The sequence below is a fragment of the Oppia nitens genome, unplaced genomic scaffold (genome assembly GCF_028296485.1).
Source record: "Oppia nitens isolate AA-2021 unplaced genomic scaffold, nextdenovo-longstitch-racon4-pilon3 scaffold12_pilon_pilon_pilon, whole genome shotgun sequence".
NCBI classification, from domain to species: Eukaryota; Metazoa; Arthropoda; class Arachnida; order Sarcoptiformes; family Oppiidae; genus Oppia; species Oppia nitens.
Genome location: NW_026533191.1, coordinates 2,297,546 through 2,363,791, shown reverse-complemented (window position 1 = coordinate 2,363,791; position 66,246 = coordinate 2,297,546). Strand labels below are relative to the sequence as shown.

The 66,246-nt window shown below is 22.5% G+C and overlaps 9 protein-coding genes across 10 annotated transcripts; 3 read left to right on the top strand and 6 right to left on the bottom strand.

The window, feature by feature from the left end:
* The first annotated feature begins 6,643 nt into the window (after window positions 1–6,643).
* On the top strand, window positions 6,644–7,793 carry LOC128954863 (uncharacterized). The gene is made up of 2 exons (XM_054300466.1): window positions 6,644–7,433; window positions 7,653–7,793. The coding sequence occupies exons 1-2, from the start codon at window positions 6,675–6,677 to the stop codon at window positions 7,791–7,793; spliced, it is 900 nt and encodes a 299-aa protein (XP_054156441.1). The 5' UTR covers window positions 6,644–6,674.
* Window positions 7,794–8,595: 802 nt separating this feature from the next.
* On the top strand, window positions 8,596–10,661 carry LOC128954587 (UBX domain-containing protein 1-A-like). Its single transcript, XM_054300192.1, has 3 exons — window positions 8,596–8,878; window positions 9,011–9,300; window positions 9,941–10,661. Exons 1-3 carry the CDS (start codon window positions 8,817–8,819, stop codon window positions 10,477–10,479), a joined length of 891 nt encoding a protein of 296 aa, XP_054156167.1. The 5' UTR covers window positions 8,596–8,816; the 3' UTR covers window positions 10,480–10,661.
* A 4,329-nt stretch (window positions 10,662–14,990) lies between these two features.
* LOC128954571 (uncharacterized) lies at window positions 14,991–26,018 on the bottom strand. Of its 2 annotated transcripts, XM_054300173.1 has the most exons (5): window positions 25,958–26,018; window positions 21,895–22,365; window positions 19,420–20,529; window positions 16,137–16,270; window positions 14,991–15,644 (listed from the first exon to the last, which is right to left on the bottom strand). In XM_054300173.1, the coding sequence occupies exons 1-5, from the start codon at window positions 25,997–25,999 to the stop codon at window positions 15,041–15,043; spliced, it is 2,361 nt and encodes a 786-aa protein (XP_054156148.1). In that variant the 5' UTR covers window positions 26,000–26,018; the 3' UTR covers window positions 14,991–15,040. The 2 variants fall into 2 exon arrangements, with proteins under 2 accessions (XP_054156148.1, XP_054156156.1); XM_054300181.1 differs by lacking the exon at window positions 25,958–26,018 and having other exon boundaries at window positions 21,895–22,449.
* Window positions 26,019–28,630: 2,612 nt separating this feature from the next.
* LOC128954619 (lipopolysaccharide-induced tumor necrosis factor-alpha factor homolog) lies at window positions 28,631–29,361 on the bottom strand. Its single transcript, XM_054300225.1, has one exon. The coding sequence runs from the start codon at window positions 29,089–29,091 to the stop codon at window positions 28,837–28,839; it is 255 nt and encodes an 84-aa protein (XP_054156200.1). The 5' UTR covers window positions 29,092–29,361; the 3' UTR covers window positions 28,631–28,836.
* Window positions 29,362–30,881: 1,520 nt separating this feature from the next.
* Window positions 30,882–32,385, bottom strand: LOC128954851 (uncharacterized). The gene is made up of 3 exons (XM_054300456.1): window positions 32,098–32,385; window positions 31,309–31,761; window positions 30,882–31,226 (listed from the first exon to the last, which is right to left on the bottom strand). Exons 1-3 carry the CDS (start codon window positions 32,383–32,385, stop codon window positions 30,882–30,884), a joined length of 1,086 nt encoding a protein of 361 aa, XP_054156431.1.
* Window positions 32,386–33,250: 865 nt separating this feature from the next.
* LOC128954840 (uncharacterized) lies at window positions 33,251–34,732 on the top strand. The gene is made up of 3 exons (XM_054300445.1): window positions 33,251–34,105; window positions 34,208–34,364; window positions 34,462–34,732. The coding sequence occupies exons 1-3, from the start codon at window positions 33,388–33,390 to the stop codon at window positions 34,730–34,732; spliced, it is 1,146 nt and encodes a 381-aa protein (XP_054156420.1). The 5' UTR covers window positions 33,251–33,387.
* A 475-nt stretch (window positions 34,733–35,207) lies between these two features.
* On the bottom strand, window positions 35,208–35,874 carry LOC128954608 (lipopolysaccharide-induced tumor necrosis factor-alpha factor homolog). The gene has a single exon (XM_054300214.1). It carries the CDS (start codon window positions 35,696–35,698, stop codon window positions 35,237–35,239), a length of 462 nt encoding a protein of 153 aa, XP_054156189.1. The 5' UTR covers window positions 35,699–35,874; the 3' UTR covers window positions 35,208–35,236.
* A 548-nt stretch (window positions 35,875–36,422) lies between these two features.
* On the bottom strand, window positions 36,423–37,017 carry LOC128954597 (cell death-inducing p53-target protein 1 homolog). Its single transcript, XM_054300203.1, has one exon. It carries the CDS (start codon window positions 36,915–36,917, stop codon window positions 36,435–36,437), a length of 483 nt encoding a protein of 160 aa, XP_054156178.1. The 5' UTR covers window positions 36,918–37,017; the 3' UTR covers window positions 36,423–36,434.
* Window positions 37,018–37,990: 973 nt separating this feature from the next.
* On the bottom strand, window positions 37,991–38,387 carry LOC128954631 (lipopolysaccharide-induced tumor necrosis factor-alpha factor homolog). Its single transcript, XM_054300236.1, has one exon. The coding sequence runs from the start codon at window positions 38,296–38,298 to the stop codon at window positions 38,044–38,046; it is 255 nt and encodes an 84-aa protein (XP_054156211.1). The 5' UTR covers window positions 38,299–38,387; the 3' UTR covers window positions 37,991–38,043.
* Between the last annotated feature and the right edge of the window lie 27,859 nt (window positions 38,388–66,246).

The window sequence follows — 66,246 nt, the reverse complement described above, 5'->3', positions numbered from 1 at the left end:
AATAAAAAATAGCAATTTTCCAAATTGTTTTAATCCAACCGAAAAAATATTTATTAGCAAAAAACACTTTTTTTTATTACAGTATTATATTGTTTTATAATGGTTTATAGCTATTATATAACTGGTCAATAATCTTATGCAATTGTTTTTTTTAAAAAAATAAAAGTCAAATAATAAAAATAATAATACTAATAGATTTTTTTTATCATGGTAATTTTATTTTATTTTTTAAAATTTTTTGGTTTAAATTGTTAGTATATTTGTTAGAATTTTTATGATTTTAAAAGTTAATTATTTAACAAAAAAAAATATATATTATCACTATATTATAATACAGTAAAACAATTTGAATGATAATATTGTAATTACTATTGCAATAATTTACATTGAAATTGACATTTTACTAAAATTTTTTTATTAAAACTGATTATTTATTTTTTTTAAACTGATATAATGTAAAAAATTGTATTTAAAACACTAAAAAATTTATATATAAACTTGAATCCTAAACAAAACATAATTAATTATAAACTGTCAAATAATTTTTAGAAAAATTATATTAAATATTGAATATTATTATTAATAAATAATAATTTTTTAAAATTATTATTAGATAAAAAATAATCAAAATAAACATTATTAAATTTTAAAACAATTATAAACAGTGATGATAAATTATAGTTTTAATAATAATAAATCATATTTTTTTATTTTTTTAAAAAAATGTTAATACTTAAGTAAAATAATAAAATATTATTATTATTAATTTGATTAATAATCTATACATGTATATAGTTAGTGTTATCTAATATATATATACAATAAAAATATAATGTAATATAATATTTAATCTCAAGTTTGACAATAAAAAGATTTTTAAAATTATTTTAAAATTTTGTTTTGTTTAACTGTTAAACATTTCATAGTTTTAAAATAATCGTTATTTTTTTTGCTAAAGAGTGACTAATAATAAGACATTAAAATATTTATTGTTTTTTTCAAAAAAAATAAAAATAAATAAATGCACAATTAGTAATAGTTTTATAATATAAAATTAAAAATATAATATCTTATTGAATATTAGTTATAGTTATATAATATATATGAATTTAAGTGCCTTTAATTATTTTAATCTATTAAAGTATTTTTTAAAAAATATATATATTTAGAAATAACATCATCTAATTTTATCAATAATTTTAATCATGTAATATTTTTTAATACATGATAATGTTTTCAATATTAGAAAATTTATTATAAAAAAATAAAATTAAAATTAATCTATAAATAAACCAAAAACAAGAAAAATCAAAATTATTAAATCAAATAGTCATACAAATCTAATCATTAAATTAAATAAACGCCAAACTCATTAAACCCAATAAAAACTATTGATTTATATTTATTTTTAGTCTAATTATTAAAACATTAATAAAAGATTTATTTGTTACAATGGTAAGTTTAAATATAATATATTATTTATGATATTATATATAAATTATATATATATATATTTTAAAGTAAGTTTAGATCATATGAATTTGGTGATTGGTGAGTGCAATCAAATTTAATATATATTATATACAACATTAAGATATTATATACTTTAAAATAATTAAAAATAAAATATTTATAAAGATAAAGGTGCCAAAAATTTTTTTTAATGATTTAATTTTATTTAATCATTTATATATATATATATATATATATATATATATATATATATGTTGTATGTGAATCACTATTAATATCTGTATATATATATATATACTGTATATAAATTAGTAATATATTAATTTTCGCAAAAAAAATTTAAAAAAAAGTTTTTTTATTACTATTATCTGCTTAATAATCAATTAAACATAATTATTTCTACTAAATATATCTGTAAAAAAAATTATAAATAAAATAATAATTATTATTTCAATGTGTGCGACATGTCATCAAATCCTTGAACATATATATGTGAAAATAAAATAAGATATTAATGAGAGAAATATTTGTTTTTCTCTCATTTGGTGACTTATTAACCAAAATTATTAAAAAAATAACATTAAATATACAATAATTACAAATTTTATAGATTTTTTTTTCAATAAATAAAACTCAATTAAATTAGTTTTGAAACTATATATAAATTAACACATTTTTTAAAAATTTGTTTTTCTAAATTCAATAATATATTTTTAATCAAAAATTAATACAATATATTCAGTACATAAATAGTTGCAATATTTGTTTGGTATATTTAAAAATATATATATTAATACTAGTTTTTAAAATTATAATAATTATTAGATTTAATTAAATTAAATAGATATTAAAGTTGTTTTTGTATATATAATTTGCAATATTTTAAAATAGTATAAATTAAAATTTAAAAAAAAATAAAAAAACAGTATATTTATTGCAAATTATTATATTTTTTTTGCTATACTGTATATTATATATTGAATAAATACAGTAGTAGTAAATTAAAGATTTAAAATAAAAACATTAAACAAATTAGTTGTTTGATATTTTTAGTTTAATTTTATTTTATTTAAAAAAAAACATTTTCATTTATTACATTTGTCATAAAATTAGCAATAACAAAAATTTAATAAAACCATTAAAATTTAATTATATAGTTTGGCACAATATCAAACTAATACTATTAACGCTTAAATAATTGGTAGCAATAAAACATTATATGATTAACACATTTAAATAAATAAAAAACAATTTAAAAAAAACAATTACAAGATAATTATTATATAAAGTTTGGATTGTATATCTAAACGATAAAATAAAAAAAAATTTAAATATAATTATTATGTTATACTATCATATATATGATGCAAATTTATTTAAAAAATTAATTATCATTTTAATAGACATTAACATTATTATCATATTTAGTGTACATTTTTATAATACTAATTGTTATATTTTTTAGTACATATATTTTTAAAATAACAACAACAACAACAAAATAAATGATTACTTATAATCTAATATACTGTTAATTATACATACATTATATATAAAAAAAACTATAAATATTTTACATAAAATAAAATAATACTCTACTATTTAATTAGCTATCATATTATTTAGTTAAATATGCAACAACAACAACAACAATAACAAAAATTAGCATGCTAATTTTTGGCAAGTAGTAGTAGTAGTAGTAGTAGTGATAATGTAAACCAATAAATAAATTAATTAAACAATAAAGTTTTGTAAATTTTAATATTTATCTGGAGTTAATTTTTTTAAAAATTTTAATTAAAATAATTAGTTTCAAATGTTTTTCTATTTAATGTAGTGTTATTTGCAAAAAATAAAAACTTATTACTACAACTATAACTATAATTTTGTTTCATATATATATATATATATCTAATAAAGTTTGAAAAATATGCCTAAAAAATACTAATATTATTTATAGACTTAATGAATAGATTATTACACTATTATTATATCTCAATATTATATAAATTAAAAAAATAAAATTATATATTACACATAAATATCAATACAAATCTATTATCACCCATATTTTTTCATTTTTTTAATTCATATGCTGATTTTTTTTGTAAAGATATAATTATGTTAAATTAATTAATTAATAACAATAAGAATTTATTATAAATTAAAAAAAATAAATAATTTTAATAATAATATATATGATAATTATAACTAAAATATTATACAGTAATTTTATAAACTATAATGCTGTAAATGAGCTAAATTATATAAATATTTAATTTAATAGATATCATTAAAAGCGATAATATTATTTATTATTAACTTTAAAATTATTATTATTATTAATTATTAAGTTAAATATGTATATTTATCAGTATATTAATTGATAATTTATAAGTTTTTATTAATACTTACATGATAATATTTGTAACAATATTATAAGCATAATTTAATTAATTATTTTTATTTTGTTAATTTATTTGAAATTTTTATATGCTTTTTAAATTTCAAAAATAGTAATATTATTTGTTGTATTATATTTATTAATATAAACTAAAATAATATTAGACATTCATATATCTAACAGAAATAAATAGATATTTATATTAAGTTTTAAATTGCAAATTACAAAAAATTAATATAAATATTATAAAAAAATATTGTATCATCTATCACAAATATTTAATTTTATTCAAAACATATATATATTAATATATATAATATTTTTAAAAAATATATAAATACTGACTATAAGATTTTATTTAATAAAATATATTTGATATAAATAGTATATTTGCATAAATTTTTAATATATTTATTTATTTATTTATAATAAATATTGTGTATTTAAAATATATATTACTTTATTTATTAAACAAAATAAATATATATATATTTATAAAATAATACTAAAATTTCAAACGTATATTACTTATTATTTTTAACATTATTTCTAATTATATAATAAAAAGTAAAAAATTAAATAAAAAACGTTTGTATTAAAAAAACAATGTTATTTAATAAATATGATAAATGATAAATTGTACTTGATTTTTTTACAAAGCATTTTACTATTTATATATATATTAGACCATGTGCCAATTTTTAATTAAAACAAAAATAATTAGTAATTTAAATCAATCATTTAAAATAACTACTATAATAAAAAAAACCGTATCAATAATCTATAATAATATAGATGTTATTTATTTTTACAATATATAAAATGTATAAAACAATAATAATAATAATGTTTATAAGTTAATAATATGATTATCTATCGTAAAAAAGCTTCAAAAATTAAATGTTTAAAATATTTGTTTAAAATATAAAATTACATTTAAATATTTAAAAAAATACATATGTATTAGTAATAGTTTGTATTTTAATTAAACATTAACAGAATAATAATAACAATAAACTGTAAATTTTTATTTAACTCAAATCTATTTAATACTAAACTGTTTTTGTTATAAACTATCAATTGAATGATAAACGTTTGGACACTTGATATTAAATATAATTTTTAATTATTTGTATAATAAAAACTTAATATTGAAAAAAATTATTTTATATAACAATAATCCTATAATAATATATTTTATTTACTTTTATAATGTATTTAATTTATAATAATAAAATAAATGTCTTAAATATATATATATATATAATAATTATTATTATTATAAATTATATTGATTTTATATTATAACTAATTTATTGAAAGTTTAATTTAATTTAATAATGATTTTTTTGTAATTTTTGTATTATTTATTTAAATATTTGTATATTATATTTGTAATAATATAACTAAAACAAAAAATAATAATAATATCAATAGGAATAAAAAATTATTATTTATAATTATATAATAAAATGTTCAAAAATTTACAGTTTACTATTAATATACTAATTTATATTAATAGTTTGTATTTAACTAATTTAACTATTTAAGTAAACAATTTAATTAATATGTTTTATTTAAATAATTATAATATTAACAATAAACTGTAATTTTTTAATTAACTCAAATCTATTTATTATTATCTATTGTTATTAAATAATAATTAGTTACCATCAACTATTGGATATTAAATTTAAAAAAAATATTTTTGTATAATATAAAAACACAAATAAATAATATATATATATTATATATCTATAATTTATTCAATAACAAAAAATTATATGCCGATAATATTTTTAAACATTTTATTATTTTAAATTTTTGTCTATTAATAGGAATTTTGAAAAAAATAATTATTAGTTAATATAAAAATATTATTTTAGTTATTCAAGTATAAAATTTTTAGGTTTAAAATTTAAATTAATAATAAAATTCACTGTTTTTTTGTTTGATTGTATAATTTATCATATTTGGTAATAATTTTTTTTATAAATAAATACATAAAAAAATCTAATAATAATATTATATTTATACATATTATAGTACATTTTATTACGGTACTAATTACTAGTAATTGATAAAATAAAAATCAATAATTATTATTAGTTTTTATCTCATTTATAACCCATTTATTTGTTTTTAATTAAAAACAACAATATTATATAATAGGATACAAATACAGTATATTTTTCACAATCATTTTTATCTTTAAGTAATACCCATTGAAATCAAAGTACAGTGTAATTAAATAAATTAATTTATTAATAATTATTATTAAATTTTTAAAAAAATATTATATTAATTACATATACTTTCTATTACTGAAAATAATATCACATAACTATACTATACAAGTGCTCAACACTGATATAATATTTACATTATAAAGTGTTTTTCAAATATACAGTATTAGACATACTGTATATAGAAATAAAAAAATCAATGTTTTTTTCCTAATAATACTAATTATTATTATTATTATTATTATCATTATTATTATTATTATTATTATTATTATTATTGTCATTGTTGTTCAAATTATATTTATATAAGCATATATATATATATATATATATCAATAGTTTATAATTGTGAAATTTTTCAGCTAAATGTTTATCAGATAATAATTGCAAAAAATAGCAATAAATATTTGCTATAAATTAAAGCTAAAAATTATTATACAGTATATATATATATATATAGAAATAAAATATTTTTGAGTTTAATTAAATAATTATTTTATTATAATTATATTATAAAATTAAAGTCAACAACAAAAACAACAAAAAAAGTTATGAAACAATTATTGTTGGCTACAAGTGTCTGCTGGACTGTCCTATTATTATGGCTATCCATCCAAGTCGACGGTAAGACCATCGAAGTCGGAACAGCCAAAGAGTTATCCGACGCACTCGAAAGTGTCAAACCGGGCGATACCATCAAACTGGCCGACGGTACTTATCATAGCAAGTTTGTAGCCGAAACTAGTGGTACAAAATCGGCACCGATAACACTGACCGGTTCGCGTAAGGCAGTCCTGAGCGGCTCTAACTATGGATTTTGGCTTAAAGCTAACCACTGGCATCTGCGGGGGTTTACGGTGACCAACTCGAACAAAGGTATTGTCCTGGATGGTGGCAATCATAATCTGCTGGAGGAACTGGAGGTACACAATATCAAACAAGAGGGCATACATTTTCGACTACACAGTTCCGATAATGTATTGCGCAATTCGTACATACATACCACTGGCACCGGTAGCCCGGGGTTTGGCGAAGGTGTCTATATCGGATCGGCAGTAAGCAACTGGCCCGACGGTAAACCCGATAAGAGTGACCGAAATGAAGTGTCGGGTAATCGGATTGGTCCGGATGTTGCGGCCGAAGAAATTGATATTAAAGAAGGATCGTGTTGTGGTATAATCAAAGATAATACATTTGACGGCACCGGTATGTCTGGTGAAAACTATGCCGACAGTTGGATTGATGTCAAAGGAGAGGGCTATACCATTGAGAACAACTCCGGTGATCATACATTGCTGGACGGCATACAGGTATTAGTATTCACTCACTCACTCACTCACTCACTCACTCACTCACTCACTCACTCACTCACTCACTCACTCACTCATTCACTCAATCAATAAGTTTATATAACATTTACTTTTAACTTTAAATATTGATATATACTGTATATATAAATTATTTTTTAATAATAATAATATTTTAACCCCCTCCCCACACACCTCCCGCTTTTTTAATGTTTTTTATAGATTCATATAGTAAAAGATGCCGATATGGGCGGGTGTGGCAACAAAATAGTTCATACCAGTTGCAAGCACCTGGCTAAAAAAGGTGTATGTGTTAATGATACTACCAAAAATTGTAAGGATCCTAATATTATTGAAAAATAAAATTATATTATTATTATAACATTTTATGTAATTTTTTTTTTAAATAAGTCAATTTTTTTAATAATAAATTTTTTTAAATAATTTAATGCATTGTTAGTCTAAATGAATTAAATACATTCAATAAAGTTTTTCAATAGTAATATAATTAATAAACTTAAATGTATTTTTAATTTATAAAAAAATAAAATAAAATCTAAAAGTTAATTGAAAAGTAATTTATTTATTTTTTAAAAATTAAATATAAACTGATTTTTTTTTAATTAATGTTAATATTTTATAAAACATTTAATTGTTTGAATGAAATAATACAATAGTATACTATAGTCTAGTTTCCAAACATTTTAATTAATTAAAAATTAAAAAATTAATTTATGTTTTTTTTTAAATAAAATTACCCATAACAAATTTTAAATGCTAAACTACAAAACATACAAAAATTTAATTATTATTATTATTTTATTAAAATTGATGTAAATCAATTAAATATAAAAAATCAAAAAAAAATATATATAAATAAAATAAAATTTTACCATGGACACATACAAATCCAGTGCACATCTCTACTACTACTACTACTATTACCAGTAGTGCTCTCTAACGTTATTATAGTTAACATTGTTTGTTCACATTATTTATTTACAAAACCATTTATCTAACACTTGGATTACTAGCATATAGTTATTATAGTAAATCAATGGTTATAAAGTTATATGCAGTTAACCTGTTTTTTTAATTCAATTTTATTTAAAACATCACATGTATTGCAATAATAATAATAATAATAATAATAATAATCATTGAATTGAAAACAACATTACAGTTGAATATTCATTGTTTTAGTTGTTATTAAACGTAATATTATTATTGATTGTATGTATGAATCAATCAAACACTTGAATGACTGTCAGATTTAGTCATAAAATAAATAATAATATTTGAACTGTTGTTTGAAAAGCACCGGTAGTTTTGTTTTGTAGGCCAACCCAACCAACCTATCCATCCATTATCATCAAAACAACAACAATGGCATCGCATACTGTCCTCAAGGAACAGCTGACCGAAATGGGTTTCGATGACCGCAAAATGTATGACCAGTTTTTTTTATCGTCGCCGCCGGTACCGACACTACTGGCCAGTCGGTCGGTCAGCCGGTCGGTCGGCTAATTGTCTGTATGGCCAATGATTTTTGACAACATGTTGTACTCCCGTTATAACAGAACCCGTGAACTGAAAAGGTTAGGCTCGAAGGCTACCATCGAGTCGGCCATCGAAGCGCTAGAGTTGGCCCAAAATCGCGGATCAGATGACGATGAGGCCGCCGGCGGCGTCGGTACCGATGACGAAGAAATGGCCAGCGATAAGACAACGTCGACGTCGGCCAGCGACGGCCAAAACAATGGCGAGGCCGGAGCAGCGGCGGCAGCGGCTCCCGAAACGGAAGCCGAACGCGAGGCCAAACGTCTGTTATATGAAGAAAAGATCAAACAACGGCGTATTGAACGGGCAGGTAGTGTACCAATTGGTTTGGCCACAATCGGTGTACAATAACAACAACGACAACAACAAATACTAACGATTTAGTTGTGTTTAATCAGCTGTTTTATTTTGATGGGGGGGGGGGAGGGTTTACTACCGATGCCCCAACCGTGTGTGTGTGGCCAACACGGCAAAAGTCTACCCGTTTGTATGGTAAGCGTAGGTCAGCATAGTGGGGGTAGGGGTGGGAAACATTAACTAACACTTGGTAAACAACACAACAAACTTTACAGTACTTTTCAACACTTTAAACTACAAAAACATATTATTATTATTATTATTATTATTAATAACACAAAATGTTTAACCATTTATATCAAAATTATATATATATATATATAAAATAAATATTCAAAACTATTACCGGTAGGAAAAAACCAACAAAAAAAAACTTATATACAATAATAATATTCAGTAATATTTTTTAATAATGACTACAAATTATGACATTAAAAAAAACTAAACCTAAACTTGTAGTCAATACTAACTATCCTTTTACAAGACTGAACTCTGGATATTATTGTCGCTGTTGTTGTTGTTATTTACCGATTATTATTGTTGTTGTTGTAAGAAATATATTGATATATATATATATAACGGTATTTAATTAGCCAAAGAAAAAGAGGAGGCACTGAAACGGGAAGTTCAGCGCCGACAGGACGGCAAAGGTATGGGCAAAATGAAGGAAGAGTTGGAACAATTGGCACGGATTCGGGCGGCAGAAGAGATGCGTCGGGAAAAGGCGGAAGAAAAACGAGTCAGAGATGCCGTTCTGCAGCAGATTGCAGCCGATCGGGAGGAACATCGACGCCGGGCGGCCGGCGAGACTAACTCTACGTCGACAGCAGCCGCCGCTGCCACCACCGCAACGGTTACGGCAGCCGCTGCAGTGGTCACGCCTACGGTGCCTAAAGACGGCAAATGTCGACTGGCCATACGTATGCTCGACGGCCAGCAATTGATCAACGAATTTGACGCACGCGAACAACTGTCGGCTGTCCGTGTGTTTGTCTATACCCGGGCACCGGTCGAGGGCGACATATCGTTTGTTATGCCACCGAACAGGGCGTTCAACGACGACGACATGGAAAAGCCGTTGAGCGCACTGGGACTATGTCCGTCGGCCAGAGTTCATGTTATCAAACGTTAAGTTGTCAGAGACACTACTGGTGGTGTGTTAGTGACAGTGTAGGTGCGGTTGCTTATCTCTACTACCTCCCTGTCCCCCCTTTTTAAATAACTTCAACATTTTCAACAACAACAACACAAAAAAACAAATTGAAAATTTTCTATTGAATTAATTGATTATTATTATTATTACTGATATATATAAATGTTTTTTTTAATTTAATGTTTTTTTGTGATTTTGTTTACCGTAATATAATTATAAATAATAATAATAATAATAACAATAATAATATTTAGATATAAATTTATATACTATTACCGGTACTATATATATATATATAAAGAAATTTTTTTCTACAATTGTATTTATACTATTGTAAATGTTTATTATTATTTTTATTAAATAATATTTATATAATATCATTATTACAGTATAATTAAACCCCATTTTTTTTAAATGTAATTTTTTGACAATAAAAAATTTAAAAGATATATATTTAATATATATATATATTAACGGTATATAAAACTATTTTAATAATTCAAAACTAAAATATATATATTGAGAATTTATTATTATTATATTTAATAATACAAAAATAATTTTATAATAAATTTTTTGTTATGTTATGCAATATTTTTTTCAGTAAACTTATATTTAGTTTTTTTTGTTGAGACAATTATAGTATAATATAAAAAAATAATAAATATATTTTTAACATTATCTAAATTAGACACACTATTACTGTATTATTACTACTACTACTACTACCGTATATACAATTTTTAACACTTAATTTTTTTTTGATGACACCATACTATCTCAAAATGGGTTAGACATCTATTGATTAGTTGATATAGTCATATAAATAGACTACCAGTTCAATCAATCAATCAGTTATACAGTATATTACTTGTACTGTTGCTGAGACTCATCATAGGTTGGCGGCGGTGTCGGTGCCGTAGCATTGATTAGACCGTATTGATTGTACGGTTGCTGTTGATTACGGAATAACTGTTGACTGCTGGATGATGACTGGGCAGCGGCGGCGGTACTCATAAAATAGTGATTAGGTATGGCCCGCAATGGATCTATGGGTGAACCGGCTGCGGCGGCGGCAGCAGCCCTGGACAGTGGTATTATCGATACGTGAGCCGTCTGATCGATGTCGACAATATTATCGGCATTTGACTGATTGTTTGCACCGATAGTATGTCTAGCAGCCGACGACGATCCAGCCGCCGGTGTTACTATAATATAGGCTATAGGCGACTGGTGGTCAGCGGCGGCGGCCAGTGTCATATTGGATGGCAGGACACTGTTGTCCGGATTGATCAGTACGTGTCCATTGATTATACGTGTTTTCGTACACTGGCCGCCATTACAGCAGATGAATATCAGTAGCGATAGGACCAGCGAAAAGGTTAGGATTGAGCCCAACTGTCTGTCCAATGTTAGGCCGATCACACATGAGATGAATAATACAATAAAATAGATACCTATTTATTATATAAAATTATTTATATATATATTAAAATAAAATTATTTATATATATTAAAATAAAATTATTTATATATATTAAAATAAAATTATTTATATATATTAAAATAAAATTATTTATATATATTAAAATAAAATTATTTATATATATTAAAATAAAATTATATATATATATATATATTAAAATAAAATTATTAATATATATTATGATAAAATAAAATTTATTATCTTATATATTTAAATATTTTTCAATATGAATGAACCTAAAAGTAAATTAAATATCAATATAACGATTGATATTTATTTGTCTATTAATTTATTTGTCTATTAATTTATTTGTCTATTAATTTATTTGTCTATTAATTTATTTGTCTATAAATTATTTTTAATTTTTTTATGTAAGTTTTGCGTGTTCATGAATATATAATAAAAATAATAATCATTATTATTATTATACTTTAAGTTTTTTTTATGATTTTGATAATAATAAATAGAATATATTTGAATTCAATTTCAATTATTATTATTATTATTATAGTAATTAACAACAATATTTTCATAATATTATATTACTAATGTATAATTATCTGCTAATAATAAATATTATATTATTATGTAGTTTTTATTTTCAAAGTAAATTAAACTATTTTGGTTTTATTTTCCTAGAATAATTAATTATATAATATTTTTCAAATAAAAGTCATATTATTATTATATAAAATATATTGATTTTATATATTTAAATATAATGTAAGGTATTTAAATATATACATTATATAATTTAATACTGTATCTATATATAATGATAATTAACTTAAATTATAATAAAATTGCTAACAATTACCAGAATTAACTATTTTTAAACTAAATATATATTTATATATTTATTATTTTTGTTTTTGTTTATTATCTATTTTTGTATTGTTAAACAATATCAATATTCATAGTATATTATACATTAAAATTTTATATATAAATAAATAACTATAAATAAACAAACTTAAATAAAAATAACAATATTTAATATATAGAATTAAAATATAAAATTAAAATATAAAACTTTTTTTTTATAAAAAAAATTGTATTAATCAATAAATTATATGCATATAAAATGTTTATTTTTTTGAAATATTATTTATATTACTTACGTAAAAATAATCGTAAAATAAATTTTTTATCTCTAAATTCTGGCGGTTGGTGTTGTGTTGTGTCAAACATTTACAGTAAATTTAAAAAAAAAATTATTATAAATTTTAAACACAATTACTTTATCACAATTGTTATTATTTATTATTATTATTAATAATAGATATATTAAAATAATTAAAATTAGAGATAATTAGATAATACTAATAACTAACAAATTTATAAATTATTTGTAAAACATATTAAAATGTTTGCCACATTTAATTAACATATTTTGAATTAAATTACAAAATTAAATACAATATATATATAATAATAATGTGTTTATATAATGTTATGCGACTTTAAAATTATAATAATAATAATTATTATTATTTTTAAAAATTCAAATATTGAAGTATTATATCACAATATTGCAATTACTATTTTAGTTTAAAAATATATATATATATATTATTATTATTATTATTGAAACTGTTCATCAATTTATACAATTACAATGAATTTTTAATAATTTTTATTTTGGTGCATGCCTATTAAGCATATTATTATTATTATGTTATTATTATTATTATTTAAAAAATACAGTATATATTTTTTTGTTGTTGATTGTTTGTATACATATACATTATATACAATATATATATATATATATATATAATACTTGAAAATAAATTATAAATTAAGTCAATAGAAAATGTACAGTAAGTTATATATTGTAATAGAAAATATATTTTGTATGTGTATATAGAAATCCATGGAAACGCTATATATATGTATACAGAATATTCTGTACAATCTATACATTAACTGTTAGAATAATAATAATAATAATAATAATAATAATAATAATAATAATAATAATAATAATAAATTCATGACATAATATGCGTCAAAGTGTGCGTTAAAATAGTATTTTTTTTAAATAGCATTCAATTTTCATTATATATATATATTAAAAAATAATTTTTGTTTTATATGATGAATGTTTAATATAATATATATTTAAATATAAATAAAAATATTTAAATTAATATATTTAATATTAAAAAATATATATATATTTATATACACAGTAAAGTACTATAAATAATTTTATTTCATTTGAAAATTTTTTATTAAAATATCTATTTTTTGTTTGTTTAGTTGAAAGCTATTTTTTTAGTTGAAAACATAGATAATAAAAATAAATTTATTAAATTTAAATATATGTTAAAATATATTATCTTTATTTATATATATGAAATAAAGTATTTTATATTAATTATATATATTTATAGATTTATAAATTTATTTATTTTTTATAAACTGTAAATTAAAATAAAATTTTAAAAAAATTTATACATAAAATAATTTATTAATAAATCGTTTGGTAAAAATTATTTTCTATAATATTGATATTTATTTTAAATATTATAAGATTGAATAAATATAAATAAATAATAATATTATAAATTAATAGAAATTAACATTAAATTTTAAAAAAATAAATTATCATTTTGTTTTAAAAATCTAGTTTATTAAATAAAAATATTCCAAATATTATAGTATTATTACATTCAAAAAATAAAAACGATAAATAAATTATCACAAAAAAAACACAATAGAAACATAAATCTAAAAAAGCAAATCTGAATAAATAAATAAATAGTTTTTTTTAAATAAAAATAAAAACTAAATTAAATTTTAAAATATAATTATAGATAAATTAGATAAAATATTTTTTTAAAAATTTTTTTAAGTCAATATCTAAATATTCATATTGTTTTTATAAAATTGTTTTCTCATAAATTATATAATTAACTAAATAACTAACTAAATATAAATACAATAGATATATATATATATAGTGTATATCTATTTTTTTGTTGATAAAAATACTTATAATAATATCCATAACTATACACACAATAAAACAAAATTCAAACAAAAAAATTATGACATTTTATATCCTTTAATCAATTTTATCTCCAATTCATAGGAATTTTTAAAGCATCGGATAATCCTTGGCTGATACTCGGCCGGTATATTACGGGCCGATCGTTGTGTCCACGAAGCGGGCAAGTGGTCGGACTCAATAAAATAGATGGGATCGTCTATAGGTATGAACGATCGATTGTCATCCGATGACAACTCTTTCAGACACCTGTCCATATGTGACTCTTGATGTCGATGCCCATCATTATCGGCATTGACAGCACCGGTAGCCGCACCGGTAGATGATTCGTAAAATTGTTCGACAACTGCAACAATTTGTTTTTGTTTCCGATATTTTTTGCGCAATCTGTCGACTTGACGGCCCAGTGCTGAGTCCATTGACTGTTGGACGGCAATTGCCGATAGCATCTGCTGTTCCAACCATTGGACCAATGATGGCGATTCTGTCCATCGCGGATGACTGTCCAGACGGTCCCATGTGGCCAGACATCGGACCCGTAATAATGCTATAAATGATGTCAGCGACGGTACTGATGGCTCCCTGGATCGTAGTATTGCACAGTTATCTTTGCGGACTACCTGAGCCAGTTTGATGTAGTCACTGTTGTTTTTTAAGTAATGTGATATTAATAATTAGTTAATTATAATTAATTTTGTAATCAACACACACATACAATAATACTTTATATATATATACCAAATAATTATTAGTATTATTATTATTAAAAAATACCAAAAAACATATTTAGTACTTTATTACTAATATATATTCAATATATATATATTTATATATATATATATATATATATATATATATATATATTAAAAACTGTACAATTTAAATAAAATACAAAGTTTAGATTTATATATTGATTTAATTTTCTGATTATGATTATGACTATAAATTATTTTTTAAAAATAATTTTTACTTGACTAATATCGGATTTAAAAAATAAATAAAAATTGACTAAGATTAAATATTATTTTTTTAGATATATATATAATTATATTTAATATATATATATATATAAATAGTAAAGTATTAATAGTTATCAAATAAATTATTAAAATTATAAATTATTTATAAACTCACTTGAAATGTATGGGATATTTATTACGAGTGACCGACCAGGCATTGCTCAGTCTATAAATGTGCGGCAATTGTAGGCCACGTATCAAACTTTTCAATGACTGCCAGTTACGTAGTTTACGCAAAACACAACCAACCTTTAAAAGTTTTTTTTAAAAATAAATATATTATAAATAAATTTAATATATATATATAGAGAGACACAAATAAAATCAAAATTAAATATTATGTTAAAATATATAAAGTAAATATATAGATATAATAATAATACTAACAATTAGTATTATATATATACTGTATATTATTATTATTAGTACACAAATAAAAGTTAATTATTTCTATAAAATAAAATTTACTTGATACATTAGTTTATATAATTTTAAAATTATTAGTATTATTAGCACTAATTAATTTTTTGTTTAATTTTTTTTTAGTAAATTTGTTTTTTTTTTATAAAATATTAATAGTTATAAAAAGTATAAATCATTTATAATAAAAATGATATAAAATTTTATGTGTTTTTATTTATTAAGTATTCAATACAATTGATTCTTGCTAAATTTCAATTATTTTTTATTTGTAACATTAGCATTTAATTTAATTTACATATAATTAATTAATTAAATTTATAGTGTTGTAAATTATTTTTTGTTTTAAAAATTATTTTTATTTATATTTATTTGAGGATAATTTTTTTTATAAATACATCTAATCTTTAGATATTTATTATTATTAGCAATTTTCTAATTTTAAAAAATCTATTTGAAGTATAACTAACTATAAACTATAAAAAACTTATAAACAATTTTATTTTAATGATTTTGAAAACTATAAGTATTAAAGGAGTAAAATATTGCACAAATATATGTAGAAAATACAAGATTTAATTTACAAAAATATTACTATAATGTTTTTAATTAATATTATTTTTTTTATATAAACAATAGAAATTATTATTATTATATTTGTGTACATCAATCTCTATTTAAATTTGCTAAATAACTTTTGAATCATATATTATATGCTCAAAAAAAATTTTTTTTTTAAATATATTTATATTTTAATAACTATTTGGTTTTTTATAGCAATTAATATGACATCTATTTATAATAGAGTTTTATTTATACTTTAATTATTATTATTTGAAACTGTAATTTTTTAATAATCTCAAAAAATAATAAATATATAATATTTTTAAATATTTTAATTATATAGAACTAATTTGTAAGATACAATGTGTTTTGATTATTTAATGTGTAATGTTTTTTTTTAAAAAAAAATTCAAAATTTATTATAATTACATAAAATAATACAATAGTATATGAATTTAACTAATAATTTCTAATGTAAAAAAAACTAGAAAAAATATCTAATTATTTCTAACATTAATGATAACAAAATATATATACTCTAATATATTGTATAATAGGATATTAATTGTTAATTTTTTTTTCTAAATAAATAATTATAATCAATTAATACTAGTAAATTAATTGAGATAAAATTAATTTATATATATATATATATATGTGTGTGTGTGTGTGATAAATTCATTGTAACTAAATTACTGAATATATATGAAATGCAATATAAAAACAAAATTGTTATATAAATTTCCATAAATAATAATAATAAGTATTATACTAATACTTATGAAATCATAATAGCAATTATCTATAGATATATACGGAATATATATTACATACATAAATAACAATAATAATATTGATATTTATTTATTTATTTGTAATAATCATGTGAGATGTTTCATAAAAACAAACAAACAAACAAACAAACAAATAGTTTCAGTACACACACATACACACACAAAAAAACACACACACACACATACATACATACATACATACACACACACACACACACACACAAAATACCTAACATCACCAATATTAAAGTCCCTGATTATTATCACCTCAATTAACTACAACAACAACAACAACAAATATTTGTTAGTATCAATAAAAAAATATTTTTTTAAGTGACTAATTATTATCTAATACTATATTAGATTTTTACAAACCATATCATAATAACTATTGATATATAAGTATATAAAAAGTCAAACAGTTATCAAATATACAAACATTATTTTTATTTATTAGGCGTTAGGAAAAAAATCCTAATATTGATAACTACAATATACTGTATATTTACTATATTTAAAAAATAGTTTAAATATTAGATTTTTATTTTAAGATGATTAATTAAAATTTTGATAAAAAATAATTATATAAAATATTTTATTTTTCAAAAAGATATTAATATAAATTAAGTGTCGGTAAAAAATTGATAATTAATAAATAATTTTTAGTAATAAGTTTCAAGTACATAGCTCCTATTTTTCAACTAACATAACTTATCTATCAATATATATATATATTGTTTGATATTTAAACTTTTGATAATTATTAATACACACACACACATACTTGTATTATCGCAACCCTAATAATTTTAATTTTTCCGTTTGACGTAAATCACATAATTAATGATAAAATATAGTAAATATTATATATATATATATATATATTAATATATATAATATATAAGTTGCCCTATTGACCCAGTATCAATTGGATATTGAATTTTTTTTTTATAATATAATAATAGGTGCCAAACAAACAAACAAAATAATTATCTCAATTTGAAAAAGTTTATAAATTATAAGTTATTTTATCGATTATTATTATTATAATTTTTGATTTATCAGCATGTACATTTGTTTTAATAGATACTAGTACAATCACAAAAAAAAAATTATAGACAGTAGTTACTAAATGTCACACAATATACAGTACTTATACTGTATATAATTAACAATGTATTTAAATTAGTGATATACTGTATATTATTAGTTTTTTTGAAGTTAGAAAATAATCATTTTAAATACATAATTAATATCTAAATAAATTATAAATTTTTGTGCCATTAGTATAGTGTGTGTGTGTGGGTGGGTGAGTGTTAAAAAATAAATAAATTAGTTATAGATAATAAAATTTAATTTTTTTGTTAAAAAAAACTAAATAAAATATTTATAACTAAACAAACAAAATACACCCCTAATTGACATTATTAATCAATAACACACACACACATCGATAATATATATTTATTATCTTAATTGGTATTTATATCAACAACAAAAAAAAAACGAGACAACTAATCAACTTAGGGTATGGGAGGTAATACCTATCACACATAAGGAAAGGTTAGATAACAGCGCAAAAAAATGTTTAGAGAGAGAGAGAGAGAGAGTAAAAAATACCTCAATAAGTGCCGCAATTTTCTTGCCCTGAGCCTCGACCGTAACTTCGCGGACAATAATATCGGCAATCAATTGACTCAATTCGTGGCCAAACTCCAGCAATTTTGTCAGTCGGCTTCTGTCGTCTGAAACCGATTTACCTTTGCGTAGTACTACCGACATGACCTCGTCGGCCGGCAACGAGCACATCAGGTCACGCTCGATACGGGTAATCTGTAGGGCCAGCGATACGGGACTTTCCAATCGGATAGACTGGACCAGTGTTTTGGCATCGGTTTTCAGATTGCCGCCCACCCGCAGATCGAAACGATCTTTTTTGCCCGATTTAGGCGGTCCGGCGGCAAACTGTACCGATCGGCGGCGTACCGATAGACTGGTGTGCGATCGCGTGCGACGTAAGTCCCTATCGGTGCCGACATTCAGGTCGATATCGTCTCTGGCTTTAGCGGTCGACGAAGACGACGCCACCGCCGATAGATAACTATCGGTACTCTGTTGCTGTCTATACGGTGACCGGTAGCTGACCAGACCGCGCCGTTCGACAAACCCGAGTCGCTGAAAGTCTAGCTCGGAGTTTGTCCGCCGTAACGGTAGCCGCACTTGCGGATGGCTCATCAATCGGCCCTCCAGTTCCGGTTTCGGGCACATGTAGCGACTGGCATCGGGTAGCGAACTGTTGACCGGACGGCGATTTCTGTCCGCCGCTGCCGCCATTGACCTGGAGTTTTCCAGCCATTTAATTAGTATACAATCGGCCAGCATCGATATGCTGGTCCAATCGGATTTCCCTTTGAATATGTCGCTGCCGTCCATCGGTAAGGCCAACGGGAACAGACACGTGTCCTTCATGTCTGTCCCGAATCGTTCAACTTTTCTGATAAATTCGTTACGTTTTTTGTTTTCCGGTTCCTGTAGTTGCTGTTGATGTCCAGGACTTACAACTACTGGCGGCGATTCGGGTATCGGTGTCGGTATGTTAAGCGATCGTTTCAACTGTTGTTGTTGTTGTGCTGATGATAGTATGGGTGGACTGTTAGGTTCATAGATCGGGCTCATGGGTGGCGATCCGATTTTGTTGGTATAGGTCTGCCACTCGCTTATTACAAATTGCTATTAATTATAAAAAAAATTTTATTAATCAATTAAATTACAATATTTAAATCATCAAAATTAGTAGTGATTGTGTGTATGAAATTTGATTACATGTTAATACAATACATATATATATTTATTGCTATTATTTTTTATTATTTATATTTTTTTGTTATAATATTTTTATACCTATCAATAACTAAAATTATAATTATATTATTATTATTATTTAGATAACTTAGTTTTGTTTTTTTGTTTTTTTGTGTTTTAATAACAGGATATAAGTTATATAAATATTTTTGTAATATTTTTATTTTGTTCATTACTAATGTTATTATCAATATTATTATATTTATAATAATTAAAAAAAACAAAACATTTTTGTATGTTATGTTGTCTAGAAAAATATAATATTTATTTATTTTTTAGATAGATTTATATGATATAAAAGTAAAATTTTAATATATATGATACAAAGTTTCTGATAAATTATTTTAATATTATATATATATATATATATAACTAAACATAAAACGTGTGAATAAACTTTTAATATACTGTATTTAAATACAATATAATTTAAAGTATTTGAAATTTTTTTTCTCAATGATAATGATATTTAAAATATAGCAAATAATTTTGTTGCCACAAAAAAATATTAATATACAGTAATCTAATAATCTAAACAAATTTGAACCTAAAAATTTATGGTTAAATTATATATATATATAATTTATCAAATTTAATAATAGGTACAACAATTATTATTGTGAAATAGCTGTCAAACATTTATATCATATATATATAAATTATATTGAAGTTATTAATACTAATAGAAATAACAATATCACTAAATTTAGCGATAATTATTATGTTATAGTTTGTATCTAAAATAAATATATAATATATATTGCTAATTGATGTGTTAATTACATAAATATATATATTATAAGTAATAGTTTTTATGTGTTTTAATTTATTCATATTAACAAAAAAAATTGTTTAAAAAAAATTATGAAATGAACTAAATTTATTTTTAATCAAATATTGAAAAATATATTTTTTTATAAATAAAAAACACATCTATATACAGTATTATATATACTGAAAATATATAGTACTACTGTATATATATATATATATATGAATAATTTTTAAAAAAATTAAAACTATGCTAATGTTGAAAATTTCCTATAAAATTTAGAGATCATTTACATATATAAATACTACAAAATTTTGTGAAAAAATTATTTGATTACAGTTTTCTACAATTAATATTAGTTTAAAACATAAAACATAATAATTACTGTATATTCATACACACTAACAAAAAATAAATAATATAATTTTCAAATAAAATATTACAATATATTTTATACATACATTGTTAGCATTGATACTTTCGATATCGTTTAGCTGATCCATATCGTCATCATCCACCTCCTCCTCATACAGGGCACCGGTAGATGCCGACGACTCGACCGACAACATCGAGTCATAGCCATAGCCCGAGTCATACCGTTTCATTAGACTGGCTGTCTTTGCTAGTGGTGTCGGATGACTACCGCTGTTGTTACGATTGACTGCTGTCCCATCAATGGCATGCTGCTGTGTGGACTGGTAGCTATTAGGTCTGCCATTATTATTATTATTATTATCTTTGACGGCAAACTCCATGTTTCGGGTTTTCTGGTCGACACCCAGCGGTGGTATCAGTAGATTGCCATAGATGTTGGTCTTGAGCTGCAGGTTCTGGGCGTTGAGTGTCTGGAGCTCAACCTGTTGTTGTTGTTGCTGTTGATGAGCACCCGATGATGATGTTTTGACCGGCATTATTGCTAACTTTCCCCGACTCTATTGGATGGATCAATACACACACAAACAAACAAACAAAAATAATAATTATAATATAGATATCGATGTTTTAATTCACAAATATATATGAAATTTAAAAGTTATTTTTTTTTGGTGAAAAATAAACTTTTTTTTGTAATAATGTTGAATTTGAATACAATTTATTTTTTTTTTAAATAATAATAATTCACAAAAAAAGATAAATGAAAATATTATTTATCTGTTGATAGGGTTATATATATATATTATATTATATATATACACAATATATTTGTTTATTTAGATTGACGTGAATTGTTAGCACCGGTAGGTAATAATAATTTTGTTTTTTTATATATATGAGAGAGAGTGATGATCACTAGGATAGACACTAATAAAATATATTATATAATTTTACAGTTAATTGTGATATATATATACAGTATATATAAATATATATTTATATTTATACATTAATATTGATATTAAATAATTTTGTTGCTGTTTTAATTAAATTTATTTTGCTTTATTTTAAAACAATGATTTAACAAATATTTGCTAATCAAATAATAATTATTATAATACAAAAAATAATAATGATATGAATTTATTTTGCCGTATAAAATGCAAACTTTGATTTGTATTAAAATATTAATTAATAATTATAAATTTAATTTCCTATATTAATATAATTTTTTTTTATAATAACAATATTATTATTATTATTAAGGATTATTAAAATTAAAAAAAATAAATAAATTACTTTAGTTTTATTGATGAGATCTCTCTCTCTTTCTCTCACTTTTCTGAGAGTAAATGAGAGACACTATAATATATTTTTTCAGTTTTAATAAGTAATTAAAACTAAATAATATCTGATTTGATAACAAAGAATTATGTTTTTAATATTATTGATATTATAAATTAATAATAATAATTATTGGTAGCAATAGTTAGTTTTAAATAAAATAAAAAATAAGAGGGGTAACTTTACACTATCCACTTGACTATTGTTGTATTGTTTTATATATATATATATATTAATCCTCAACTCATTGACTACCCAATGATAGAGAGAGAGAGAGAGAGAGAGAGAGTTTGTCCTTTAAAATAAAGTATATCAATATACAGGTATATAAACTTTAATTAGTGTATTATCAATAAATCAATGTACAATTTAAACGAAAAAGTTATTTTATATGATAAAATGTTTTTTTTTTAAATAAAAAAAATAGTTTATAAGTACATAATTAATCTCAATATACAATTATATTGTATTATTATTATTATTATTATCTTATCAATTATTTTAAGCTGATATTTAAAAATGTATAATTTTTGCTAACTTTATTGTATTGTATTTTATTTTATTTTTTTGATTGATTTAATATATGAAAAATCAACTTATTATTACTCAATCAACTTTTAATTTTTAAATAGATACAAATATATATAATATATATAAAGTGATAATAAAAAATATTTAATAAATACCAAAAAAAAAACTACTTGATATTGCTAGACATATTTTTTTCATACTTATCAATATTAATTATTAATAATATATACTGTATATATATATCAAATATAAATCATAATATAAGTCATGGACACTACCTCCAAAAATTATGATAATTATTTGTATTTTTTTTAAATATACAGTATATTGAGATTAACATTGTTTTTATTTGATGCCATGTCTATTGTAAATTATTTTTAATATATATCGATAAAATAAATACATATATATATATATATATATAAATATTTTTTTATCTATATTAAATATGTAATAGTAACAGATAATTTATTAATTATTTATTTAGACTAAATTAAATCTAAGCTGACATGTGATATGTGATTAATAAATTTATTTTTGTTTAAAAAATATTGTTTTTTTCCATCAAACAACTATAATATCATTGATCTATTAATTAATTATAATAAAAAAATATATATTATTTTATAATGAAATGTATTTAATTTATATCTGTATAATCCTATTGCCAGTAATAGAGAGTAATGTTAAGAATTTTATCTAAATTGTTATAAATTACTATTTTATATCATATTATATAATTCATAAATAAATAAATAATAATTTACTAATAATTATTTATTTAGTTTGATTTCAACATTTAAAAGTAATAATTGTTTAGGAAACTAATTTATTTTATTTGTTTTAATAATATAATATAATATATTTATAGTGAAATAAATAAATATATTTTTTATCTCCTAATTATCAATATTATAGTAACTGTATTATCAGTTTCAATAAAAAATAGTCACAATTAAAACTATATGTTAACAAATTAAATTGATTTCAACTAATAATTTTAATAATAAATAATTTCATAAATTTTTATTTTAAAAAACTGCAACTTTTTAATTAAAAAAAATTATTAGTAACATAAATATTAATTATTATATAGTAAAATTAGTTAAATATAGAAATTATTTTTTAATATTTAATAAATTATGTAACATTCAAATAATGTAATTATTAATCAATTTTATAAATCAATTTTTTTTCAATAAAAAAACTACATATAAATTTTATTATTTTTAATTAAAACATCAATTTTTAAACAACAAAAAAATTGATGATTATAAAAAAGTTGTGGAAAATTTTAAAACATAATTTTTTTAATAAACTTTTTGTTTGTAGTTTTTTTAATTAGTAAATCATTACTCATTTAATTTTTTTTATTATTATTAATATATATATATATATTTATAGTTATAATTAAATATAAAGTTTCTATTATCTTAATTGAGACAATTAATTAAATATAATTAAATATAATTATTATACTCAATAAATATTAATACTTACATTTTAATTTTTTAAAAGATATATAACTTAAAAATTTGATTTAAAAACAATTAACAACAAAATAATTGAATAGTAAATGAAATTAAAAAAAACTATTTTCTTTGAATACACTTATAATATATTAATTACTATTTTAAACACTATTTGTTTGAAATTAAAAATTATTTTAACTATAAAATGTTAACAAAAATTATAATTTTATTTATTAACCCAACGGTTAATGACATTCAATAAAACAAAAACACAAAACACTTTTGTAATGACAATATCAACGATAATAAAACAAATAAATTTGAATAAATCAATAGTAATACTATTAATAATTTTTAGTATAAAATTTTAATACATAATGTGTACGGCTGTCTAAATATAAGATCAATAATAAAATTATTTTTTTTACAAATTGAAATAAATGCTACAATATCTCCTTATTATAATTATTATTAATTTAATTTTAAATAATAATAATATAAATAAAATAATTACTTTTTTTCTAGAAAACAAATCTATTATAAATATAAATCTTTAAATTTTTTTGATATCATTGATGAGTTAACAATATTTTATGTTATTTTAAATTTATTATTAATTTAGTTAATTGTTTTAAGTTTAAATATAGCCAAACATTTGATTTAATTAAAAAAAAGTTTCATGATACTTTATTTTTAAAAATTTTATATGTATTAAATATTATAATTCATATTAATAATTAAAAAAATATTATATATCCTATTAATAATGATAATTTTAATTTAATATTAAAAAAATACTTACTTTTAATTTGTTTATTGTATTTTTCCGGCAGCTTTTAAACATATCAATATATTGATTGATTGATTAATTAATTAATTAGTTTTTATTTTGTTTATTTTTACATAACAAAAAAAACTATTAATTATTTTTTATTTAAATTAGTTATTACTAACATAATAATAATTTTTTGTTGATACGATAGTATAATTTAACTTTTAGTTTCCCATATCAACAATTATCAATTTAAACACATTATATATATTTATATATAAAATAACCAACAATAAAAAAAACTATTAATTTAATAATAATAATAATGCCATTGAAAATAAAGTAATTTTTGTTGTTGTTGTTGTTGTTTGAATATTTAATAAGCAATTATTTTTGTTGTTGTTGTTTACATAATACATATAATAATATAAATATATGAACTTAAAATTTATAGCTATTATTAGTAACAATCAAAACAACCGTTAATAAAAATTATTTACATTACATTTATTTTCTAATATATACAGTATATATATTTTTAATTTACTAATATTTTATTTGGATATATTTAATGTATGAATTACTAGTAGTACGTAATATAATAGTATTTAATAATTATTATATATTTTTTTATAACATTTGATTCATACTTATAATATATAACTTTTTATTAGATAATGTTTTTTTGTTGTTGATCACAATTGATATTGAAATACTATATCCACAGGTAATAATAATTATAATAATAAAAAAAATAACTATTGAATTACTTATTAAATTATATATATATATATATTTAATGTAATAATTATTATAATAATGAATATAAATATATTACTGTTATATATATATATAATAATAATACAATTTTTTTTTAAAAAATTATTAATTGAAAAAATCAAATTATACAGTACTTATGAAAAAACATATTTGATATAAGAAAAATAATATTTATAAAAATATTTATCTAAATTAAATATTTAATTATTTTTTTATGTTTACTTTTTAAATATGTATATAATAATCATATAATGATATTTAATATATATATAATATTTACATAGCTGTTGAATTAAAAACCGTGTAATATATATATATATATATATATATTTATTTATATTCAATTAAATTATAACAGACAATTTTAATATTTTTTTAATAATTATTTATTTTCATATATACAGGTGTATAGCGTAATTTTAAAACATTTTTCAAAAATAATAAAATCAAATATAATTGTGTAAGGTCATTTAAAGGATGAAACCATAAAAAAATATCTCTTTGTCTACCAAATAAAATTTGAAAAAAACTAAATTTAATTGGAAAAAACCGAATTTTTCTACATTTACTCACACACACACACACACACACACACACACACACACACATACTCACTCACTCACTCACTCACTCACTCACACACACACACACACTCACTCACTCGCTCACTCACTCACTCACTCACTCACTCACTCACTCACACACACACACACACACACACTCACACACTCACTCACTCACTCACTCACACACATACACACACACTCACTCATTCACATATTAATACTTTTAATTAAAAATAATAATAATAATAATAATTCTATAGCCATATACCTATACTACTGGATATCAATGGTAATATCACTACTTAATCAACTTTATATTATACATACTGTCCTTTAAGTATTCAAATAGTGTACACAACTATATTATCTCTCTCTCTCTTTATTTCTTTCTTTCTCTCCCTCTCTCTCTCTTTCTTTCTTTCTCTTTCTCTCTCTCTCTCTCTCTCTCTTTCTTTCTTTCTCTTTCTCTCTCTCTCTCTCTCTCTCTAACCGATTAAACAGTATATCCCAATAACCCACAATCCCAACCTCCATACCATATCATACATAACTTGAAAAAACAAATAAACAAGGTTTTTTGGTACATATAAAATTTGATAGTGATATGATTTTGACAATTGATAATATATGGTATTTTATTTGATTATATTTAATATGAGTGTACAAAACGTGTTTTTTTTGTGTGTGACTGTATGTCGACTTGAATTTAGTTTGCGAGAGTTGAGTGTATCGTTTAGGACTTAGCCTTCATATTACATTTCTGTCCTCTCAGAGTGAGTGAGTGAGTGAGTGAGTGAGTGAGAGAGAGAGAGAGAGAGAGAGAGAGAGAGAGAGAGATAAAATAGATGGTAATAATAATAATGAGTTTGTTTGATATCATTTAAGTTAGATTTTTGACATACAAATAAAAAAGTTTGATTATAAAAACTATAACCACTGGTGAATATGATATTATAGTTTGAAGTTTTATTTTGTGTGTATTTATTTTTAACGAGATTTGCATTATATTTTTTTTGTTGGTTTGTATATTGTGTTTATCACTGACTATACTGTATTACTAAATAGATTTTTAGTTCAATAGCTATTGACTTTTTAATATACTTTTAATATCATATAATTGGCCCAAAATTTTTTTATTATTACTGTAAATATAACAAAAATCAGATTCAATTTAAAAAAAATATTATTTATATATACTATTTTGCAAATAATGTTTATTTGATTTAAACAATTGAAAAATTACATACAATTTTGAATAACAACTAAAAATTTAGTACTAAATACATATCATATAGTAATAATAAATAAATTATACAAAAAAAAAATTGAACGATAAATATTGACTACAATTTAGGCGATACAGTGTTTCAAAAATAAAAAAAATGATAAAAATAAATTCATTGATAGCTAACAGAAAAAAGTAATTAAAAAAATAATTTGATTTGATTTTAGATGATTTTTTTTTTTTGATGAGTCGACAATACATATCCATCCATTCATCCATCCTATCCATAGATATACATATGATATGACTGGGTGTTTGCGTTTACAGGAGGTGTCTGCCTATAACCGTTTGTATCGACCCAACAGTGCCCTACATTTGGGACAATGATGTTCGACGTCCATAACCGATGGACAGCACATACACGGTATGAGACAACAGCCACAAAAACAGCCAAACATTACCATCAGTGTGCCTAATACATAGCTCAGTATGCCGGCTATCGGTATCGTAGTGGTTGTGACTTCACCGCACTGGGCACAGGTCACTGGCATCGGTTCCTGACCAAACTCGGCCTGTCTGGCATTGTCTGGCATCCCTACCCCTGTGTGTATGTGTGTGTCTGTGACTAACCAATTAGATGAGCACCACCACCACAATCGATATGATGGGGAGGAGGACGAGGAGGAGGAAAGGTATCGATTAGATGATGATAAGGACAGGCAATGAAAAAAAACTGAGAACTGAGACAAAATTGATACCAAAATACAAATACGGTTAGTATGTGTTTGTATGTATGACTGATAATAATAACGGTTTGAATAAAAAATAATTGATTTTTTTGTTGTCGAAACAGTTTTGAATTATTAATTAATAATTTTTCAAATTAATGTATAATTAAATGATTATTATTTTATTATTATATTTTTTTTGAGTATTTCACGCACTTAACTATTAATTAACATTTATGTTAATTACAACAACAACAACAACAACTTAATAATAACCGTTTAAATGATATTTTATTTTAAAAAAAGTGTTTAATAATATCTGTAATTAAATTTAGACAAACTTTATATTCATATAAAATATATTGTTTTATATTAATAATTGTTTAATGTTTTTAATATCAAATCTATTGATATGTTTATCATATTTTATAATATCTTAATTTTGATGACAATATTATTAATAATAATTCACTTATCATTGGGTCAGTCGTCGTCGTCGTCGTCGTCGTCATCAGTAGTTTATATTACATTAAATACTAAAATCATTGATAGTGTTAAACTTGTTTGCAATTTAACTGAAAACAATACAATTTATTGGTTAAAAAATGGTCAAAATTGGCTATTTAATAGCAATTATATGGTATTTCGTGTCTATAGTAGTAGTAGTGGTGGTGATGGTGTAGACAAGTATATGACAAGTGATTTACTAATAAAACCATTAGTAGTGGACCGGGATGTCGGTCACTATCAATGTAACAATGGTTTACATCATGAATACCGATTGATAGCTGATCCTAATTATAGCGGCGAAACGTTAGCCGATCCTAACGATTGGTGGTCGACAACAACCACTAAATCCCAGGTTATCACTGATGAAAGTCATACGGAAAATAGTGTACCGTTTTTAGTCTATTTCGGTCACAATATGTTAGCCATATTCCGGACAACCCGTAAATTGATTGAACAGTTTTGGCAATTTTATCACTCATTAGATTTGTTTATTCAAATAATTATCGGTATATTTCTATTGGTTTTACTATTACTACTGGTGTTAACCAAATTGTTGGCCATTGTCTATCATAAGTCGTGCGAAAATTATGCCAAACTAACCGTAACCTATTTGGATCACCGATACAGACATGAGGGACACGAACTGACCATTAGTGAGGACGAGGAGGAGGAGGACAATGATGACGACTCTACCAAAACTACTACTGCAGATGATATCGCCAACAATATTGCCGACTATTCATTTGTGGCACTACTTAATGATTAAATTATTTATTTTTTATAACAAAAAATAAATAAATATTTATATATTTATTTATTTATAGTCTTATTTCTGTTACTATTTAATTATTAGTAATTATTTATAATTTTTAAATTATAATTACTGTTTATTTGTAACACAATTTATTTGATGATAAAATTTTTTTTTTTAGTAATTATTAATAAAAATATTTATTTAACTATTTCTATATACAATATATACAGTATATATAACTATAAAAAAATTACTAAATTTAGTTATACTATTGAAAGCACTGGTATGTTGTGTGTATGTGTATTAAGTTAGTTGTTGTTGAATATCAATCATTTTTTTTAAAAAATAAATAATTATACTATTATTTGGTCATCAAATTTTGACGACCGATTTAATCGGTCGACTTCAGGATGGCTACCAAAGCGCACACGAGTTCAATGATAACGATTGCAAAATAGACGGTAACAATGACGACAACAGCGGCCAGAATTGCTCGCACGACAAACAGCGGCCAATTGATGGACGTCTTCGTCGTTGACGGCGACCGAGTGGTCAGTTTAGTGGTGGTAGTGGTGGTTGTCGTTGTTATATTGCCGATCGTCGGCTCGTCTGAACTGGTCGTTACATTGGACGGTAGGTTAGATGTAGTAGTATTAGTATTGGTGTCCATAGTTGTCATATTAGTCGATGGCATATATGAGCTACAGTTGAATAAGGTATGGATGTGACTCTTGCACTGGTATTTGAAATATTTTTTTTTTAAAAATAAAAATAAGTTATGAAAACATCATGAAAACCGTAGTTTTTTTTGGTTATACCTGAAATTTATAGTCATCTTCACCGGTACGACACACCTGTACCACTGTATGGTTGACAATGTAAAATACGGTAAAATAGTGGCCACCAATTGGTGTACCGATAAGTATCGGCCGATACTGGTGTCGGTTACCAATGGTAAACATCGGACGCACCGATTCGTCTGAATCGTCGACTATTTTTTGGGTAATATTTATTGCCAATGATTTGTTCCGAAAGTCCCAACACTGTGTTCGGCCGACATAACCGTCATCGGCGGTCATTACCGTATAAAAGCACATCTCTGTTGTCCAAAACAATAGCAAACTGAATGACGGATTAAACAATAACTTTTGTTCAGCGGTAGTGATGTTCATCGGTGTCGACGATTGGTTCAATGATGTCGATGACGGTGTCATACTATCGTAGCTGTCTTTATCGTTAAATTCATACCAATCGACAATTGGTTCATCTGACTGACAGACAGAGAGACAGAGAGACAGAGAGACAGAGAGACAGAGAGACAGAGAGACAGAGAGACAGAGAGACAGAGAGACAGAGAGACAGAGAGACAGAGATACAGAGAGACAGAGAGACAGAGAGACAGAGAGACAGAGAGACAGAGAGACAGAGAGACAGAGAGACAGAGATACAGAGAGACAGAGAGACAGAGAGACAGAGAGACAGAGAGACAGAGAGACAGAGAGACAGAGAGACAGAGAGACAGAGAGACAGATAATTATGATATAATAATAAGTATTTTTAAAGTAATCTGTATATCATATTAACAAACAAACAGACAATAAAATTACCCGAAGAAAGCCGTAATTAAAAACATTGGACTTTTGATACAAACTGAATGCCGTCCGATATTTATTGCCCGATAACTGGTTGGGAACTGTCGACGGCGGCAATAGTTTTACAGTGAAATTTGAGTCAACTGTCCAAATATGGTCGCCAATAACCAGTACGGATACTGATAATTTGGTGTCGACTATCTTATAGAAAGTATAGCTCAGTTTGTAACCATTTGAGACATAATTAGTACAAAATCGATGGTTTTGATTGTTATTATCAGTGATATTATTAGTAGTGACCATCGATTGACTAACAATAGCTACGAAATTAGACAATCAATTATATACACTAACTATATTACTATATATCTAATCTATGAATTTATCGGCACAGGTATGTGTGATATTAAATAGCATATATATATATATATATACCTATGATAACTATGATAATCAACAATCGTATGTATATTATACGTAATACAGTCATAATTACAGTATAACTAAACAAAATATTAATTAAAATAAATCAAAATTTAGTTAATATATTAATAGAAATCTGAAATAATAACAATGTTGTTAATTTTGGTTTTTTTTTTGTTTAAAAATAAGTAATAATTCAAATACTAACTAGATATTATGTTAAAAATTTTAAATGTTTACTAAAAGTTATGCAATAAATTTAAATTTGGATAAAATTAAAATTGCATCTCGTGAAAATTTTTGAAAAAAATATTAATTTAGTTTTTTTTTTTAGTTTAGTGTTTTAGTTATTGTAATTTTTTTAATTATTTTTTTAAATATTAATAAACTAAATAAAACTAATTAATTGTGTTGTTGTTGTTACAAAATTAACTAAAATTATAATTTAAAAAAATAGTTTTTAATACAGTAAATAAATTACTAAATAATATTTGTATAGTATATTATATAATACACTATTTAATCAAAAAAAAATAATGTATAAATTAAATCAATATAATTGCAACGCACGTGCACGCGCTAAAAAAACAATTATTTAAACATAAAAATATAATTAAAAAAATATTAATAAAAATTTCAGATTATTAAAAAGTATTTGAAATTAAAACATACAGTATATCACACCTAAAAAAAACTTATTTTTGTTTAATGTATTTGTTTCTTAAAAAATTAATAATAAACAGTAGTTTTATACCGTTTCTATCGGTCACTGTTGTCCCCGATTACTGGTGGCCACGACAACGACATAGGGACAGACAATCAGGCAAACCGGTAGTTAATAATAATAATAATAATAGGTATTTCCTAATTAATACCTACAATATGATCGCTGACGGCATTACCCGACCAACCAATGTTAGACGGGCTTACACTTTGATGGATGACCACGTGGACAGTAGTGATGATCATATTGAACACATAGTTAACCAGTCGTTAACCAGATTTGTTCGGGCAATAACCCGAATACCTGAACTATCGGTACTGCCGGGTACGGCCTGTATACTGATGGTCGACCAACAAGACAATCAGATATATGCCGTAACCAACGAGCACGTGGTGGGCGAAGCTGTCCACTGCGACCTATATTTACCGTACTATCTCAATCATATATCGTTAGCGCGTGCACGGGTTATGTATCGTGAACCGTGGCTCGATCTGGCATTGTTGACCTTTCCCCTGGTTAGCATACCGAACCTACCGTCCATTCAACAGTTTCCCGAAACTATTGATCACTTAGATTTTGGCGATCCGGTAGTTTCGTTGGGCGTACCGGCCCGTAATCAAGTTGACGACCAATACGTATGGAATATCGGTTTGGTTACCTGTCCGGACTGCTCGGGCGACAACTATCTGGTCGTAACGTTTCAAAATAATTTCGACAATACCAGTCGACTGACTGTCCAATATAATGCCCAAGTGGTGCCCGGTATGTCTGGCGGTCCGACTGTCAGCCTAGACAACGGTGATCTGCTGGCCGTACACAGTATGGGCTATCTATGGTCGCGTGTGTTCAACGGTGTGTCCGGTTATGATTTAAACGGTTAGTTATTTAGATACTTGTGCAGCAGCGGCTTATGTATGTGCACTTAACGAAAACAAAAAAAAACAAAACAAATATGTGATATATACTCTATGTATATAGATTTTTTGGACAGAGCCTGGACTAACTCGGCACAGTTACGTGATGACCGGCTCCGGGATCATCTGATGATGTTGACTCTCGATCTACGACTGATGACCAGCAATGATGGACAGACCTATTATATTGAATATCGTAAATGTTTGCCTACTATAGCTACGTATGCTATGTTTGGTTTTTTTTTTAAATAGTGTTTCCCAATAAAAATAATAAACAATTTTATATATATATGTTTTTAATGTATTTTATTTTATCAGTGAACAACTCGAGTCTAACATCGGTTACATAATGGATATCAATGGACTGGCAATTGAATCGTTGGATCAGTTTATGTGGTATCTGTACGATCAGTTGATGTCAGCTGATAATGATAACAATGATAGTGGCGGTGATGTTGTCTCAGATAGTGGTGGTGTTGTTGTTGTTGATGTAACTGTTGCCTACAATTCCCAATTAACTGATAGACATATTATACAATTAAATATCATTGACAATGATTTACAAAATTTACTGATTAGTCAATTGTGATAAAAATACTATATATATATATAAGTTTACTGTATATACACTGTATAGACACTGTACATGTATTGATTTTTTAAAGTGTAAAATAAATATATCAATCAATATTATAATTATATTATAAACTATTAATATATAAAAAGTAAATTATAAGTAAGTTTTATTCAATTATAAAAAAAAATAAAAATAATGTTTGTTTTTTTGTAAATAAAATAATAATTAGTTTATTTTTATTGTAATTATGTTTTGTAATTTTGTAATAATTTTTAAAATGTTTTATTATTAGATATCAATTATATATATATATATATATTGATATTGAAAACAAAAGTAAATATTAATAGTTAGACAAAACAATTTAATAATTGACTATAAACTACATATATGTATATATATTTAATACCTGTATATATATCTATTACAACAGTAGTAGATGTAGAGTAAAATTTTTGTTTGTTTTTTTGGTCACCAAACCCCCCCTCCCCCTCCACCTAACAACAACAACAAAAATTATCCAATACGTCTATATCTGCCCAGATAGGTACGACAATTGGGACACCGGTGCTCGACATCCTGTGTCATTTCAAGCATACACGGTATGAGACAGCAGCCGCACCAGAAACCTAGAATACAGATACAGGTGCCCAGCACATAGGCCAGCAGACCGGGCGCCGGACGAGTTTCGGTTAGTACCAGTGCGTCACAGTGGCCACAGGTTAGCGGTACCGGATCGGGTCCCAGTTCGGGTGTTACCGTTTTGAATCGCTGGCCAACTGGCATCGGTAGTTGTTGTTGCTGTGGTTGCGGTTGCACTACGACTACCATAGGCTGCTGTGGTGGTGGTGGTTGTGGTTGAACTGCTTGTCCTCCACCTTCTCCACCACCTTTTGGACTAACGGTTTGTTGGGCTGATTGTTGGCCACTATTGGTTACGGTTACTGTCGGCGATTGTGGATTATTTTCATCACCCATTGTCTGGGTCTATATGTATGTGTGTTTGTCTATCTGTCTGTCCGTCCAACGGGTAATGTCTCTACCAATCGGGTAATAGTTATGATAGTAGGAGACAATCGAAAAAAAACCAAAAATTCAATACAAATTTATATTTAAATGTAATAGTTTTTTAATAAAAACTTTTTATATCAGTAAAAGATTTTTTTCGGTTAAAAAAACGGTTTGAAATGCTAGCTTATTATTGTTATCATTAAATAATAAATAATTTTTTATAAATAATATACTTATACCTTAAACTTATATATATCTTTGACAATGATTTTTTTTAAAAAAAAATTACTGATTAGATAATTATTGTGACAACAATTTGTTTATTTTTATATATTTATCTGTATTATTATTATTACAATATATTTATATGTACTGTTAATATATACAAATGTATACTGTAGTATAGATTTATAGATTAAATAAATATATCTTATTATTATAATTTATTATAAACTAACAAAAAATAATGTAAATTATAATTTAGTTTTTGCTAATTAATAATTTAGTACTTATATTAAAAAAAATAAATAAAAATAGTTTACAACAAAATAGGTTTGAGATCCAAATTAACAAACAATTTAAACAATTGACTGTAAAGTATTGTATATATCTATTACAATAGTAGTAGATGTAGAGTAAAATTTTTGTTTGTTTTGTTTACACCCCCACCCCTCCCACTAACCTCTACCCCGGCAAAAAAAATTTATCCAATACGTCTATATTTGCCCAAATAGGTACCACAATTGGGACACCGGTGCTCGACATCCTGTGTCATTTCAAGCATACACGGTATGAGACAGCAGCCGCACCATAGACCAAGTATACAGATAACGGTGCCCAACAAATAGGCCAACAGACCTGGCGCCGGACGGGTTTCGGTCAGTACCTTGGCGTCACAGTGGCCACAAGCTAGCGGTACCGGATCCGAACCCAGTGCTGGTGCTACCGTTTGGAAGCGCTGGCCAAATGGTTGTTGCGGCTGTGGTTGTGGTTGTGGTTGCGGTTGCGGTTGCGGTTGCACTACGGCTACCGGAGGTTTCTGTGGCTGTACTACAGGTGCTGATCCACTAGCAGCAGGTGTTTGTGCTCCTCCTCCTACTTCTCCTTCACTACTTTTTCGGCTAACGGTTGGTTGGCTATCACTGGCTGCCGCTGCCGATGGCTGTGGATCTGTTTGATCAACCATTGTGTGCGTCTGTCTGTCTGTCTGTCTGTCCAACGGGTGTGATGTATATCCAATCGGGTAATAGTTATGATAGTAGGAGACAATCAAATAAACAAACTAAAATTCAATACTATTTTTTTAGTATAACTAAAAATATTATATATATATATATATTAATATCGGTTTTTTATAACTAAATGATACCCAACAACAACAACAATAAAAAAACTGTTTGAAATGTTTGCTTTTATTTTTGTGTTATTGTTATTATTCAAAAAAATCTTTAAAACAAAATTAAATTGATTTATTAATCTCGTGTTATAAATAAGTAATTGTTTTTATTTTTGATTATTAAATAAATTATTATTTGTACTATAAATTTGGGTAATTTTCAACAAAAAAATACTAACAATCAATAAATGTTTGTTGTTTTAATAAGCAAAACATTGTTGTTGTTGTTGTTGTTAATTAATTACTTAATTAAATAAAAAAAACCTAGGACCTAAAATTTAAACAAGTTTTAAACTTAAAAGTTAAAAGCTATGCAAGAAATAAACTTACAATAAAACACATTTACATTATATTTTATTGTATATAAAAATTTTCGGTAAATAATGTTTAAACAATAATTGGTTTTATATTATTAATATAACAAAATTATTATTTCAATATTAATATAAATATAAATATATATATATATATATATATAAAATCAATTAAAACTATAATACCTTTTGTTTTCAAAAAAAAACATTTTTTCATATTTAATATAATTATTATTATTATTATTAAATATTGTTTAATTAATTATAGTTTTCAATTAACATATATATTTTTAAAAAAAATTATTAATAAACAATTACAGATTGAAAAAAAGTTTATTTTAATACATACTGTATATATGTATAAAAAATAAAATTAAACACAAATTCAATATATTTTTAAATATATTGTAATATTTAATAATCCAAATGAAAAATTAGTTTACAATTACTAAAAACTAATTTAAATTATTAAAACAATTTTTATTAACAAATATTATAATAGAATTCATAATATAATAATAATTAATTATAGTTTTTCAGCAAAAAATTTTTAGACAATACATTGTATTGATTTATTTGATTTATTATTTTTTGTTTTATCATTATATCCGTTTGTATCGACCCAACAGTGCCATACATTTGGGACAGTTATGGTCGACGTCCTGAACCGATTGGCAGCACATACACGGTATTAGACAACAGCCGCAAATACAGCCAAACGCACACAACAGGCCACCTAATAGATAGCTTAGTAGTCCGGGTACGGGCTGGGCTCTGGTAGTTACATCACCGCACTGGGCACAGGTCACTTTAACTGGTTGCTCACCAAACATAGCCTGTCTGACATTGGATGTCATAATTATATGGTGTGTCTGTTATTTAATGGGATTTTTTTTTTGGGACACTTTATGATTAAAAAATTGTTATAAACAGTAAATTGTTGTGTGTTTGCAGTTTAAATACACCGACACATACATACAGTATAAACACATACATACAGTATAAACACATACATACATATAAACACATACATAAAAACACATTGATATATAAGGATATTTCCCATATATGTATTTATTAACTTCCCTTTATTTTTTTGATAAAATTTTTTAAATAATTGTAATTGTTAAATATTATAATTAGAAATAAGTGTAAAATTAATAATATAGCAATAATAGCAATAATAATAGTAATAATACCATTTATAGATTTTTCATTATCAATTATTTATACATTACATTATCATTATGTAATGTATAAATTCATAATTTATATGTTTATTATATTTAATATACTAATTATTATAAATAATTATTATTTTTAGTTTTATTATTATAAATACAAGCTAGAAATATATTTCTAATTAATTTTTCAAAAATAAATTATAAATAAGTTATTTATTTATTTTTATAAACTAATTTTATTCTAAAATATATATATAACAAACAAAAAAATAATAATATGATCTAAAATAATACTAAATAATGATTTTTAATACAATTTAAACACTGATTATATTTATTTAGTAAAAATTATTTTTAAAAAATAATAATAAACAATTTTATGATCTTTTATTGACTATTTTTTTCTATTTAATCTACAAAAAAAATATTTACTAATTTATACAACTAAATATCTACTAAACTTAAGAAAATATCATTATAAAGATTTATTTTTTTTAAAAAATAGTAGCTTTACTAATATTTTAATAATATTTAAATTTTATTTAAATTTAAATTTAAATTATAATATTTAAATATTTATTTTTTAGTATTTATCATTTACAAATACTGTATATATATATATATATAATTTTTATTCATTTAATATAAATGTAATATTAAATATAAATAATTTATTATTATTTTAATTATACGTTTGCATGTTTAAGTATATACAGTATATTATGAAACTTTGTTATTTTATTGTGATTTGTTTGTCTCTGTGAGCCATATATTATTAATTATAAGTTTATTAAATATTATTATTTGTTAATCAAAAAAAAAATTATTATTTTAATTATAGATTTGCATGTATTATAGATATTATTTATAAGTTTAATAATTATAATAATATTTATTATTGCACCTAATTATTTTTTCTATAAAAAAATATAATTTAATTTTGGTGCAAATGTTCACAAAAAAATATATTGAATAATATATTGTATTTAAGATAATTAGATTTCGAAATAAAAAAAATTATTTATAAATATAAACATTATTTTATAATCAAAGTTATTGCAATAAATTATATATATTATAAATACAAAACTAATAAATTATTAAGTAATTTAAAAAATATATATATAATTATAAATATTTAAGTCTTGTTTATTTAATATTATATAGTTTTAATAATATGTATAACTAATATAAACTAACAAAATAGTATAATGATATAAATCTATTGTTAAATACTTTAATTAATTAACTAATAAATTAATGCTAAATGTTTTTAATATACTAAACTTAAATCAAATAATAAATACAATATATATATATAAATGTATATTTTATTTTATTTTTAAATATTTAACAAAGTTTCAAAAAAAACATTACATAAAATTTAATACATAAATTTATTATTTTTTGTGTTATAAATTAAAAAAATATATATAACATAATATTATAAAAAAAATTATGAGCAATTATTATAATAAACAATTTGCAGACAAATTAGTCAAACATTTAGGCAAATGTTATTTAATAAATTGCAATCGCATTGATAATAGTTATTCAAACGGCAATATAAATCGTAAGAAATTATTAATTAATATTTCCATAAAAATTATTACAATTATCAGTATTTGTCGTATGGTTGGCCTATTTGTTGGTATTGTTGATAATGAAAAAACTAGTAGTCATAGTCGTCATCGTAATCAATGGCTTATCAATCAGTTATGCGATTTTACTTATCTGTACGGAAATCGTCAATTGATTATAACATTTGTATTGAGCGGTCAAATGGTTACAAATATCGGTTCATATGTCTGGCTGTGGTATGAATTATATGATAATAGATATATGTATGGATTAGTTGATCAACTAATAAATCTATGCAAATATAGGGCATTATCATCATTGAATAATACTAATATTATCAAAAAAATAGTTTACTATCTAACTGTACTAACATTTCCCAATAGTCGATCAAATTGGCTAAATTTTTCTGTATCATATATGCTAACAAATTTACCATTAATTATGGACTATATTGGCACCGGTAGTAGACAATATGGTATAGGAAACAACTATAGTTTACCTAATATATTGGTCTGTCTAATCATAACATGGATTGAATTATTTAATGCCCTAAACTATTTGCCAACAATTATTGTTATTATAATAGTCTATTGTATATTATTGGCCGATATGTTTGCTCAGTTAAACAAACAAATTAAGTCAATATTAGTATCGAAAAAAATATTATCAAAATATCATACAATCGATAGATTGATATCACTGTCTATTCATAGACATAATGAACTGACAGTATTAGTCTATCGGTTCAATCGTTTGCTATCAAAATCGGTGTTTTTAATGTATACTTTTGGTTCAATTAGTCTACTATTGATACTCAATCAGATACAACATCGACAGTCGACCATAATTTATAAATCATTAATGATTATACCGTTTGTATTGATTTTGTTGATGAGTTTGTTTAGTGGCCACTTGTTTGCCAAAGTGTCTGAAATGGCCCACAAGTCATACGGTGTAATGTTTTCACTGTTAGCTAATCGCAGGCATCGGCTAACGTTAGGTCAGCGCTTGAAATGCAAGACATTTATCGGACGACTCAGTGGACCCGCAATTGGTTTCTATTGTCTATCGCTATTCCCGATCACTAATTGGGAAATCATTCAACTGATTATGATTTGTGGATCTAACTATATGATTATTGTTAAATTATTTTAATATATATATATATATATATATATATATATAATTAATAGTCTTAAAAATTTATTAATTAATTATTACAAAAAAAATAAACTTTAAAAATGTTTAAAGTAATATTAATTCTAAATATAATTTAATTTTTTTTTAATAAAAAGATAAAAAAATATATATAATTAATTTCAAAAAAATATATTTGTTAAAAAATAAGTAATAATATTTTAAATAACATAGTTATATTAATATTTGTAATACACATAAATTTATATAACATAATAATGTATAACAAAAATAATATACAGTATTTTTCCTATTTTTCAACAAAAAGTGCTTTTAATTATAATTTATAAATATTTTAGTACTTTTTATTTAATATTAAATATAATTTTTTTTAATAAAATGTTTGCATTAGTCATATGACAAAAACTAATATAAATTAGCATAAATGGTGATAATATAGATCTATATTTAAGTATATATATATGATAAATAAAAATTAATGCAAAATAAAATATAATACAAATTTAAGTCAACAAAAAAATTATGAATTATCTAATTAATATTAAAATATTAACGAAAAAAACTTTATAAAACAAATTAATATAAATATATATTGTATATATATATATATAATTATAAATAATAGTATTCATTAAGTAAACAAAAATATAAATTAAATATTACTGTATTATTAAAAAAACAATGGCTAATAAAAAATATTAAAAAATAATAAAATTGTAATTAAAAAAAACCAAGCCAAATAAAACAAAAAAACTAAAAATAAATTACTAAACATATAAATAAAATAAAACATGTGATTATTTGGTTGTAATTATATTACAATACAGTATTTAGTAAACATTGTTTACTTTAGGAATAAATAAATTGAATTTTTTCGTTTACATAAGTTTGCAATTTATATTAAAATTTTATAATATAATATAAAACTATTAATTTCGTGAATAATTAATATCGTAATAATATGAATTATATATATATATATATATATATATATATATATATATATATATATATATATATAATGAAATTAAAAATAAATATTATAAATGAATAATGAATGTAAACATAAAATTTAACAAATAATATTTTTTATTATCAACTATTATGAAACATAAGTCAAATAAAAACAAATTAAATAGTCATATAATAAAAAAAAAATCTAACAATAGTTGTGTAATAACAATATATATATATAAAAAAAAACTTAAATCAAACATTTTCCAAATTATAAATAAGTATTAATAATAATACTAATAATTTGTCTCTAATTGTAACAATAATTATTACTATTAGATATTTAAAAAATGACAAATTATTATAATAAACAATTTACTCATAAACTAATCAAATGGTTTAGTAGTCGTAGTCTAATAATATGCAATCGCATTAGCGATAGCTATATGTCTGGTACTATAAACCGACAGCAATTGGCCAGAAATATCTGCATAAAAATTGTCTCATTTATCAGTATGTGTCGTATGATTGGCTTATTACTGGCCAAAGATGATATCGGCCAACAATGGCTGATCCGTCAGCTATGCGATCCAACCTATCTGTACGGTAGCCGACAATTGATTATAACCTATGTATTGGTCGGCCAATTGGCCACTAATATCGGTTCCTATCTGTGGCTATGGTATGAGTTACATCCAAATCGATATTTGTATGAATTTATCGATCAACTAATCAATCAATGTTTGATTAAAACATCAATGAATAGTATTAATAGATTGAAGAAAATGTTTTACTATTTAATACTATTGATATTTCCCACTAAATCTGTCTATTGGTTTCTATTTTATTTGGTATACATTAGTATGAATATACCGGTAATCTATGGCTACTTTGATCGGCACTTACATCACTATTGTCTGACAAATATTATTGTATGGCTGATCATCGCTTGGATCGATATCTACAATGTTTTCAACTATATATTTACAATATTTTATCTATCGATAGTCAATGGTATACTAATTGAGGATAATTTTTCTGATATTAATAGTGAGATTAGTTTATGTCATAAATCATTGTCGAAATATCCAATAAAGAGTAGATTAATGTCGGCTATTGTTAAACACCAGGAGATGACTGTACTGATCGATCGATACAATCGATTGATATCTAAAGTTGTATTTTTAATATATATTTTCGGTACAACTGATGCCCTATTATTACTCTATCAGTTACATCATAAGCAATCAAATCAATTATATAAGTTTATAATAATTTTGCCAATATTTTCGCTATTTTTATTCATTATATACGCGCTATACCTGTGCGCCAAAGTCCAGTCAATGGCCCACAAGTCATATCCGCTGATGTTTTCACTGTTAGCTAATCATAGCAGACATCGGCTAACTATAGGTCAGCGCATAAAATGCCAGTCATTTATCGGACGACTCAGTGGACCCGCAATTGGTTTCTATTGTCTATCGCTATTTCCGATCACTAATTGGCAAATCATTCAACTGATGCTAATGTGTGGATCTAACTATATGTTTATTGTTATGTTATTTTGATTTTATTTTGATTTATTTATATAAATTTTTTTTATTAATTTATGTTAACTAATTTAAAAATATATATTATAATATTCATATCAATATTAATAATTAAGATTAAACATAAATATTTTTTAATAATTTTTGTTGTTGTTTATTTAAAGATATGTAATTTTTAAAAAATATTTTTTTTTTAATTGTTTTAGATATTTTTGTTTTTTTAGATGTTTTTTTTTTGTTTCTAAAAATAAATATTAAATTTATTGTTAAATTATATATCAATAATATTATAAAATTGTACATTATAAATGTAAAATATTAGCAATATTTTCAATAATAGACATTAAAATTACTAAAAATTTATGCAATAATATTTGTTTTTATAAATATTTACTGAATAATACTTATTATTTTTATTATTACAAAATTTTTTAAAATTAATTTCAATATACTGTAGAACTGTATTGAATATAACTGTAAAATAAATTAAACATTTACTATAAATAAATTAGAGAAAAAAAATAATAAATATTTATTGTCAAACAAAAGAAATATAAAAATACTATACTAATTATATAAATAAATTTAAAAAATGATTTTTTGAAAATAATATAATATAATATTTAATATAGTTTATTTGTTTAGTATAAAAATTATATTAAAAGTCTATATTAGAGTAATTTATACATTAATTATCATATATTTTATAATATTTGTTAATATTAAATAAAGTCAAATAAAAATTAAATATTAATTTATAATTTATTTTGAAAAGGTTTTATTTGTAGTTTTTTTAATAGTATATAAATGAATGTTATTACAACTATTTGTTAAATTTAATTGTATTACTATATTTTAGTTGACTTTTATTTTTTAAAACTTGATATTAACAAATATTATTGTTAAAATTTATGTTTACTATTATTTTACATTTATAATATTTATTTTTTATTATTTTTAATTACAAAAAAATCATTTAATTTCTAAGTTAATAAATTTATTTATAGTACTTTTTATTTGACTAAATTTTTATTTTTTATTAGTCATTATTATTTTTTTTATTAATGTTTAACTTATTGAATAGTTTTATTTACTTATATATATTATCAATTTATGTTATTTAATTTTACATATTAATTAAAAAATTTATTAATAATTATTTTTCAACAATTAAAAAAACATTTTATTATCAATCAATTAATTATTTTAGTAATTCTAAGATTGTTTACATTTGTAAATACTAATTATAATCATTTTAAATATATATCTAATTTATTATAAAATGCTATATTTATTATAAAAGTTTAATTAAAAAAGTTTTTTTTATTTGATCTTTAATAATTTAATAATAAATTATAAAACTAAATTATGTTTACTTAAAATTTGACATTAAATAATAAAAATTGATAAAAAATGAATATAAACTTTTAATTATAATTAATTTTATTAAACATTATTAATATTTATATCAAAAAAGCATACAAAAAATATTTAGATAATTAAATTAATCCGACAATAAACTTATAATTTGCGCCACAAATCATAAAAATTTGAATGATTTGCCAATTAGTGATCGGGAATAGCGATAGACAATAGAAACCAATTGCGGGTCCACTGAGTCGTCCGATAAATGTTTCGCATTTCATGCGCTGACCTAACGTTAGCCGATGTCTGCGATTAGCTAACAATGAAAACATTATTGGGTATGACTTGTGAGCCTTAGCCGGCACTTTAGCGCACAGGTATAACGAAAAAAAATAAGAAACAAAAATTAAAAATGCTATTAAACTAATTAAAAACTTATAGATTTGATTTGACTGTCTATGATGTGTCTGATAAATGGCTAACAGAGCACCAGTTGTATTGAAAATATATAACAAAAATAATATTTTAGATATAATATGATTGAATCGATGGATAATTATTGTCATCTCATGATGTCTAGCAATAGCCGACATTAATAATCTATTGATTGTATATTTCGTCAATGATTTGTTTAATAATATTATCTGTTTGTTAATACCAGTTATATTATTAATTAAAATACTAACAATTACTAAAATAAGTACAAATAATATATACAAATAGTTTATAAAATTGTAAATATCTATCCCCGATGTTATCATACATATGATTATGTTTGTCATACTATAGTGTAGGTCGACATCAAAGTAACCATAAATTAATGGCACATTTATGGCTATATATACCCAACAAAATATAAACCAACAAAATAATTTATTGGGAAATCTTATGATAATATAATAGTAGTAAATTTTTACAAATAAATCAATATTATTGAAATGTGTTATAGATTTACATTCAGTGATCAAATCATCGATAGCTGAATATAAATATTTATTATCATTTAACTCATAACATAGCCATACATACGATCCTAAATTATAAGTCAATTGTCCGATCAATATAAATGTTAGTATCAATTGTCGATTTCCGTACAGATATGTTGGATCGCATAGCGTACGGATCAACCATTGATAGCCATCAGTATTATCGTTTGTATTATTATTGTTTTCACTATCAATAGCGGGAACTACTAATAAGCCAATCGTACGACACATACTTATAAATGTAATAATTTTGATTAAAATACTAATTGCCAAATGTTTACGGTTTATATTGCCGGCCGTATAGCTGCCATCAATGCGATTGCAATTAATTAGATAATGATTGTCTAACCATTGGACCAGTTTATCAGTAAAATGTTTATTATAGTAATTGCTCATGGTTAGTAATAGTTGTTAATAAATAAAAGTATAAATAATAATTTATTTTATTTTTAATACAAATAAATTATTAATATCATTTTTTTTAGTTTAATTTAATTGATCATTAAATAAAATAATAAAATTTAATATTAATAAATCGATTATGATATTAATTATTCTATATTTAATTCTATAACTATTATTTGACAACTATGTTGTAATAATAATATTTTTTATTTTTAATATTTATTTCTATTAATGCTCTGTACTTTTAATTTAAATTATATATAAAAATTATATCATTCAATACTAGTAATGAAAACATAAATATTATTTATTTTGTTAATATTTATTGTACTTAAAAATATTTTCGATTTATTTATAAATATAAGTTTAATTAATTTTATACTAAAATGAATGACTATCTAAATAATGATATAGATATTTATAGTGAAATTAATTAAATATTTTATTATATAAATAACATTATTAATTATTATTCATTAAATATATATAAAACAAATATTATTCGCATAAATCTATTCATTAGTAATTTTAATGTCTATTATTGAAAATATTGCTAATAATGTACAGTATCTATCATTTAACAATAAATATAATATTTATCTTAATACGATATTATAAGCAACGAAAATAAAACAATGAAAACATTTAATTTAAATTATATATCAAAAACAATATTTATATTTATGACTTAAATAAAATAAAATCAGATTCTGTGATAGACTAGACTTTAGTATAAAATTTTTAAAAAATATTTAATTAATTTCAATATACAGTAGAACTGTATTGAATATAACTGTAAAATTAATTAAACTTATACTATAAATAAATTAAAATAATTTTTTTTTAAATAAAATATCTATTGGCAAACAAAAAAAATATAAAAAATACTGTACTAATTATATAAATTAATTAAAATAAATGATTTTTGAAAAATTATAATATAATATTTACTAAACTTATATTAATAGTCTATTTTAGAGTAATTGATATATTAATAATATAAATGATAATAAACTTAAATTTCTATTTGTCATATTTGTTAATAATATTTGTTAATATTAAATATTAAGAAACATAAGTCAAATAAAAAATTAAATATTAATTTTTAATTTATTTTGACAAAAGTTTTATTTGTAGTTTTTTGTGTGTGTATATAGATGAATGTTATTACAATTATTTGATAAATTAAATTATATTTCTATAGTTTATTTGACTTTTATTTCTTAATATTTGATATTAGCAAATATTATTGTGAAAATTTATGTTTACTATTATTTTACATTTATTTTTTATTATTTATAATTACAAAAAAATCATTTAATTTATATATTAATAAATTTATTTATAGTACTTTTTATTTGACTAAACTTTTTATTACAACAAATTTTTATTTATTTAAATATATTATTTTATTTTATTTTACATATTAATTACAAAATTTATTAATAATTATTTTTAACAATTAAACAAAACATTTTATTATTATTCAATTAATTATTTTAGTAATACTAATATTGTTTACATTTTAAATACTAATTATAATGATTTTAAATATATATCTAATTTATTATAAAATGCAATATTTATTATAAAAGTTTAATTTTTTTTATTTAATCTCTAATAATTTACTAATTAATTATAAAACAAAACTATATTTGCTTAACATTTGACATTAAATACTAAAAATTGCTAAAAATAAATATAAACATTTAATTATAATTAATTTTATTGAACATTACAAAACATTTATATCAAAAAAACATACAAAATATTTAGATAATTAAAATAAACCGATAAAAAACATATAATTTGCGCCACAAATCATAATAATTTGAATGATTTCCCAATTAGTGATCGGAAATATCGTTAGACAATAGAAACCAATTGCGGGTCCACTGAGTCGTCCGATAAATGTTTCGCATTTCATGCGCTGACCTAACGTTAGCCGATGCCTGCGATGATTAGCTAACAATGAAAACATTATTGGGTATGACTTGTGAGTCTTAACCGGCACTTTAGCGCACAGGTATAACGAAAAAAAATTAAAAATAAAAAGTAAAAATGCTATTAAACTAATTAAAAACTTATAGATTTGATTGGACTGTCTATGATGTGTCTGATAAAAGGCTAACAGACCACCTGTTGTACAGAAAATATAGAAAAAAATTATTATTTTAGATATAATATGATTGAATCGATGGATAAGTATTGTCATCTCCTGATGTCTATCAATAGCCGACATTAATCTATTAATACTATATTTCGTCAATGATTTGTTTGATAACATTATCTGTTTGTTAATACCAGTTATATTATCATTTAAAACAATAACAATAACTATAATAAATATAAATAATATATACAAATAGTTTATAAAATTGTAAATATCGATCCACGATGTAATCAGACATATGATTATGTTTGCCATACTATAGTGTAGGTCCACATCAAAGTAACCATAAATTAATGGCACATTTAGGGCTATATATACCCAATAAAATACAAACCAATAAAATAATTTATTTGGAAATGTTATGATAATAAAATAGTAGTAAATTTTTTCAAATAAATCAATATTATTGAAATGTAATATAGATTGGCATTCAATGATCAAATCGTCTAAAGCTGAATACAAACATTTATTATCGTTTAACTCAAACCATAGCCATACATATGATCCTAAATTATTAGTCAATTGTCCGATCAGTATAAATGTTAGTATCAATTGTCGATTTCCGTACAGATATGTTGGATCGCATAGCGTACGGATCAACCATTGATGGCCATCAGTATTATCGACGGTATTATTATTATTTTCACTATCAATAGCGGACACTAATAATAAGCCAATCGTACGACACATACTGATAAATGTAATAATTTTGATTATGATATTAATTGTCAAATGTTTACGGTTTATATTGCCGGCCGTATAGCTATCATCAATACGGTGGCAATTAATTAGATAATGATTGTCTAACCATTGGACCAGTTTATCAGTAAAATGTTTATTATAGTAATTGCTCATAGTTAATAATTGTTGTTAACAATTAAAAAATAATTAATTATGTAATTTTTTAAAAACAAGTTTATTATATTTTTAATATTTTAAATATTTTATATTTAGTTCATTTAAATGATCATTAAATAAAATAATTAAATTTAATATTAATAAACCTTTTTCTGATATTAATTATTAAATATTTAATTATATAACTATTATTTGACTATTTTGTTGTAATAATAATATATTTAATTTTTTAAGAATTTATATATAATTTAATATAATAATAATTCATGGTAGTTGTTTTACTAAAAATAATTTTTAACAATTATTATTATTATTTCTGTTAATATTCTGTAATTTTAATTTAAATTATATCAATCAATAATTATAATAACTATAAAAATATTATTTATTTTGTCAATATTTATTTTACTTAAAATTTAATTCAATTTATTTATAAATATAAGTTTAATTAATTTTACAATAAATTTTAGTTCATTTAGATATGAATGACTATCTAAATAAAGTTATATTTCTAGTAAAATTAATTAAATCTTTTATTATATTAATAACATTATTAATTATTATTCTCTAAATATTTATTTATTAAAATTGTATTTATTTTTTTTTTTAAATTTGACATTAATACTAAAATTGCTAAAATTAAATATAAACGTTAAGTATTTACAGTATTTTATTCTACAGTATATGTAAAAATAATATACTGTATGAAAATACAAACATATTAAAAATAATAATTGCTAAATGTTTATGGTTATTTTATTATTTTTTATGTTGATAATATTGTACTAAAATAAACATTAAATTTATTGTTAAATAATAGATTAATAATATTTATTTATAAATATGATAAAACTTGTACACTAATAATGTGAATATTGTTAATAATAGACATTAAAAATTACTATTTTATTCAATGATATTTAATAAATAATATTTAATAATATTATTTATCTAATAAAATATTTAATTAATTTCAATATAGAAATATAATAATAATATTTAGATATAGTCATGCATATCTAAATATACACAAATTGACTGTAAAATTAATTAAAGGTATATTTATAAATAAATTATAAATAAAATTAGTTTTAGTACAATAATATTGACAAAATAAATATTATTTATCTTATGTTTACCAATATTAAATAATAATTTTATTATTAATTATTATTAAAATAGTCTAATTGTGTTAAACAATAGTTATTTAATTGAATATTAAATAATAAAAAATTTAATATTGAATTAATTATAAGAAGAAAAAATAATTATGTTTAATTTATTTTTTAATTATAATAAATAAATATTTTTTTATATAGAAACTTGTATATTAAAATAAAAATAACTTATTTAATAACTATAATAATAAATATAATTAATTAACTTTTATTATTAATTTAATAATAATTGAAAAAATTGTTTAATTATCACAACAATTACTAACCATGAGCAATTACTATAATAAACATTTTACTGATAAACTGGTCCAATGGTTAGATAATCATTATGTAATTAATTGTCATCGCATTGACGATAGCTATACGGCCGGCAATATAAACCGTAAACATTTGGCAATTAATATTTTAATCAAAATTATTACATTTATCAGTATATGTCGTATAATTGGCCTATTAGTAGCCACTAGTGATAGTGAAAACAATAATAATACCAACGATAATACTGATGGCCATCAATGGTTGATCCGTATGCTATGCGATCCAACATATCTGTACGGAAATCGACAATTGATACTAACATTTATGTTGATCTCACAATTGGTTAATAATATCGGATCGTATGTATGGCTATGGTATGAGTTAACTGCTAATAGATATCTGTATTCAGCTATCGATGATCTACTAAATCAATGTAAATCTATACAGCGTTTGAATAATATTAATATATTTGAAAAAATCTGCTACTATTTAGTTATTATAACATTTCCAAATAATGTATTTTATTGGTTTGTATTTTATTGGTGGTATATAGCCATGAATGTACCATTAATATATGGTTACTTTGATGTGGACCTACACTATAGTATGACAAACATAATCATATGTCTGATTATATTGTGGATAGATATCTATAATTTTATAAACAATTTGTATATATTATTTATATTGATTATAATAATTTGCATTATTTTAGATAATAATTTTACCGAAATTAACAAACAGATAATGTTATCAAACAAATCGTTGATTAAATATCCAATCAATAGATTATTAATGTCGGCTATTCCTAGACATCATGAGATGACAATATTTGTCCATCAATTCAATCGTATTATATCTAAAATAACGTTTTTGTTTTATATTTTCGGTACAACTGGTGGTCTGTTAGCCTGTTATCAGACACATCATAGACAGTCAAATCAAATCTATAAGTTTATAATTAGTTTAATAACAGTTATATTTTTTTCGTTTAATTTATTTGCAATGTATTTGTGCGCCAAAGTGCCTGAAATGGCCCACAAGTCATACGGTCTAATGTTTTCACTATTAGCTAATCGTAAGCGTCGGCTAACTTTAGGTCAGCGCTTGAAATGCGAGACATTTATCGGACGACTGAGTGGACCGACAATTGGTTTCTATTGTCTATCGCTATTTCCGATCACTAATTGGGAAGTCATTCAAATCATATTGATTTGTGGCGCAAATTATATGTTTATTGTCGGCTTATTTTAAATTATTTTTTGAATAAACTTTAATGACCTAGATCATATTATTATTTTTATTATTTAATATATATGTTTAAAAAGCTAAATGTCATATCAAATAATATCTTTTTTAGTTTTTTTCCCTAGATAACGTACCTCCCTGAGCTAGAATACCAGTGCCAATATAAAATTAAAAGCACTATAATATAATAATTGTATTATTGAAAAAAATATTTATTGATTTTTATTTTTATTTTATTCCATATCGTATTACAACTTGCAATTTACAAGTTATAGTCAAAAAAAAACTTATATTTTTCAGTAAATATTTGTTTTATAATTTTTATAAACTTTTTTTTTTTAAAAAAAAGTTTAATTAAAGTTTTTATAAATTCAATATATATACAGTAGTATATGTAGAAATATATAATTAAATATTATATATTAATAATATCAGAATATTTTTAAATTTAATATAATATTAAAAATGTTTTATATAAATTAACAGTAGTATAGTATAATTATAGTTAATAAATATAAGTGTCCTATAAATGTAACTAAATGTAAAACAATGATAAGGTATGATATAAAAAATTTATTAAAAGATCTAAGATTATGTTAAATAATATCAATATATTATTATAAGATATATCTGAATTTATTATACCTAAGATATACTGTATATTTATATATTTTTTTAAACAAAAATTGTATCTATAATACTAACCATGAGCAATTACTATAATAAACATTTTACTGATAAACTGGTCCAATGGTTAGACAATCATTATGTGATTAATTGTCATCGCATTGATGATAGCTATACGTCCGGCAATATAAACCGTAAACATTTGGCAATTAATATTTTAATCAAAATTATTTCAGTTATCAGTATATGTCGTACAATTGGCTTATTAGTAGCCACTATTGATAGTGTAGACAATGATGCTGATGATGATGATGACGATGCTGATGATGGCCATCAATGGTTGATCCGTACGCTATGCGATCCAACATATCTGTACGGAAATCGACAATTGATAGTAATATTTGTATTAATAGGACAATTGACTAATAATATCGGTTCGTATGTATGGCTATGGTATGAGTTAAATGATAATAAATATTTGTATTCAGCTATCGATAATTTGATCAATCAATGTATAACTATAAAACATTTCAATAATATTAATTTATTTGAAAAAATCTGCTACTATTTAGTTATCATAACATTTCCAAATAATGTATTTTATTGGTTTGTATTTTATTGGTGGTATTTAGCTATGAATGTGCCATTAATATATGGTTACTTTGATGTGGACCTACACTATAGTATGATAAACATAATCATATGTTTGATTATATTATGGATAGATATCTACAATGTTATAAACTATATGTATACATTATTTATAATTATTTTAGTAATTTGCATTATTTTTGATAATAATATTACCGAAATTAACAAACAGATAATATTATGCAACAAATCATTGATAAAATATCCAATTAATATATTAATGTCGGCTATTGCTAGACATCATGAGATGACAATATTTGTCCATCAATTCAATCGTATTATATCTAAAATAACGTTTTTGTTTTATATTTTCGGCACAACTGGTTGTCTGTTAGCCTGTTATCAGACACATCATAGACAGTCAAAACAAATCTATAAGTTTATAATAAGTTTATCAATATTTTCATTTATTGTTTTGAATTTATTTTCTGCATACCTGTGCGCTAAAGTACCTAAAATTGCTCACAAGTCATACGGTATAATGTTTTCACTGTTAGCTAATCGTAAGCGTCGGCTAACGTTAGGTCAGCGCTTGAAATGCGAGACATTTGTCGGACGACTCAGTGGACCCGCAATTGGTTTCTATTGTCTATCGCTATTCCCGATCACTAATTGGGAAATCATTCAACTGATTATGATTTGTGGCGCAAATTATATGTTTATTGTCGGCTTATTTTAATTATTATCAACTAGATCATATTAGTCGAAAACTATTTAAAAATACTAAAATAATAATATCTAATTAATATCTTATATAATATATTATATAAAATTAGAATATCTCTTTTGGTTTACAAAAACATTCAACGTAACTCCCTGAGCTAGCATACCAGTGCCAATATAATCAATGTATTGGTGACAAATAAAAACCATTGCAACCTATTTTGAAAGTGATTTATTTTTTATGTTAATCGTTATGTTTAAATAAATTTTTATTAATAGATTTTAATTATAAATAGTAAAATTTGCTTAACATGTACAGTGAATTAATGATATTATAAATATAATAAAAAGTAAATATTTGAGTAAAATAATTTTTTTAATAATTTTATAAACTTTTTTTTTGAAAAAAAAGTTTTATTAAAGTTTGCATAAATACAATAAATAAGTATATGTAGAAATATATAATTAAATATTATCAATTATATTAATATTATCATAGTATTTTTAAATTAAATTTTATATTAAAAATGCCTTATAAAAGTAAACAATAGTTAGTTTTATAATAATTATAGTTAATAAATATAAGTATAACATAAATACTAAACTAAATGTAAAACAATGATAAGGTACGATAAAAAAATTTATTAAAATATTATTTTAAATAATATCAATATATAATTATAAGATATATCTGATTTTATTATACATAACCTACTGTATATTTATATATATTTTTTTTAAACAAAAAAATTATATCTATAATACTAACCATGAGCAATTACTATAATAAACGTTTTACTGATAAACTGATCCAATGGTTAGACAATCATTATGTTATTAATTGCCACCGCATTGATGACAGCTATACTGCCGGCAATATAAACCGCAAACATTTGGCAATTAATATTTTAATCAAAATTATTACATTTATCAGTATGTGTCGTACAATTGGCTTATTAGTAGCCATTATTGATAGTGTAGACAATGATGCTGATGATGATGATGATGATGACGATGCTGATGATGGCCATCAATGGTTGATCCGTACGCTATGCGATCAAACATATCTGTACGGAAATCGACAATTGATACTAATATTTGTATTAATCGGACAATTGACTAATAATATCGGATCCTATGTATGGTTATGGTATGAGTTAACTGATAATAAATATTTGTATTCAGCTATCGATGATTTGATCAATCAATTTATAACTATAAAACATTTCAATAATATTAATTTATTTGAAAAAATCTGCTACTATTTAGTTATCATAACATTTCCAAATAAATTATTTTATTGGTTAATGTTTTATTGGTGTTATATAGCTATTAGTGTATCATTAATATATGGTTACTTTGATGTCGACCTAAACTATAGTATGATAAACATAATAATATGTCTGATTATATTGTGGATCGATATCTATACTCTTATTATCCATTTGTATATATTATTTATACTTATTATAGTAATTTGCATTATTTTAGATAATAATATTACCGAAATTAACAAACAGATAATATTATTTAACAAATCATTGATAAAATATCCAATTAATATATTAATGTCGGCTATTGATAGACATCATGAGATGACAATACTTGTCCATCAATTCAATCGTATTATATCTAAAATAACGTTTTTGTTTTATATTTTCGGTACAACTGGTTTTCTGTTAGCCTGTTATCAGACACATCATAGACAGTCAAATCAAATCTATAAGTTTATAATAAGTTTGCCAACATTTTCATTTATTATTTTCAATTTATTTTCTGCATACCTGTGCGCTAGAGTGCCTAAAATTGCTCACAAGTCATACCCGATAATGTTTTCACTGTTAGCTAATCATCGCAGGCATCGGCTAACGTTAGGTCAGCGCATGAAATGCGAAACATTTATCGGACGACTCAGTGGACCCGCAATTGGTTTCTATTGTCTATCGATATTCCCGATAACTAATTGGGAGATAATTCAAGTCATATTGATTTGTGGCGCTAACTATATGTTTATTGTCGGCTTATTTTAATTATTATTAACTAGGTCATATTAGTCGAAAACTTATTTAAAAATAATAAAATAATAATTATCTAATTTAGTTTATTATATAGAATTAGAATATCTTTTTTAATTTTTAAAAATTTACCTCCCTGAGCCAGTATACCTGTGCTAATAAAAAATTAAAAGCATTATAATCATTGTATTGTTGACAAAAAACCATATATTTTTATTTTATTTCAAATTAAATGTTATAACCTAAAAAACCATTGCCACCTATTTTGAAATTGATTTTTAAAAAAATAATAGTTATGTTTAAATAAATTTTTATTAATAGATTTTAATTATAAATAGTATAATTTATATAATATGTACAGTGAATTAATGATATAATATGAATTTTTTTTTAATTTTATTATAAAGTAAATATCACAATAAATAAGTTTAATTAATGTTTGAATAAATATAATACATGAGTGTATATAAATATATCTATCTAGGTAAATGTATAAAAACCTTAATACAAAAATAAACAAAATATTATTAATATTATATTAAATTTATTTTTATATTAAAAATACCTAATAAAAGTAAACAATAGATAGTTAATAAAAATAGGTATCCTATAAATAAACTAAATGTAAAACAATGATAAGTATGATATAAACTACATATAATAGCAGTGTATAAAAATATATTATACCTAACATACTGTTTATTTATTGTTAAAAAAATATTATTTTAAAATACTAACCATGAGCAATTACTATAATAAACATTTTACTGATAAACTAGTCCAATGGTTAGACAATCATTATCTAATTAATTGCAATCGCATTGATGACAGCTATACTGCCGGCAATATAAACCGTAAACATTTGACAATTAATATCATAATCAAAATTATAACATTTATCAGTATGTGTCGTACAATTGGCTTATTATTAGTGCCCGCTATTGATAGTGAAAACAATAATAATACCGACAATAATACTGATGGCCATCAATGGTTGATACGTACGCTATGCGATCCAACATATCTGTACGGAAATCGACAATTGATACTAACATTTGTATTGATCGGACAATTTGTAAATAATATCGGATCGTATATATGGCTATGGTATGAGTTAAATGATAATAAATATTTGTATACGACTATCGATGATTTAATTAATCAATGTAAATCAATAGCACATTTAAATAATATTAATTTATTTGAAAAAATTTCCTACTATTTAATTATAATAACATTTCCAAATAAATTTTTTTATTGGTTTATGTTTTATTGGTGGTATATAGCCATTAGTGTATCATTAATATATGGTTACTTTGATGTGGACCTACACTATAGTATGACAAACATAATCATATGTCTGATTATATTGTGGATCGATATCTATACTGTTATAAGCTATTTGTATATATTATTTATACTTGTTATAGTAATTGGTATTATTTTAGATAATAATATTACGGAAATTAACAAACAACTAATATTATGCAACAAATCATTGATAAAATATCCTATTAATAGATTAATGTCGGCTATTGCTAGACATCATAATATGACAATACTTGTCCATCGATTCAATCGTATTATATCTAAAATAATTTTTTTGTTTTATATTTTCGGTACAACTGGTGGTATGTTATCATGTTATCAGACACATCATAAACAGTCAAATCAAATCTATAAGTTTATAATTAGTTTAATAACATTTTTATTAATTGTTTGCAATTTATTTTCATTATATTTGATCGCTAAAGTGCCTAAAATTGCTCACAACTCATACGGTATAATGTTTTCACTGTTAGCTAATAATAATAATAATAATAATAATAATAATAATAATAATAATAATAATAATAATAATAATAATAATAATAATAATAATAATAATAATAATAATAATAATAATAATAGTAATCGTAAGCGTCGGCTAACATTAGGTCAGCGCATGAAATGCGAGACATTTATCGGACGACTTAGTGGACCCGTAATTGGTTTCTATTGTCTATCGCTATTCCCGATTACTAATTGGGAAGTCATTCAAATCATATTGATTAGTGGCGCTAACTATATGTTTATTGTCGGCTTATTTTAATTATTTAACTTATAGTTATGTTTAAATAATATTTTTATTAATATAATTAAATAAAATGTACAGAGAATTAATGATTTTCTATATATTATTATTTATTTTTTCATATAAAGTAAAAATTTTTAGTAAATATATGTTATAAACTCTAAAAATAAGTTTTGATTAAAGTTTGAATAAATAAGTGTATTTAAAAACCTTAATATAATATCTAAATAAATATTATTAATAATTATAATAATAATATGCTATATTATAACGTCATAGTATATATAAAATTAATTTAAAAACTCTGTATAAAAGTAAACAAAACTTAGTTTTATATTTTAATTATTGTTTATAATAATAAGTATCCGATAAATAAACTAATAGTAAAACTATTATTATTTATAATACAAATGTTATGCTATATTATGCTATAGATTATATTAAATAGCATCAATTCAATATACAGTTTATATAATTATTATAACTAACATACTTAAATAATTATATTTAATATATTTATTTAATTATAATAAATAAATATATTTACATAATATTTTTATGTAAGCATAACTTATTTAATTACTATAATAATAAATAAAATTAATAAGCTTTTATATTATTTTAATAATAGTTGTATATCTAAAAAATTTTGTTTAATTATCATAACAATTACTAACCATGAGCAATTATTATAATAAACAATTTACTGATAAACTAATCCAATGGTTAGACAATCATTATGTAATTAATTGCCACCGCATTGATGACAGCTATACGGCCGGCAATATAAACCGCAAAAATTTGACAATTAATATCATAATCAAAATTATTACATTAATCAGTATGTGTCGTACGATTGGCTTATTAGTGGCCACTATTGATAGTGAAAACAATAATAATACCGACAATAATACTGATGGCCATCAATGGTTGATCCGTATGCTATGCGATCCAACATATCTGTACGGAAATCGACAATTGATTATATCATTTGTATTGATCGGTCAATTGGTAACTAATATCGGATCGTTTATATGGCTATGGTATGAGTTAACTGATAATAAATATCTGTATACGACTATCGATGATTTAGTTAATCAATGTAAATCTAACTATATGTTTATTGTCGGCTTATTTTAATTAAAAATTTATTTTTATTAGTTATGTATAATTTATAAATAACTTGTTTTCAATAAATTTTAATTATAAAATATTTGTATAGTATAAACAAATTTTAATTGTAATAAAAATAAAAATATTAATTTCAATTAATTAATTCAAAAACAAAAATATTTTTTTTGTGTATATTATAATATAAATTATATTAATTCTAAATAATATTATTGAAAATTTTATTTTATTATTTTATTTTACAGTATATTTTGTATATTTAATATTTTTGAATATAAAAATACAATTAAATAGGCCAAACAAAAGTAAACATTAATTAGCTTTTTATTTCAAAACAATAAAAAAATTAAATATACTAATATATATAAATAATCTAAAAATAAATTCAATTAATATAGCATTTGATTATTAGAGAGAAAAATATTATTTAATAGGAAATTATAGTATTAATTATAAATATCAATTTCATATCAAATCAAACAATCATCACAATTATTACCAGTATTACAATAAAATGTATAATTATTATAATAAACATTTTACTAGAAAACTAGTTCAATGGTTAGACAATCATTATCTAATTAACTGCCAACGCATTGATAACAGCTATACGACCGGCCAAATAAACCGTAAACATTTGGCAATTAATATTATGATCAAAATTATTGCATTTTGCAGTATGTGTCGTACGATTGGCTTATTAGTAGCCACTATTGCTAGTGTAGACAATGTTGCTGATGCTGATGATGACGATGCTGATGGTGATGGTGGTGGCCATCAATGGTTGTTTCGTATGCTATGCGATCCAACATATCTGTACGGAAATCGACAATTGTTACTAACATTTATATTGATCGGACAATTGGCTGTTAATCTGGGATCATATATATGGCTCTGGTATGAGTTAACTGATAATAATTATTTATATTCAACTATCGAACAGTTGATAAATCTATGCAATAATAAAATTTGTTTGAATCATATTAGTCTATTTGAAAAATTTTTCTACTATTTATTTATAATAACATTTCCTAATAGATTTATCTATTGGTTTCTATTTTATTGGCTATATATTGGCATAAATATATCAATAATAATCGGTTATTTTGATACACTTATTAACTATAGTTTGGCAAATGTTTTAATTTGTTTATTAATAGTTTGGATTGATTTATCAAATGTTATCAACTATTTGTATATAATATTTATTTTGTCAATAGTTGGCAGTATTTTAGTTGTCGATAATATTTCAGGTATTAACAAACAATTTAGTTTATGCCAGAAATCATTGTCAAAATATCCAATCAATCGGTTATTAATGTCGGCTATTGTTAGACACCAGGAGCTGACTGTAGTGATCTATAGGTTCAATCGTCTTATATCTAAAGTTGTATTTTTTATATATAGTTTTAGTACAACTGGAGGACTATTAGTATTATATCAGACACACCATCGGCAGACAAATCCAAACTATAAAATCATTATAATATTACCGATAATTTTATTTATTGCACTAATTTTGTTTATTGTCTACCTGTGCGCCAAAGTACCGGTAAAGGCTCACAAGTCATACCCGATAATGTTTTCACTATTAGCTAATCGCAGGCATCGGCTAACGTTAGGTCAGCGCTTGAAATGCCAGACATTTATCGGACGACTCAGTGGACCCGCAATTGGTTTCTATTGTCTATCGCTATTCCCGATCACTAATTGGGAAATCATTCAATTGATTATGATTTGTGGCGCAAATTATATGTTTATTGTCGGCTTATTTTAATTATCTAAATCTTATATCTATATATATATATATATATATATATATATATATATATATATATATATATTAATATATTATATGTTTTTATGTTAATAAAATTAATTAAATAACTATTTCTTAGCTTAATTTATAGATATTATATTTCTAGAAGATAATTAATTTGAATTATGAAAAAATACAATCAATTAAAAATAGTTTATTGTTGACTTATTTTTGATATTAATTAATAATATTTTGTGCAATACATAGTAAATGTTATAAATTTACATTAACTTTTTAACAATAATATTTTTTAATTATAATTTGTGATAATATAACGTAATATTTTAGGTGCAAAAAACTCAATAACCTAAGTAAACAAAATGTAATATTTTTTTTCATTATTCAAATAATATAGTAATATTCAGACTAAATACTATTTACTTTAATATAGAAATATTAGATATAATTAAATATAAATATATATATATATATATAAATAAAACAAAAATAAATTAATAAAAAAATATATAAAAATAATGTAAAGATTAGTAATATTTAAGTTTTAATGTTGAATCTAAGGTAAACTTAATTTAGGTTTTTAATTAAATATTGTCTAATAAGTAAAAATAGAAATAAAATTAATTAAATAAAAAAAAGCAAATATAAAAAAATAAAGTAACAAACTATTAGACAGTTTGTGATGATTTTTTTATTTTATTATAAATATATATATTTATAGTAAAAAAATTACTGAAAAAAACTAAAAAAAAATTAAATGATTTGGCAATCGCTAGTTAATAATTAGTTTGATTTAATATATAAATTTCACCATGACCAATTATTATAATCAACATTTTGCCGATAAACTAGTCCATTGGTTAGGCAATCGTTATTTAATAATTAACGATCCCATTGATGGCAGCTATTTATCAGCAAATAATATAAACCGTAAACGTTTGACAATTAATATTATAATCAAAATTATCACATTTATCAATATGTGTCGTACAATTGGCTTAGTTATAGGCAACGTTGATAGTGAAGACACTGATGATGATGATAATGGTAGTGGTGGTGATGGCCATCAATGGTTGATCCGTACGCTATGCGATCCAACATATCTGTACGGAAATCGACAATTGATACTAACAATTGCACTTATAATACAATTTGCTATTAATATGGCATCCTATCTATGCCTATGGTATGAGTTAACTGATGATAATAAATCATTATTATATACGGCTATCGATGAGCTAATCAATGAATGTAAATATAAAAAACATTTGAATAATATTAATTTCTTTGAAAAAATTTTCTACTATTTAATAATCATAACATTTCCAAATAAATTAATTAATTGGTTTCTATTTTATTGGCTATTTATTAGCATAAATATTACGATTATATTTGGTTACTTTGATCCTTACATTAATTTTAGTTTAATTAATGTTATTATTTGCTTAATTATAGTAGCTATTGATATAATTAATGTAATAAACTATTTTTATACAATAGTTATACTGACAATAGTTAGCGGTATTTTAGTTGACGATAATATTTCTGGTATTAACAAACAATTTAGTTTATGCCAGAAATTATTATCAAAATATCCGATCAATAGATTATTAATGGCGACTATTGTTAGACACCAGGAGCTGACTGTACAAGTCTATCGTCTAAATGGTTTAATATCTAAAATAATATTTTTGACTTATATTTTTGGCACAACAGGTGGACTATTATTTATATATCAAACACATCATAGACAGTCCAATCAAATTTATAATGCTATAATAATTTTGCTAATGATTGGATTTATTATACCCTTAATGTTTTGTGTATACCTGTGCACCAAATTGCCGACAAAAGCTCATAAATCATATGCCGTAATGTTTTCAATGTTAGCTAATAATAATAATAATAATCAAAATAGCAATCGCAGGCATCGGCTAACGTTAGGTCAGCGCATGAAATGCGAGAAATTTATCGGACGACTCAGTGGACCCGCCATTGGTTTCTATTGTCTATCGTTATTCCCGATCACTAATTGGGAAATCATTCATTTGATTTTGATTTGTGGCATAAATTATATGTTTATTGTCGGCTTATTTTAATTATTATCTAAATATTTTATATATTTTAAGCTATTATTTAAAAAATAAAATTAATTAAATAACTATTTCTTAATTTAGATTTTTTTATATATATTACAGCCATAGAAAAAAAAATTAATTTATATTATGGAAAAATAAAATTAATTAAAATAATTGAATTTATTTTTACTAATACTGTAATAATAATACTTAATATATGTTTGTATTTTAATACAAATATTATTTTTTTATTAATAAAACATTCAAATTTATTGCTAAATTATTTGTTTTAATGTACATGCAATAAAATTAATTAATTAAATGTTTTATATTTATTTTTAGCAATTTTAGTATTAATAATATCAAATGTTAAGTAAACATAATTTAGTTTTTTTTAATTAAAAAATAGAGTTCAAATAAAAAAAAACTTTTAAAATAAATAATAGCATTTTATAATAAATTATATATATATTAAATCATAATTTATTTTCACCATGAGCAATTATTATAATAAACAATTTGCCGATAAACTAGTCCATTGGTTAAGCAATCATTATTTAATAGTTTGCGATCGCAATTGCAATGACAACTATTTGTCGGCAAAAAATATAAATCAAAAACAATTGGCAATTAATATCATAATCAAAATTATCGCATTTATCAGTATGTGTCGTACAATTGTCTTAATTGTAGCCATCAATGATAGTGAAGACAATGATGATAGTGGTGGTGATGGCCATCAATGGTTGATCCGTACGCTTTGCGATCCAACATATCTGTACGGAAATCGACAATTGATACTAACATTTGTATTTACATTACAATTGGCTATTAATATGGGATCCTATCTATGGCTATGGTATGAGTTAACAGATAATAATAAATCATTATTATATACATCTATCGATGAGCTAATCAATGAATGTAAATATAAAAAACAATTGAATAATATTAATTTATTTTAAAAAATCTGCTACTATTTAATTATCATAACATTTCCAAATAAATTAATTAATTGGTTTCTATTTTATTGGCTATTTATTGGCATAAATATCTCACTAATATTTGGTTATTTTGATTCTCGCCTAAACTATAATATAATTAATATTATTATTTGTTTAATTATAATATGGATTGATTTAAACAATGCATTAAACTATTTCTATACATTAGTTATACTGACAATAGTTAGTGGTATTTTAGTTGACGATAATATTACTGGTATTAACAAACAATTTATGTTATGCCAGAAATTATTATCAAAATATCCAATCAATAGATTATTAATGTCGTCTATTGTTAGACACCTGGAGCTGACTGTACAAGTCTATCGTCTAAATGGTTTAATATCTAAAATAATATTTTTTGCTTATATTTTTGGCACAACAGGTGGACTATTACTTGTATATCAAACACATCATAAACAGTCAAATCAATATTATAAAGCTATAATAATTTTGATAATAATTGCATTTATTATACCCTTAATGTTTGCTGTCTACCTGTGCGCTAAAGTACCTGCAAAGGTTCATAAGTCATACCCGATAATGTTTTCACTGTTAGCTAATCGCAGGCATCGGCTAACGTTAGGTCAGCGCTTGAAATGCCAGACATTTATCGGACGACTCAGTGGACCCGCAATTGGTTTCTATTGTCTATCGCTATTCCCGATCACTAATTGGGAAATCATTCAACTGATTATGATTTGTGGCGCAAATTATATGTTTATTGTCGGCTTATTTTAATAATTTTTTGTTTTTATATTATTAAGTTATTACTTGATTTTATTTATAAATCTATTAGTTTTATTATCATCGTAATATTTACTGAAATATAAGTTAGTAATAATAAATTTTTATTTTATTAAATTAACTTTAATTAATATATATATATTTTTAGTGTTTATTAAATTAAATTATTTAATATTATTGATGATCAATATTATATGATATTTATTATTATATTTTAAAAATCAAACAATTTATAACATATGATATAAAATTACAAACTGTAAACAATAAATAACTAAATATTATAACATTAAAAATAATAAATATTTTTTTAAGTTATATTAGGTCTCAGATATTTGTACTATAATATTTACTAATAATAGTAATTAATTAATTTTGATATTTGTTTTATTTATTTTTTTGGTTAAAAAATACAAAAATTATACATAAAATGCATTTATAAATTATTATAAAATAATAATTATTTATTTTAAAGGCTGTAATTATTTAATGATTAAACTATATTTATCTATATATTTAATTATAAAACAAATTTAATTAAAGCTTATATTATAGTAGATATGGTTTTTTGTTAATTTTATATTTTCAATACAATTTAGTAAATAATTAAATAATAAACAAAAAATGACAACACATTTAGTAATACACACACATATAGATATGTTAAATATATTTTTTAAAACTATATAATAATATTAATACTAAATAATAATAATAATAAATAAATAAACTGTTATTAAGTAATAAATAAAATATATTAGTTTTTTTAATAAAATAAAATTATAGTTTAGAAAACTTTTCGCTTATTTGATTAAATAATTTTTATTAAATTTTATAAAATTAGCAAATAGTTGAAGAAATATACAGTATATATAACATGCTATAACTAGTTATAAATAATTTTTAAAAAATTATATAAACTGTAATTACTTAATTATTAAAGTATATATAAAGTTATTATATTTAATATATTTTTTAATTAATAAGTAGTCAACATGTCTCTATTTTTTTCATTATAAACTTTTATAAATATACAAAATTATATTAAATATTATATTATTAAAAAAATGAAAATTGTTTTAGATTAAGAAAAAATAAGTATATTATTGTATTAAAAAAATTAATTAAATAACTTTTATA

Excerpts from the sequence above, each read along its gene's own strand:
- LOC128954863 (XM_054300466.1), top strand. The coding sequence starts at position 6,675 with ATGAAACAATTATTGTTGGCTACAAGTGTCTGCTGGACTGTCCTATTA. Across the intron at positions 7,434-7,652 it reads CATTGCTGGACGGCATACAG|ATTCATATAGTAAAAGATGC; the intron begins GTATTAGTATTC and ends TGTTTTTTATAG.
- LOC128954587 (XM_054300192.1), top strand. The coding sequence starts at position 8,817 with ATGGCATCGCATACTGTCCTCAAGGAACAGCTGACCGAAATGGGTTTC. Across the intron at positions 8,879-9,010 it reads GGTTTCGATGACCGCAAAAT|AACCCGTGAACTGAAAAGGT; the intron begins GTATGACCAGTT and ends CCGTTATAACAG. Across the intron at positions 9,301-9,940 it reads ACGGCGTATTGAACGGGCAG|CCAAAGAAAAAGAGGAGGCA; the intron begins GTAGTGTACCAA and ends GTATTTAATTAG.
- LOC128954571 (XM_054300173.1), bottom strand. The coding sequence starts at position 25,999 with ATGTTTAAAAGCTGCCGGAAAAATACAATAAACAAATTAAAA. Across the intron at positions 20,530-21,894 it reads AAAGTATCAATGCTAACAAT|CAATTTGTAATAAGCGAGTG; the intron begins GTATGTATAAAA and ends TATAATTAATAG. Across the intron at positions 16,271-19,419 it reads AAATTGCGGCACTTATTGAG|GTTGGTTGTGTTTTGCGTAA; the intron begins GTATTTTTTACT and ends AAACTTTTAAAG.
- LOC128954619 (XM_054300225.1), bottom strand. The coding sequence starts at position 29,091 with ATGCCAGACAATGCCAGACAGGCCGAGTTTGGTCAGGAACCGATGCCA.
- LOC128954851 (XM_054300456.1), bottom strand. The coding sequence starts at position 32,385 with ATGGTCACTACTAATAATATCACTGATAATAACAATCAAAACCATCGA. Across the intron at positions 31,762-32,097 it reads TTAATTACGGCTTTCTTCGG|TCAGATGAACCAATTGTCGA; the intron begins GTAATTTTATTG and ends TCTGTCTGTCAG. Across the intron at positions 31,227-31,308 it reads AAGATGACTATAAATTTCAG|TGCAAGAGTCACATCCATAC; the intron begins GTATAACCAAAA and ends TTCAAATACCAG.
- LOC128954840 (XM_054300445.1), top strand. The coding sequence starts at position 33,388 with ATGATCGCTGACGGCATTACCCGACCAACCAATGTTAGACGGGCTTAC. Across the intron at positions 34,106-34,207 it reads GTCCGGTTATGATTTAAACG|ATTTTTTGGACAGAGCCTGG; the intron begins GTTAGTTATTTA and ends CTATGTATATAG. Across the intron at positions 34,365-34,461 it reads TGTTTGCCTACTATAGCTAC|TGAACAACTCGAGTCTAACA; the intron begins GTATGCTATGTT and ends TTATTTTATCAG.
- LOC128954608 (XM_054300214.1), bottom strand. The coding sequence starts at position 35,698 with ATGGGTGATGAAAATAATCCACAATCGCCGACAGTAACCGTAACCAAT.
- LOC128954597 (XM_054300203.1), bottom strand. The coding sequence starts at position 36,917 with ATGGTTGATCAAACAGATCCACAGCCATCGGCAGCGGCAGCCAGTGAT.
- LOC128954631 (XM_054300236.1), bottom strand. The coding sequence starts at position 38,298 with ATGACATCCAATGTCAGACAGGCTATGTTTGGTGAGCAACCAGTTAAA.